The sequence below is a fragment of the Solanum stenotomum genome, chromosome 5, assembly GCF_019186545.1.
Source record: "Solanum stenotomum isolate F172 chromosome 5, ASM1918654v1, whole genome shotgun sequence".
Classification (NCBI taxonomy): domain Eukaryota; kingdom Viridiplantae; phylum Streptophyta; class Magnoliopsida; order Solanales; family Solanaceae; genus Solanum; species Solanum stenotomum.
In genome coordinates, this window is record NC_064286.1 from 25,852,840 (window position 1) to 25,924,928 (window position 72,089).

General features: G+C 35.4%; 2 protein-coding genes and 1 pseudogene across 2 annotated transcripts; 1 reads left to right on the forward strand and 2 right to left on the reverse strand.

Annotated features, from left to right (window-relative positions):
- Window positions 1-10,067: 10,067 nt before the first annotated feature.
- Window positions 10,068-10,886, reverse strand: LOC125863815 (uncharacterized). The gene is made up of 2 exons (XM_049543809.1): window positions 10,588-10,886; window positions 10,068-10,536 (listed from the first exon to the last, which is right to left on the reverse strand). Exons 1-2 carry the CDS (start codon window positions 10,884-10,886, stop codon window positions 10,068-10,070), a joined length of 768 nt encoding a protein of 255 aa, XP_049399766.1.
- A 36-nt stretch (window positions 10,887-10,922) lies between these two features.
- Window positions 10,923-12,344, reverse strand: LOC125863816 (uncharacterized). Its single transcript, XM_049543811.1, has 3 exons — window positions 12,140-12,344; window positions 11,189-11,947; window positions 10,923-11,065 (listed from the first exon to the last, which is right to left on the reverse strand). Exons 1-3 carry the CDS (start codon window positions 12,342-12,344, stop codon window positions 10,923-10,925), a joined length of 1,107 nt encoding a protein of 368 aa, XP_049399768.1.
- An 8,671-nt stretch (window positions 12,345-21,015) lies between these two features.
- LOC125863817 (agamous-like MADS-box protein AGL29) lies at window positions 21,016-59,880 on the forward strand (annotated as a pseudogene).
- Window positions 59,881-72,089: the final 12,209 nt, after the last annotated feature.

The following is a 72,089-nucleotide window of genomic DNA, read 5'->3' on the forward strand; positions in this document are numbered from 1 at the left end:
TAGGTGCCATCACGATTTGAAAATTTGGGCCGTGACAATACTTGTTAGCGATCGCCTAGACTTAGATTCAGATGAAGTGTAGTTGAGCGTTATCATCCACGCAACCAGAACTGTCCTATATCATACCGGGGTGTAGAAAACCTTAACTAAGTGGATCCACTAAGCTCTGCTCGAAGGCACTAAAGATTCATCTAAAAAGAATGATCTTGTATCTGTATGGGCAAGACATGATTTATGGGGATTGTGAGTTGTCTAAACTTTCCCCATATCAGTGCTAAATACTACTCCTGATAATATATGCTGTTACTCAAATGTATAAAAACATTATTTTTTTCTCTGGTTTGAGATGATTTCTCAAACTATCCTCTTAAAAGAGGTAACTGCTTTGAATTGTCTCTAAAACTCATAGTTCATTTAGAAAACAAGGTTTCTCTTTGCTTAATGTAAAAATACATTCTGGGTTGAAATAATTACTCAAAAGGGGCCTCTTAAGAGGTAACTGCTCTGTACATAAATTTTTTTGAAAACTCTTTTAACTTTTCTAAATAAAAACTACTCGTTTTATTCAGGTAAAAATGAAACATTTGGGAAATACTTAGTTCCCTTATATCCATTCTTAAACTTCTCTTTACTTCCTCATAACTCAGTTTAAACAATGATGTTTTTTTTAAAAGATCCTCAATAAGAATTCACTGACTACTCAAAATAGGGTTCATGTTGAAAAATAGTCATCAACAATCTACTCAATAATCACAATTTCATTATATGACAATTCAATGATTTGGAATAGGAATTCAATAATCAACAACTCAAGAATTTAGAGACTCAATAGCAACTCATCTCAAGAATATTGAAATCTCAGTATAGAACCCTAAATTACTCTTTTACTGATTTGAAAGTAGATGTAGGAAGTGAGAAAGAACTAGTCCAACACTATGATAGCTTACATACCTGGGAAGAACAAAGTTCTTTGTGAAATAGGCGAGTCGTAAGTGTTCGAGTTTGTAATCTTGTCAAAGAGGGTTTGACCATTCTGGTAGACATCAGCCAAACGGATCTATCTTTCTATTAATATATATTACTAATCAAAATGGATTTCTATAGTGTTGTAGCGTAGCAAGAAGCCCCAAATCCTTGATTTTGCCAGGAAAGACTGCATTACTTTGGACCCAGGAAACGAAGGGAATGAGCTCGGCAGCTTCTCCTCCACACTTCTTTTGTTCCATGCCCTCAACTACATAATAATACCCTCAAGAATTGGGGTTTTAGCCAATCATAATAAAGAACAAGAAATCATTACCAATGGAGTTTTCCATCAGATTGGGCAACGATCCACAAGTCTCCAAACGCTCAAATTAAAGCTAAAAATCTCACAATATCTAAATCTTTGCTCAAAAATGTAAAAATAATGTTCTAGAATGTAAGAACTTAAAAACCCAGAAGTGAACAATGTGGGAACTGCTTTTCTTCTTTTCAAAATTGCATTTATACTTTCCTAGAATTTCAGCACGAAGACCACTCGGTGAAATAAGTCGGGCTTGGCAAACTTGTCGGCGATGTGCCGAGTGCTCCTCTTCTCATCTTTTTAGCATTTTTTTTAGTAAAATTGTTCTGTAACTTTTGATGAAATGGGTTAAGATCGCCAAACCGGTTGGCGATACACTGAATGAACCTCTTCTCACCTTTTTGGCGTGCCTTTTAACACCTCGTTGTGTAACATTAGACGATCGATATTGGCATCGCCGATCTCTTTGGAACGTCGCTGAATCACTAGTATACTCGCCAAGTTGGTCTTGTCTATGGGCTGGCATGCTGGAACTTTGGGCGAGCTGAAGGTCCACTCGGCGACTCGCCGAGTGGCTTTGGCGAGTACCAACTTTGCTTTCTTTAAAACTTTTAAAGCTTTTTTGCTCCTATTTGCCATGTAATGTCCTCGCCTTGCTCTCTTGCCTTCATTGATGCATATTATCTCTTTAACATCAATTATGAGCTTAATATAGGCATTGAACGAAGGTAGTAATAATTCAAAATATTTAAAAGAAATAAAACAAAATAATAAAAGAAAATTTATTTGATCACAAAATGTGAATACCATAACATAAATTGAGAGGGGCAGAGTACTTTATCAGTCAACGCTAAAGATAATACATACAATTGCATATAATTAATGACATTTCTTTTTTTGTTTGCAAAATAAAATTATTTATAAGCTATAATAAGTTAAAATAAATTTTTAGTGCGTAAAAATTTTACACTATCAACACATATAAGGAATTGATTTGTCATCAAGTCAACTAATAATATTATTATCTCATACAATCACTATTTTTTTTTATATAAAAGAATATTAGAATCAAGAAGAATGATAACTTAATGAAATAATAACTGAGTGAGGTGATCATGTGAAAGTGAATCTTGGATACTTGCAGTCGGGTTCTCATAGAGGAGGTGATGAAGAAGAATATACTTGACGTAGAAAGTCACGTCATGACTCCAGAGGATCTGATGAAGAAGAATACTGTGGTGGATGTAGAAAATCACGTAATAACCTTCGGAGGATCTGATGAAGAAGAATATGGTGGACATAGAAAGTCACGTAATGATTCCGGAGGATCTGATGAAAAAGAATATGATAGACGTAGACGATCAAGTGATCGCCGTAGAGGAAGTGATGAAGACAACTATGGTGGATATAGAGAATCACGTGATGATTACTAATTCCAGGAGTTTAAGCCGTGTGGTTAACCCTAACCCTCATTGATGGAAATAATCCTTTAATAAATTTTGCAATAGTTGTTCATTGTTTGATCGTTATTTTATGTTTGTATTTGTAAAATATACACTTTAGTTACAGGATTATTTTTGTTGAAAGTTTGTTTTCTTTTCATAGCTACATGTCATCCTCTGTTTCCATATTTTCGAGACTATATAAATAGGACCAATTTGGAGGATCATTTCATAAATGTTATTGCTAGGTTATATCTTCCACCATCTATTGTAAATTGTGATGACCGAATCTTTTTGATGTTGAGTTTATAATGAGTTGCCTATTGTGCTCTCTAGCTTATTCTCTACATTACTGTTACACCCCGAGCCTACACCTTCGATGTGGCCGACACTCAAAAACCATTTTTGATTCCCAAGCGAACCCTTGGTCTGGCTTACTATGACTCACATGACTCTACCTTAAATAGATGGGCATTTAGAAAAGTCCTAAATCACTGTCTATGAAATACTTAGCATAAGTCCTAAGTTAAACAAACATCCTCAGAAGCAATGGAAAAATCTAATTATATCTGTCGATGAAGCCTCTAACAATTCATAATAGATGTTCGGGACAAGACCCACAACACCTCAAATACTACTAAAACAGTTATGAAAATTGAGTCTCCCAAAAGCAAGGAGGCCTCACAAAATACTCTCTACAAACGTAAGGTGATCTCAACGAAACGCCTGTTGATGATCTTGAACACATGTATCTTCATCATAAAAGATGCAGGTCGAATAACGTCAGTACATTGAATTTACAAGTATGTAATATGGCTAAGTAAAATAAAACTTAACTGAATGACTAAAAGAAACTCAACTGAAATCAATCCGTGAACATGAAGTCTAAACCATTTAAACTTTACAATAAGATATGCAATACAAGCAATATGAAAAATAATATACTTTACTTGTGGGGAGTTTCTCCTACTGACAACTGTTATCATGAACCTATCAATGATACAATTTTTCGCCCATGTTGCAAGGGCCATCCCATACTTTGCCGGGGTATAGGATGATATGGTACTGTAACTATGGATCCATCTAATAGGCTTTCTCAGAGTCAGTGAGGAGTCGCGTGATGAGTTAATGCTATCCTATCCTACGCTGGCTACGTAGTTTTTGTCACGACCCAGAGGTACCCTAGATGTAACATGGCGTATAGTACCCCGAAGGACTCCATACAAGCCACTTAGTCTTCATAACATAAGAAATAGAACAATAAGAGTAAAACACATTTCATGTCTAAATAGTTTTTCATAAAAGAAAGCGGAAGTCTAGATTCTTGTCTCATCATAGCCATTTATTACAATCGAATGAAATTAGGCCTACCTCATACGTCATGTTCAAAAAGGGAAATACAAAGAAAAGGAACTAAAACAATAAAACTCCATCCTCGAAGCATGAGTACTCACCAAAGCTCGAAATCTCAAGATCAACACTTAGCCATGAAACTGACCCTGACTGTTGGACCCTACATTTGGGAAAAATGTAGGCAAAAGTATGCGTTAGTACAAAAATGCACTAAGTATGATAACTATGCATAAAAACATTTAAAACATGCTAAAAGGGACATTTCATTTCATGACATGCAATTTGCCAAGTTTAAACATCATATGAAAGATAGTTGGAAACATAAGTCATAACATCATAGTCATCATAATCTAGCTTCATCTTTATAACTTTTGAACACTTACGAGATACTTCTATAAGCATTCCTTAGTTTATTATTAGTCTTTTCATTGTGGGAATTAGCCTTAACCAACATGAGACCATGTGAGCTATAACATGATCACCCGGTGTTACCCACATCGAAAAGGGTTGTCCTACTTGCCTAAGGTAGAACCATGGTTTGTTAGCTTATGTGTCCACTAGCTAAATATCCTATGGGGGAACGTAGTTTATGGGATAAGGAGTTTGTTACTAGAAACTCAACCTTTCTATCGGGGGAGCTTCCATCCAAAGAGATGGCTTCTAGAAACCTAGACTTCTTATCGTAGAGCTTCTATCTCACTACAATATCCGTTCGGTGCTAAGCATAAATCCCACAGAGTATTTATTAAGTCTTATCTTAACTCATGCCTCATGGAAGGATTTACTTGACAACCAATCCAAGTTAATTCATTAGGATAGCTCTTTAGATCATGCGTGAGAAAACCTTTCACTGTCCATGATTACATAAATTTTAGATTCAATTAGGTGAGGAAGACATTCAACATGATAATATTCATTATGTGAGAAAACCTTTCACATCATATTCATATGTGTTCACGAGAATGTCCTTTCAATCAACACAACACCAATATCATAATCATTGACACTTTACTCTCAAAGTGTCCTTAAAGAAATTTCAAAGATTTCATAAAGACATGCATGATTCCATACTTTGCTCTTTCAAGGTTAAAAACCTACTTTCAATCACCAAACCTAGAATTCAAGCATTAGATATGGATTTCATTATAATTCATGTGATTCTATCACTTCATGCATTAATTCATAAAATTCCTCTTTCATAAACAAAGACCCACATCATAAGATCACAATTGAGAAATATGGGAATTTCATGGGTTTAAGGGGAAACATCATAAAAACCATAAGAAAACATCAATTCATGCTTAATATAACTCAATTCAATCATTTAAATCAAGTTTGAAAGGAACCCATGACATTTGAATCGAACCCTAACAATTGGGGATTTCTATCTTTTTGAAATTGAAGATTTTGAAGGAACTCCATGTATGGAAGGTGTCCATGGATGAAAACTACCATACCTTAAGTCCAAATTCTAGTCTTAAATGGAGGAATTGGAATCCTAGCTTTTAAACCCTAGGTTGAATCTCCTTCTTCTTCTTCTTCTTCTTCAAAGTTCTAGGGAGAGAAATATTTTGAGAGGAAGAACTTTGGGGATTTATTTGGGTTTTGGAAATAATGACTTGAATGGGTTAGTTTTAGAGTTAAAATCTCTTATATAGGGGTCCTATACGTAGGCAAAACTACATAGCTTTAATTTAATTAAAAATGGAAAAGACCATTTAACCCTCAACTTACACTGCAATGCCTCCCTCCATGAGAGGCTCCACGAGCCGTGGTGCCTATCACGAGCCCTGGTCCCCTCCGTGGTCACTAACCAGTGGCTTGGCCACCACTCCCCTATCCCCTAAAATCTATCTCACCTTTACGAGCATTCCTACGAGCCATAGTCATGACCACGAGACGTGAAGTGGCTCATGAAGAGGGACTGTTTTTGGGCAATATTGGGGAGGCTACTGCCTAGACACCGTGGTTGTGGTCGTGGTTAGTGGGGCAGTTTGTAGGCCAAGATTGGTTGCTCTAGCCCTCTTCCTTGGCCCTCACCCTCTTCCTTGGCTCTAGTCCCTATACACTAAGCCCTAGTTTGGTCTACTAGTTTTTGGGGTGTTACATTAGCTCCCCCTTGAGAACATTCGTCCTCGAATGACGTTCTCGACACCTTACGGAAGTAAAGACTTAAAACTAGCAGCCAATCATGCATGCAACATGATAACAATGGACAAAATAAAGGAGGAAACATCAACTCCAAACTAAACATATTCAATGCATCATAAGGAAGTAGTAACTACATCTAACAACCCATTATGCATGAAATTTTTAACATTTCTCATGTTCTAGGTGGAAATACCTTCTCCAAGCTTAAAAGCATGCTCAACACAATCTCATGGAGCCAATATGCAATTTACTCTAAAAAAGCATAACTAAATCATGTTCAATCAATAATTCATCTCACGAAGCATATAGGAAAATCATACTTAATGCACCACAATATGAGGAAAATCAATCATATTATTCATTTTTCTTTCAAAACATAAGCTTTCATGAACATGTAGAACTTAAGGATATCATGGAATACATAAAACACACATGACTACACAACATAGAACAAACCAAGAGGAACTCATTACCTCAAGCTAGAGTAGGAGTAGAAGGAAAGAGATGAGGATATCGGGACATCATATCGGCCTCGGCTTCCCAGGTAGCACCCTAAACTAAGTGATTCCTCCACAATTCTTTTACGGAAACAACTTCCTTACTTCTCAACTTCTAAACTTGCGGTCCAAAATCTCAACTGGAACTTCCTCATAAGAAAGACTTTCATCAACTTCCAACCCTTCTAGGGAAACTATGTATGTTGAATCTACAACACACTTCTTAAGCATAGAGATATGGAAAACCGGATGCACCGATGCCAACTCATTAGGCAAATCAAGTTCATAAGCAACCCTTCCAACACGTCTCAAAATCTCATATGGGCCTACAAAATGGGGACTAAGCTTCCCTTTCTTAACAAACCTCATTACACCCTTCATAGGTGAGATTTTTAAGTAAACCCAATCATGAACATCAAACTCAAGATCCCTTCTTTTAACATCGGCATATGACTTTTGTCGACTTTGACCCATTTTCAACCTTTCTCTAATAAGTCAAAATTTCTCAATAGCCTCATGTACTAACTCAGGGCCTATCAAAGCAAATTCAGCCACCTCAAACCAACCGATAGGAGATCTACAACTCCTACCATAAAGAGCCTCAAATGGAGCCATACCAATACTCGAGTGATAGCTATTATTATAAGCAAATTCAATCAATGGCAAGTGGTGATCCCAATTAACCTTAAAATCAATCACACAAGCTCTTAACATGTCTTTAAAAGTTTGGATAGTACGCTCCGCTTACCCATCGATTTTGGGATGAAAAGTCGTGCTAAGCTTAACCTTAGTGCCAAGACCCTTTTGGAAAGACTTCCAAAATTGAGAAGTGAATTTAGTACCATGATCAGAAATAATGGACAAGGACACTCCATGTAACTTTACTAATTCATTCAAGTACATCTTAGCATAGTCCTACACCGAATAAAAACCTTGGCGGAAAGGAAATGAGCTGATTTCATCATTTGATCTACTACAAAGAAAATCGAGTCATGTTGTTGCCGGGCACGAGGCAACCCAACCATAAAGTCCATATTCAAGTCTTCCCACTTCCAAGTAGGAATAGCAATGTCTTGGGACAAACGTCCCGGCCTTTGGTGCTCAACTTTCACTTGTTGACAGTTTGGACACTTGGCCAGAAATTCCATAATATCTTTCTTCATCCCATTCCACCAATAGACTTACTGTAAATCACGATACATCTTGGTGGCTCCCGGGTGAATAGAATACCAATAACTATAGGCTTCCGACAAAATTTGTTCCCTCAAGCCATCAACACTAGGAGACACAATCGACCTTGGTATCTAAGTACACCATCTCCCCCTTCGGAGAAAGCCTCAACGGATTTCTTAAGCACCGCCTCTTTCAATTCTACTAAAGTTGGATCAAGACCCTGCTGAGCCTTCACATCCATCACAAAGGATGATTCAGACCCATTATGGACCATGACACCACCCTTGGTGGTGTCCACTAATTGAACACCTAGTCAGACCAACCTACGAACATCCCGAACCAACTCTTTCTTTTCATCCTCAACATGAGCAACACTACCCATTGACAATCGACTAAGAGCATCCGCCACCATATTCACTTTACCGGGGTTATATATAACACTCATATCATAGTCCTTCAATAGTTCTAGCCATCTTCTTTAGCGGAGATTCAAGTCCTTTTGACTAAACACATATTGTAACTCTTATGTTTGGTGAAAATATTGACATGAACCCCATACAAATAATTCCTCCATATTTTTAAGGCAAACACAACCGCCGCTAACTCAAGGTCATGGGTAGTATAATTCTTCTCATGGATCTTAAGTTACCTTGAAGCATAAGCAATCACCTTACTATTTTGCATAAACACACTTCACAATCCAACCTTAGAGGCATCACAATACACCACAAAACCATCCGTACCTTCCGGTAAGGTCAACACCGGAGCGGAAGTAAGTCTATCTTTCAACTCTTGGAAACTTTTCTCAGAAACTTCCAACCACGCAAATTTCACCTTCTTTTGATTCAATGCCGTCAACGGAGAAGTAATGAAAGAAAACCCCTCAACAAACCTTCTATAGTAACCGGCCAAACCCAAAAAACTTCTTATATTTGAAGGAGTTAGAGGTCTAGGACAAATATTGACTGCATCCGTCTTTTTAGGATCTACCTCAATTCCCTTTCTTGACACAATATGACCAAGGAAAGGTACAGACCTTAACCAAAATTCACACTTGCTAAACTTTGTAAAAAGTTGTTTGTCCTTAAGAATTTGCAACACAATCCTCAAATGGTCCATTTGCTCATTCTCACTCTTTGAGTAGATCAAAATATCATCAATAAACACAATTACAAACCTATCAAGGTATTGTCTAAACACCTTATTCATCAAATCCATAAATGCCACTGGAGCATGAGTCAGCCCAAACGGCATTACCAAAAACTCATAATGACCATACCGAATTCTAAAAGCCGTCTTTGGAATATCATCCCCTCTCACACTCAATTGGTGATAAACCGACCTAAGGTCTATCTTAGAGAAGTAAGGAGAGATCTCATTGTTCTGGAGAGAAAATTGTCGACTCTTTCTCTTCTTTTTTATTTAAGTCTGATGATTTTAGGAGAATGAATGTTTAGGTAATTTTTGACCAAATAACTGGGCTTACACGAAGAAAAATGACATAGTTTAGGTACCAAACACATTGGGGAAAGACTAAAATGACCCTAACTTAAAAACTGATGAGGTGACTTAAAAGAGGGGATTCACAGGCCATATAAATGGTCGTGAAGCTTCATATGTCTGACATGGCTTATTTAAAACAAGCATAACTTTTTACTCAGGGCTATAAATTAGGCAAACTTGGTGGTGTTGGAAAGAGGGCTCCAATACCTTTAATTTGTTAGGTCATTGGCTACCTAATTCAGTTTGTGCAGTGAGATATCATTATTTGAAGTTTAACCAAAACTTAAAAAATGATGAGTCCCTTTCACTGATGACTTCACAGTCCGTGTGAAGCTTCACGGACCGTCTAAGTGCCGTGATTCTTCATGGTCATTGGGTTCAACTTCATGGGCGGGGTAACGGGTCGTGGACCTCTTCACGACATGTGAACCCAGTGGCGGACCCAGGATTTTCACGAAGTGGGTTCAAGATATAAAAAATAAATAAGCAAAAATGCAAACAAAACAAATTTTGATTAATTAAAATATGTCATTACAATTCTATTCTACGAGTTTTCATTTCTTGAAACCTATTCATAATACTCTCATCAGAAATAGTATTAAATATTCTTTTCTCTACATAAGGCACCATACAACTACTCAGAAAATCATCATCCATTAGATTTCACAATTCACTCTTGATCAACTTCATTGCCGAGAAAGCTCTTTCAACTGTAGCAGTAGCAACCGGCAGGAGCAATGCAAATTTTATAAGGCGAAACACAAGAGGATAATTTAAATGCTTCTTTACCTTAACTAGCATTTCAGAAAGATCGCCAAGCCCTTTTAAGTTGGAGAACCTTTTATCAACATCACAGACATCAACTATATAAGTCTCTAGCTGATTCCTAAGAGTAACCATTACATTTTCACCAAAATCATCAGGATATAATTCAGCCATTCTCAATATGTTCTTGATGTCAAAACTAGAAAATGAGTCAACTGGATTTAAGCAAGCAACTCCAATAAGCAAATCTGTTCTAACCTCATTAAAACGATCATTGAGTTCTTGAAGCTGCCAATCAATAATCTTAAAAAATACTTCCACACGATAGTGATGTGAAATAGTATACTCAGCAACTTTACGTCGAGATCTTCAAAAATTAACATAGAACTCATCAAAATTAGGTATCAAAATATCATACTTGACACAAAATGCAGACACATTCTCGATAAGTGAATCCCATCCTTCATTCCTTAAATCTTGCAATCGTTTCTTCACCACTTTAACAAGTAGAATGGCATTTGCAATATCTTGTTCTTTCTTTTGTAAAGACTCATTAAGCTCATTTGTGATCGCTAAAATATCTCTCATTAAATGCAATATGAAAGCAATCTCAAATGTTTGACAAACTTTAAGATATCCGGTTGCCTTAGCTTTTTCTTCAACAGATTCAGAATCAACAACAATAGTATCAAGAACATCAGTAATAGAGCCAAACATACTAATGAAATTCTTAAATGATTTGTAATATGAACCCTACTGAGTATTGGCAGCTCTAGCAAGACCAAGTTCTTGATTCAATCCCTTACCATTTTCAACCTCACCCATATCAAGTGCCACTTGAACTTTTTTTTCTTGAGATTCTCGAAGTTCATCCATATGTTTAAAAGAACCTCCCACTACATTTAAGACATTAGAAACCAACAATACAAGTTCTCCAACTTGAAGACATTTTTTAGATACCCCAACAAGAGTTAACTAAAGTTGGTGAGCAAAACAATGAATTGCATGAGCTGATTTACTTTGTTGTTGAATCAAAACTTTAAGGCCACTTAAACGCCCTTGCATGTTGCTAGCTCCATCATAGCATTGCCCCCGTATAAAAGATAAACTCAAAGAATGTTGCGCAAGATAGTTAACAATAGCTTCTTTCAAACATAAAGCACTAGTATCATGAACATGAATAATTCCTATGAACCTTTCCACCACAGACCCCTTTCTATCAACATAACGCAAAACAATTGCCATTTGCTCCTTACGTGATATATCACAAGATTCATCAACTAACAATGAAAAATAGTCACCGTTTAGATCCTCCATAATAGCTTTAATTGTTTCAAGCTTACATGCAGTGACTATATCTTTTTGAATTTTATGAGAAGTCATCTGGTCATTTTTTGGAGCCTTTTTCAACACAAGTTCATCAATTTTATCACACCGCTTCGCATACCATGAAAGAATTTCAAGAAAGTTACCTTTGTTTAGTGATGATTCATCTTCACGATGTCCACGAAATGCCAATCCTTGATTCAAGAGAAGTCTCGCCACTTCAATTGAAGCCTTTAAGCGAATTTTGTGCTCAAGCTTGGTTTGATTTGATAGCTTAACAAATGCGGCTTGAATTGATTGTTCTTGTCTCATTAGATCTTCACACTTCTTCTTTGCCTGATTGTGAACACTGTTTGACTTACCAATATGCGTATCTAATCTTTTCTTTTTGTGCCAACTCCTGAACCCTATACTTGAAAATGTTTCACCTCCACCTTGATGAATGCTTTCATCTTGAAATAAATAACAACACAAACAATAAGCTGCATCTTCAGTCACACTATACTCCAACAACCAATCATGATATTTTTTAAACCATTTGCGATTAAAACGGCGTTTTAATCCAAAAAGATCACTTTGAGGAAACTCGCGAATTCGAGGTTGATGAGGACCTCTTTGGATATATGCTCATCTAATCTCATCACGTTCATCCGGATGATAGTCTCGAGTGGGTATTCTTTTCTTTGGATCTGCCGGTAAAGAATCCAAATCTACCCCTTGTTTCAATCTTTTAGCGGAATGATGAGTTTCTTCTAATTGGTTCAAGTTTTCTTCCACCTGAGGAGCATTTTGAGCGGATGAACTTGATTGTGGCAACTTGGAGGATATAGGAGAGAAAAATCTCTTCATTTGATATTCAACTTGTATTACCAAATTAAAATTCTAATTAGAAAGTAACTAAACAAAGCGTTGTTAAATAAATGGAATTTCAATTAAATGATCTTGCAATTTGCATTGCTTAACTTTAATAAATTGCCATAGCATCTTATTAACTTGACATTACTATGTCGAAAGCATTCTCCTCATGTTAGATCAATAAAACAAAAGACTACAATTTAGATAATGCCCTTTTATGAGGCTAACATCATACATATCTAACTATACTAAACAATGTTAATACATTTGAAAAAAAATTACATTGACTTATGAATATTGAGACGGTAAATAACAAGATGGACGAAAAAATAGGCTTCAATATAAACTAAGAAGATAAAAGAATATTATGAATGATTTCTCTTCATTCAACATTTAACAAATAAAAACAAAATAATTATAACCTTAATTTCATAATCGAATACATAGAAATATACCTAATATTATTTGTAATTTTTTGTTGATTTTAGAATGATAAGGGATTTTTTAGTTGAAGAAATAAAAAATAACCACAATAATCATATATGAATATATAAAGACTAGAATCAAGAGCGAAAAACATACATACTTGTGCGAGATTTGAGAGACGAGGAGAGTTTTTTTCTTTCAACAAAAAACTATACTCAAAATTTTGGGGGGAAAAGTAAGAGAGGTTCAAAGAAGATTTCAACAAAGAAGAAGATAAAAGAGTTTTTAGAATTGAGAATAATAGGGATTAGTGCCTTTTTGGTTGAGTTTTTTTTTTTTTAAAAAAAAACTAAAAACAAAAAGGACAAAAGTTGTTGACTATTGGACTTTTAAATGTAAAAGTAAAAAGTTATTCTACTTTTTATAGTTCCTAAGTAACTAAAAGGACAAAAGTTACACCTACTTTGAGGACAAAACGTGTGTGGAAGTTTATATATATAAAAAAATGAATTAAAACTAAAATGTGGCTATAGGGATTCGATCCCAGGTTGGCTGGGAAAATTGAACCCCCTCAACCACTCGGCTAGGCTTCAAACTTGTATTAGTGGGTTCAAAATTTAATATATACATATAAAATTTTAAAAACTGATTAAATATACATATATATACAGTGTTATTTTTCAACGAAGTGGGTTCATATGAATCCACTTGAACCACTGTAGGTCCGCCCCTGTGTGAACCCCTCCATGGACTGCCCTTTTCTCTTTTCCATTCCAAGTTCAAATATCTAAGGTGTTACAAACACTATGATAGCCTTACATACCTGGAAGAACAAAGTTCTTGGTGAAATAGTAGAAACTTGAAGAATGCTTGAACCCTAGCTTTTTTTCTCTTGTAATCTTGATCTAATGTCTTGAAGTGTTAATGAGCATAAAATAATTGATTAACAATTTGTAAGCCCTTAATTAGGTGTAAAACATCATGGTTTAGGCTTTGAATAAGGGTTAAAATGACGTAGTGTAATATGGGAAAGACCAAAACGAACCCTGATTTTAAAATTGAAAAGGTGCCTAAAAAGGGAGGTTCCATGGACCATTTGAGGCTTCACGATCCGTGAAACCCTTAATCCGGTCGTCAAGTTTCACCTGCCCGACAGGGCTTCATGTAAATGGGCATAACTTTTTACTCAAAACTCAAAATGAGGCAAACTTGGTGGCGTTAGAAGGAGGACTCAAAGACCTTTAATTTTAGGTCATGGATACTTAATTCATTATGTGCTGAGAGATATGGTTGTTTGAAGTTGACCTTAGCTTGAAAACTATTGAGGTCCGCTAGACGGAGGGCTAGACGGTCTGTACAAGCCCTTACGGGCCGTATTGGAAATCGTCCTGGAGACCCCTTGACTGGTAGCCCTGGAAGGCTGGGCTTCCTCCCCTAAATGGTCCTTCTAGGACTTCAGAGACCGTTTAGGGGTCCAGGTGGAATCCTCCCTTGGCAGACCTTAAACGGTTGGGCCACTTCCCTAAATGGACAATAGTCCCTTTCATGACCCATTTAGGATTTCGTGAAGGGTCCATGGTCTTTTTTAGGGTTATACACATGCCCATTAACCTTTTTCCAGATCTGAGGTGTTACACGAATAATTAAAGTTTTAAGAGTAGAGTTTCAATGCGTTATAGAATTATTTGGGTCTTAGTTTAGAAATATTTGGGGTGTGACTTGTACATTCAATGTACAACGTACTGACCACATACATTTCTTGTGTTGCATCCTTTTATGATGTAGATTCAGGCATTCATTCTCAGACTGTTGGCTTGTGAGATTGAAAAATTCTAATCAGTAGTTGGTGAGTCCTCTCATTAGGGGATTTCATGGATTTGTTTCTATCTTGTTTCAGTTAGTTCTTATGAATTATTTTGCAGTAGCTAGGGATCATTTCCCAGTTGACTATTTATTTCATTCTAAGTAGTATTAGCTTTATTAAGAGATTAGTTATATAGTCTTATGGATATCTTGATTTTCAATGTTCAATCTTGTGTTGAATACAAGTTTTATCTTGTGCTTTAGTTTTCATAAGTATTGCAAAGAAATATAACTCAAAAAAAGACTACAATAACAATGTTTTTCCAACAATTCAAAAACTAATATTCAAATTTTGACCTAGTATGTGATTTCATTTCTCCAAATACATGGGGAATATCCAATACACTGAATCTATAATGATACAATAGTTGGAATGATATCAATTTTCATTACTACCAATGGTAGAGCAAGAATTTTCATCAAGGCTGTTCATACTTTAGGACAAGTAAAAATATACACCTTGCTTTTAACGTAAAAAGCCGAACTAATTTTTTTTTTAAATAAAACACCTAAGCCTTGTCTTGAACTCAGGCCTCCAAGGCGAATTTGAATAGCTTTAACTACTAGGGTATCTTTCTTTAGTATGCAAAATGTTTTCAACAATTCATATATATAAAAAATATTGATATTTAACGTATATACTCGCAAAACATTTTTGACAAAGGTTGTTCATCTGACCACCCTTGTTAAGGTGTAGCTCTGGCCCTAACTACAACAATCAGATTTCTCTATAATGACCATCCTTTATAGAAACACTTCACACTAATGATCATGTGTAATACCTCAGATTTGAAAAGAAGGGAAAATATAGTTTTTTGGGCTTGTGTCTGTGTCTACGGATCCCATATACGGACCGTAGAAGCTTTTACGGGTCGTAGATGGCAATCTTAGGAAGTGAGAAAATATTTTTTTACAAACAAGTCCAAGTACCCTTTTTACGATTCACCAAGACGGCTCGTCATTCCATGTATGAGTCGTAGATAGGTCTCATAGGTGACCCCCAAACTTAGTGAAATTTTAAAAGTTAAGTTAGTTTCTACGGTTGGCACATACGGTCAGTAAAAAGACCTAAGAGCCGTACATGGGATCCGTAAAAAAATTGGCCATATTAAGAGTCTCTCTAATCATTATCTACAGTTGACTAGTACGGTCTGTTGAAGGACCTACGAACCATAGGTCCATACCGTAGATGGGGGCCGATAGTGATTTCTTAGGGTCTTTTAGTGTTTTCCCTAATCGATTAATGCTTGAACTATGTCATTTTTCCTTCTACCCTGAGCCCTATATAATGTTTTAAGTCCCAAATAAACCATTTTCAACTCAATATCCAAAATTCCCTAAACTAACCAAAGTCATCCTCCCAAATTCTCTCAAGTCTAAGGAAAACAAAAATATCTAGGGTTCAACTACAGGTCTCCAAACCTCCAATCTCTGTTGGCTTTTAACATCAAGGTATGATAGTATTCACCTATGGAGTCCTTTCCTCCATAGGGTTCCTGAATTATCCATTTTTACAAGTTAGATTCTCCAAAGGAAGTTAGGGTTTTATTTAATATTCATTGATTCTTTTCAAAGATGATCCAATTGATTGTTTTCTTTCTTTTTATGTATGAATCAATGTTATATGTTTTCAAGTTAAATTCACATGAACCGATGAATAATCTATGATTTCTAGACTATGATCATATGATGAAGCTTATGAACTAAGAAAGATAAATTTATGAAAATATGCATGTTTCTTTATGAAACTGATATAAATGATTAAAGGTTGCTTTGAGAGTAAATCATTGAGGTTATTGTTGTTGTTGTGAAATGATTTCTCACATACTACTCAAAACATAATTGTGACAGGGTTTTCTCACAAAAAGAATTCATAAGGTTGAAAGGTTTTCTCACCTACGTTGAATCAAGATTAAGGAGCTATTTAAATACACTCTAACTTGGATTGGCTGCTTAATACTTAATACTTATTCATTATCTTTGATCAGGGTACCTAATTCACCTTTTAGTTATCAAAATCTTTTCAAAAGGTCCTTGTTACTCATGTTAAGCATATTACGACCTTTCACCCTCAAGCTTATTGGCAAGCGGAGCGTAATATCAAAACTTTGGAAGATATGTTGAGAGCTTGTGTGATTGACTTCAAGGGAAATTGAGATGATCATTTTCCTTTGATTGAGTTTTCTTACAATAATAGCTATCATTCCAGCATAGGAATGGCTCCATTTAAGGCTCTTTATGGTAGGAGGCGTAGATCTCCTTGTAACGACCTGATTTCGTTGTTAGGGAAAAGCTAATGGAGAAAGAATTGGGGTTAGAAAACTTTTATTAGTAACTTGGAATTTTCTAACCTAGTCTAGATTTGGATGAATTCGGAGTCAGTAAAGTCTATGGTAATCTGGTAACAACTGTTTGATTTAATTATGATTTTGATTACATGAATAGATAGATAAGACGTTAAGGAACCTGTACGACTTTTCAGAATTGAATTCGGGAAAGTAGAACTCCCGAAAATGATCTTAGCGTGAACGAGTTATTTTTGAATGTCAAGGGTTGAAGGTGTGTTGTGAAATGGGGGATTAGAATTCAAATTCCAGCATTCTGTCTCCGTGCATGCCGTCGTAGAGGGATGGCTGCCGTTGCAGCAGGACCGCTGTAGCGGGATGGGTTCCGTCGTAGCAGGACAGATGCGACTTAAGTTGGAAATAAAACCTCTAATATGTTTTATTCTGTACTTTTCGACTTTGAGAGCTAAGGAACGACCCCAGGGGTTTTCCTGATAATTTTCCACCATTCTTGAGGCTAAAGGTAAGGTTTTCACTCCCCGAATCTATTTTTTGATCTGTAGAATATAAATTCGTAGGTAATTATTATGGGGGAAGGGTTTTTATCTGAAACTAATGGTGGAAAAACCTCTAAATTGGGTATTAGGATCTTGGGTTTGTTCTAGGGTTATTGGATTTGTTATAATCCGGATAATTAGACCTTTGACTGTTATCCTTGCATTAATTGTATATTCATAGACCACGAACAAACGAGAAGAATTCGGAAAGGAAAATTCAAGTGCCTTAGGGGATTCAAGCTTGGATCCGAGGTAGGTGATGGTTGTGATTTAATTGTGTGATATAAGTTTGTTCTTGCTTCATTATAATACGTGTATGTATGCGAATGTTGCACTATTGATCACACTACTTGTGGATGAGGATAGATGAATGATGAATGCCATGAATCATGACTTGATTGTATGATTTTGAGCATATACTTGTGACTGTGATTGTGGCTTGTTGAATGGATCGGGTGTTGCGTTTCGACACACTAACTGGGATTGGTTGCCACGTTTCAGCTTAAATATGGGATCGACTTCCATGTTTCGGCATAAACATGGGATCGGTTTCTACGTTTCAACATAAACATTAGATCGGGCACCACGTTTTGGTATGCTAACAGTTTGGATGTGGGTTCCATGAGAGGACCATTGATTTGACATAATTGTATATGTTGATAAATGTGAAATTGTTCGTTGTTCATAAATGATATCGATATTGTGTATATTCGATGTATGCATGCTATTATATTGTTGTAATGACTTATGTATGTTGCACTTAATGGGATAGCCGCGTGATCCTACCAGTACACTGTTGTTGTGTGCTGATACTGCAGTTGCTTTTTCTTTGTTGAGTATAGGGCATCTTCAGGCGGCTATTGATAGACCTCAGCAATGTGACTATTGAGCGTGACCGGATTCAAGGGTGAGCCAATTTTTTTAGGATGCCATGGATCTTTCTTGTTTAAGTCCACTCTTTTCGGACTCTGACTTTTGTTTAAGGTGTTGTTTAGTTTCGGGGTTGTACCCCTTGTTCTTAGACTTGTCGTTAGTAGAGTGTTGGTATAATGACTTTTAGGTTATAGGGGTTGTTCTTCCGCATTAGTTTGGTTAGTTGTTTGTTAAAACCTTAGAGTTTATGGGGACTCCATTTTTATAGTCATTTAAACATGCTTTCGTATCTTTAAATTCCTTAATTTTCATAAAATTTGTTTGTTTGGGTTGTAGTAATGGTTTTACCACCTGAGGGCTTGTGTGGGTGCCAATTACGATGGTCTGGGTCGTGACAAAGTTGGTATCAGACCCCTAGGTTCGTTGATCTCATTGTACCATAACGAGTCTAGTAGAGTCTTGCGGAATGGTACAATGATGTCCGTACTTTTCTTCAAGAGGCTATATAACTTTAGGAAAAAATCACTTCTTTCCACTCCTTCATGATATGACTTGAATCCAATTGGTAGTTGGGTAATACAAATTGGTATCTTCCTCCTTCACTCTATGGTCCGAACTAGAGCAACAAAAGTGGTAATACCATGGCTAGCAAGACAGGATGTGTATAGACTATCCACAGTCGAATAGGGTCACCATTCAGAACAAGTATCCATTGCCTCAGATAGATGACCTTTTTGACCAATTGCAAGCTGCATCGGTTTTCTCTAAGATTGATTTAAGGTCTGGTTACCATCAGTTAAAGATTGAGGAGGTTAAGAATTGGGTACGACCAAGTTCTATGATTGAAATTAGTAGTTTTGTGGGGCTCGCTAGCTACTATTGTCGCTTGTGGTATGAGTTGAGTCTAATAGGTATCTCCCGATTCCAATTGGTATCTCAACGAAGTGAACTAGACGTCGTAGTCCTAGCTGAAGGGACACAAGCAAGTTAATTGGAACTGCGAAGGTTCCAATTGGTATTTGGCCTTAGGGGCCGTATAAGGCATAGATGATTAGTAATGGTCGTCTATAGAACAAACTAATTAAAGAATTTGGACTTGTCTACAAGTTGTAACTGTTTGAGTGTCGTGAAACTTGTCGTGAAAAGGAAGTCATCGTGAGATTAGGTGCAAGGGTCTAGATAAATTATGATGTGGTTTGTAAGCGAGAAATCTGAACGTGTGTTGCGACCAACTGATAACCGTGTGAAAGTCTGGGTGTATCCTGGGGATATGTGTGTAGTAGTGTTGAAATGATGTCAAAGGATTCTAAAGTGCGTACTTTGTTGGGTTGACCGGGGGGTAGACAATGATTGCCTTAACTAAAGGGATTTTATTAAATGCCTAGTTATAGCCGGGAAATCTACGAGAAATATCGAAAAGAGAGGAACCCCAGAAATTGTTGGCAGGGGTTATGCTTTTGTGGGGATCCTCCCGGCCATAATAAATTAGTTGATAGAGAGAGGAAATCTGGTTACGAGTTGAAAAACAAAACTCTGTTTCTAGGAAATTGCGCACCATGACCTCGTACTCCCTGGGTGAAAGTCTCTGGGTTTGTAGGCCTTGTCGTATGAATTCCACCCATTCAGGGTCCTTATCAGGTTGATTTATATAATGCTCTAGTCAGGGCCGCTGGGGCAGGATTTTTCCCACCACGACGAGACCTGCTAGTGCAGGATTTCTCCCACTAGAGCGGGGCAGGCGAGACAAAATCTCAGCCCTGTCTCCCCTGTTTTCCCCTAGTCACAATTATGGACCCCAAATCGTACCCGAACTAACCCCCGCGATCTAATTCAGTGTTCAACAATTGAATATAAGTTATAAAATGTGTTAAAAATATGGAGAACCTGGGAATATGAGGAGGAAATCAGCGAGGTCGTGGAGGCTGGGGAAATGGCAATACATGTAGAGGAGTAGTGCAGCCAGGCGAAGAGGTTGCCCGTCAAGAGGACAGGGCTAAGTGTGACACCTTCCCGGCAAGATCGAGGCTGAGGTATCTGATGCAGTGGTCACAAGTACTATGCTTGTTCGTGACCAGGCGACTAATATGTTTTTGATCCGGGTTCTACTCATTCTTATCTGTCCATTCAATTTGCCTTGGGATTTGATGTGGTTTATGATATAGTTGATGCCCCCATCCATGTTTCTACCCCAGTTGAAGAGTCAATCATAGTCACCCCTGTGTATCGTGTTGTCCTTTTGTGGTTATGGATTTTTAGATTTCGGTTGATTTGGTTATGCTGGATATGAATGACTTGATATAATCTTAGGCATGACTTGGTTGTCCCCTTATTATACCAGGCTTAATTGTAATACTAAGTTGGTAACTCTAGAGATCCCCGGTAGGGAAAGATTAGAGTGGGAAGGGGTGTACAAGCCTAAGCTAGCTAAGATCATATCCTAGATTCGGGGTAGGAAACTGGTAGGGCAGGGTTTTTTGGATTATTTGGCTAATGTTTGGGATGTTGAGGTTGAGTCTCCCTCTATTGAGTCTGTTCCTATGGTGTCTGAGTTTAAGGAAGTGTTTCCTGCGAATTTGCCTGGTATGCCTCTTGATAGAGATATAGATTTCTGCATTGACTTGGAAACTGGCACTCGCCCCATTTCCATCCCCCCCGTATCGTATGGCTCCAGAAGAATTAAGAGAGCTTAAGGCTCAAAACCAAGATCTTTATGATAAAGGTTTTATCCGTCCTAGTGCTTCCCCGTGGGGTGCTCTTGTCATGTTTGTTAAGAAGAAAAAGGGTAGTACGAGGACCAATGATTTTATCTTAAGCTATAGAAGGGTTGATTGATACCGGAATGGCAAGCTTATGGATAAGGAAAGTTCCATTGAGTATACTTGGGAGAAGGAAATTGAAGTATTTAGCAAGGAGGTGCGTATAAAATAGGGTTAGTCCTTTGAATTTGATGAGTTTAGCTGAGTTTGAGGCATTGTGTTGATGAAAAAGGTTTACTTCGTAGTGATAGTCAGGGCTGACGGAGCTAATGGCAATAAGATTTCGTGATGGATTGTGACGGGATGCAACTATATAATAAAATTATTGGTTAAGTAATTTTTTGTATAGTAACTACGACTTGCGAGTATCCAAGGTCGTGATTTTCTAATACTTGGTGAATAGCGTTGTTGTATGGAAAATTATAAGACATGGTAGGACACCACTCGAATAGAATGTGAAAGACCTAGAGTTATAATAAAGGAAAATGTAGTAGAATATAGTACAACCTTTAGATAGAGGTGAGAGCAAGAATATTTTATTGGATTCTTAATGCTAAATAGGTATCTTCAGAGGGGTATATAATTGGGTTCAGAGACGCCTGATTTCATTGTTTTGATGTGGCTATGGTAATAGTGTCATGGGTCCATTAGATGGGTTAAAAACTATTAAAAAAGACTTGAGAAAGGATTGTGCAAATATTAGCTTGAGCGTGATGATAAGTGCCTGTTTTTGTTTTTGAGTTTAGTAATGAGTATGATTGGATTTTTAGTGAAAGATATTGTTAGATTGATGGAGATGCGATCGATGATAAGCGAAGATCTATGATTTCATAAAAATCTTCAAGGTATAAGCTAATGCTGATAGATAAGGGGATTGTGTTAGACAATTGAGTTACAATTCAAAGTTTTCATTGTCAGTCTACATTTGTGGTGATATATTTTGTCAAGGTACAAATTTGTAAGGTGAGAAATGATCAATTGTATCAGGTAGTGAACCTTTGAAAGGATTTACACTTGGTTTGAGTCGTAAAGTTTATTACTTTTGATTGTTAAAGTATCTAAGAAAGGGTTTCATTTTAAAGTGTCGGTTTAGAGTAAGGTAAATGGTCGAAGTGTTCATGATGGTTGTGAGTATGATTCACTAGCTAAGCCCACTTGTGTTTTCACTTTGTAGGTGGATCCCTAGAGCTGGATCAGGTGTACCGATCCTGCGATGTTCTGTTTGTTGAGTGAGATGATTTGGGAAGATGTGGTTATTTCAGATGATTTATGTGATGTTGTCTTGGAGTTGTTAAAGTATTTCAGTGGTTTTACGTATACCACCTTTCTTATGAGAATCCATAAAAGAGTTACCCTGCACAATCTATTGTTGTCCGACAATCTTAACATTCATCTAGTCGTCGAGGTCATGTATTGATTGTGTGTGGTTGAATGTGGGGATTTTTGAGTCCAATTCTATTGTTTTAAAAAAGTAATCTACAATTGCTAAATCCATCATTCGATAGTGAGGTTGGAGGGCTTTTATGCTTGAACATATCCCGCAATGAGTATCTAATGTTTAAAGATCAAATGTTTATAACTTAAGCTCATGGGAAATTGGGTTGTGAGATGGAGATGTTGATAAGAACTATGATTGGTTGGGTAGTATGATTGTGTGTTGGTTGGTTCAGGTGCACCTCTAATTGTGGTGAGTTTTGATTTAGGATTTTATCATGGTTATGTGAGAAAGGATTCGTCCTGATGTTTGTGTCCAAGTCCTTGATAACATGATGCAGACATGTGAACGATTAACTTTGGTGGTAATTGGGAATAACTTTGTGGTTAGCTAAGTGTACATCCAATAATAATTATCTCTCGAGTATTGTGATGACTTCATTTAGGCATTGTATGGGAGGATGTATATGTATTCAATTGGTTGGCTGGGGACGAGGATGATATCATAAAGTGAGACTCAGTGTTGTTAAAAAAGACCTTCGATGTGAGGAAGAACCGGTTGAAATTCTTAATTACGATGTCCGGAAGCTAAGGACATGCTAGACAAGTATCCCTAGTAATTCGACGTTTCATATACTACTTTACCCTTACTTTAGCCAGTCTTCCCTAGTTGATCACTCGGGGACGAGTGATAGGTAAATTGGTATCTATTGTAACAACCTGATTCCATCGTTAGGGAAAAACCAATGGAGAAAGAATTGGGGTTAAAAAACTTTTGGTAGTAACTTGGAATTTCCTAACCTAGTCCAAATTTGGATAAAATCGGAGTCAGTAAAGTCTAGGAAAATCTGGTAACAAGTGGGTGATTCAACTATGATTTTGACTACATGAATAAATAGCTAAGACGTTAAGGAATACATACAACTTGATGGAATAGAATTCGGGCAAGTAGAACTTCCGAAAATGATCTTAGTGTGAACGGGTTGTTTTTGAATGTCAAGGGTTGAAGGTGTGTTGTGAAATGGGGGCTTGGAATTCAAATTCCAGCATTCTGTCTTCGTGTATATCACAGTAGCGGGTTGGCTGCCGCTGTAGCGGAATGGGTCCCACCGTAGCGGAACAGACGTGACTTAAGTCAAAAATAAAACCCCAAAAACGTTTTATTTTGCACTTTTTTGACTTTGAGAGCTAAGGAACGACCCCAGGAGTTTTCTTGACAGTTTTCCACCATTCTTGGCAAAAGGTAAAGTTTTCACTCTCTGAATCCATTTTTCGATCCGTAGAATGTAAATTCGTAGGTAATTATTTAGGGGGAAGGGTTTTGATCTGAAACTAATGGTGGTTAAAGCCCTAAATTGGGTATTAGGATCTTGGGTTTTGTCTAGGAAGAATCCGAAAAGGAAGATTTAAGTGCCTTAGGGGATTCAAGCTTGGATTCGAGGTAGGTGATGGTTGTGATTTCATGATTGTGTGATATAAGTTTGTTCTTGCTTCGTTATAATACGTGTATGTATGTGAATGTTGCACTATTGATCACACTACTTGTGGATAAGGATAGATGAATCATGAATGCCATGAATTATGACTTGATTGTATGATTTTAAACATATACTTGTGATTGTGATTGTGGCTTGCTGAATGGATCGGATGTTGCATTCCAACACACTAACTTGGATCGGTTGCCACGTTCCAACATAAACATGGGATCGGTTGCCACTTTCCAACATACACATGGGATTGGTTGCCAAGTTTCGGCATAAACATTGGATCAGGTACCACGTTCCGGTATGCTAACAGTTTGGGTGTGGGTTCCATGAGAGGACCATTGATTTGGCATAACTGTATATCTTGATAAATGTGAAATTGTTCGTTGTTCGTAAATGATATCGATATTGTGTATATTCGGTGTATGTATGTTATTATATTGTTGTAATGACTTATGTATGTTGCATTTAGTGCGATAGCCACGTGATCCTACCAGTACATTGTGGTTGTGTATTGATACTGCACTTGCTTGATCTTTTTTGAGTGCAGGGCATCTTCAGGTGGCTATTGATAGACCTCAGCTAGGTGACTATTGAGCATGACCAGATTTAAGGGTGAGCCAATTCTTTTAGGCTGCCATGGGTCTTTCTTGTTTAAGTCCACTCTTTTCGTACCCCTTGTTCTTAGACTTATCGTTAGTAGAGTTTTGGTACAATGACTTTCAGGTTGTAGGGGTTGTTCCTCCGCATTAGTTTGGTTAGTTGTTGGTTAAAACCTTGGAGTTTATGGGGACTCCATTTTTATATTCATCTAAACCTGCTTTCGTATCTTTAAATGCCTTAGTTTTCATAAAATTTGTTTGTTTGAATTGTAGTAATGGTTCTCCCACCGGAGTGTTTTTGTGGGTGCCAAGCATGACGGTCTGGGTCGTGACACTCCTATAGGTTGGTTTTAAGTTGGTAAGGTTGCCTTGATTGGGCCCAAGTTGGTACATGAGGCTATGGGGTAAGTTTAGCTTATTAGAGAAAGTTTGAAAATTAGTCAATGTCGAATAAAGTCCTTCGCCAATGTTAGAAGGAGATACCTTGAGTTTGTTGATTGAGTCTACTTGAAAATCTCACCCATGAAGGGTGTGATGAGGTTTGGAAAGAAAGGGAGGTTTAGTCCCCGTTATGTGGGCCCATATATGATTTTGAGGCATATTAGAAAAGTTTCTTATGAACTTGAATTGCCTAATGATTTAGCATCGATACATCCATTTTTCCATGTCTCCTTGTTGAAGAAATGTGTTGGAGATCCGACATGCATTGTTCCCTTGGAAGGTTTGGGAGTTAAAGAAAATCTTCTTATGAAGAGGTTCCATTTGATATTTTGGAGCGACAAGTTAAGAAGTTGAGAAATAAGGAAGTTTCATCTATGAAAGTCCTATAGGGGAATAAAGGATTTGAGGGTGCTACTTGGGAGGCCGAGGTCAATATGATATCCCGTTATCCCCACCTCTTTCCCTCCAATCCTACTGTAGCCTGAGGTATGTAGTTCCTCATGGTTCATCCTTATGTCTTAGTCATTCTCATTTTTCCTCATGTAGCCATGCTCATGAAAGATTGATTTTTGAGAAAATGAGTTAAATTGATTGATTCTCCACGGTTATGTGCATTTGAGTACGAGTTGCATATAGGCCATATGAAATAGTGTTTTGGATATGCTTTAGCTTGAAGTGATTTTCCTCATCGAATATGTGCATTTATGTGATTGCATTAATGTTGGGCTGTTAGATCTTCTTGCTAGCCTCTTTATGATGTCTTGAGTTCCATTCGAGGACGAATGTTCCCAAAGGGGAGATATTGTAACAACTTGGGTTTGGAAAGAAAGGAAAGTGCAGTTTTTGGCTGGTGTCTGTGTGTACGGGTCCCATCTACGGACCGTAGAAGCTTCTACGGGCAGTAGATTGCAGCCGTAGGAAGTTGGAAAATACTGTTTTTCAAAACAAGTCCTAGTACCCTTTTTACAGTTCACCAGGATGGCCTGCCATTCCATGTACAAGTCGTAGATAGTCGCATAGGTGACCCAATAATTAGTGAAATGTAAAAGCTTAAAATATGTTTCTATGATTAGCATGTACGGTCCGTAGGAAAAACTACGAGGCCTACATAGGATCCGTCAAAAATTTAGACAAATTAACAGTTTGTGATCATCATCTACGGTCGAGAAAAGACCTACGGACCATAGGTCCGAACCGTAGATAGGGGTAGACAATTATTTTAAGGGCTTTTAAGTCTTTTCCCTAAAATATTAATGCTTAAACTATATCATTTTTCTTTCTACTCTAAGCCCTATATAATATTTTAAACCCTAAAGTAACCACTTTCAACTCATTCTCTAAAATTCTCTAAAACTAACCAAAGTCATCCTTCCAAATTTTCTTAACTCTAAGGAAGAAGAAGAAGAGCTGGGGTTCAACTAAAAGTCTCCAATCCTCCAGTGTTTGTTGGCTTTTAAAATCAAGGTATAATAGTATTCACCTATGGTATCCTTTCCTCCATAGGGTTCTTGAATTCTCCAATTCTACAAGTTAGATTCTCTAATGGAAGTTACGATTTTATTCAAACTTCATGGGTTCTTTTCAATTATGATCAAACTTATTGTTTTCTTTCTTTTTATGCATGAATCGATGTAATTATATGTTTTCAAGTTAAATTCATATAAACTCATGCATTATCCATGATTTCTAGACTATGATTGTATGATGAAGCTTATGAACTATGAAAGATGAATTTATGAAGATATGCATGTTTCTTTATGAAATTATATGAATGATTTAAGGTTTCTTTGAGAGTAAAGCATCAAGGTTATAATTGTTGTTGTGAAAGGATTTCTCATATACTACACAAAATATGATTGTGAAAGGTTTTTCTCATTACAAGAAGGATTCATAAGGTTGAAAGGTTTTCTCACCTAAGTTGAGTCAAGATTAAGGAGCTATTTTAAATGCACTCTAACTTTGATTGGCTGCTTAATTGTTCCTTTCCATGGATAGTAAAATGAATATGATTGATGACTATTCCATGGGATTTATGCTTAGAATCGAGTGGACTAGCGGCGATTATTGATGTCCTATAACTATGTTCCACCATAGTTTTGTCTTACATAGACACTAGCTAGTGGATTCACTTTTGCTCAAGTTTATGGTTCTTACCGTGGAAAGTCAGGACATCTCTTTTTGGTGTGGGATAGACATCAGATTCCATTCCATGTTATAGATCACCTGGTCTATGTCGGTTAAAGATAAACTTCCTACATTAATGAACTAAGGTTACTTTCTACAATATCTCACAAATATTTTTATAAGATGTTTAGCTTGCATTGACCATCATTATGACTTATGTTTTCTAACATGTTATTTTATGATTTAGCTTTATCATTGCATATCATATAATGTCCTTTTAGCACGATTTCATAATTCTTATGCATTGCTATAAAACTTGGTACATTCCATGTACTAATGCATACTTGTGCCTACATTGTTTCACTAATGTAGGGTCTGCCACTCCTATTCCCCATACTCGTGGCTAGTTGACCCTTTTGATCTTTTGAAGATTGGTGAGTCCTCATGATCCGAGGGCTAATATTCTTTTATTGAATTCATGTAATTTCCATTTTTAGACGTTGTGATTGATGAATTGGTTACGTCCCAATCACTTTTCTTATGATGTAATAGTAGACTTTGAGATTATTGTCTAGACTTCCGCTTTTGTCAAACTCTTTTATATTAAATTCTATATTTTGAACTCTTTACTTCTATTATATTGTATGGTGTATGCTAAGTAGCTTGTATATGGCCTTTCAAGATTCAATACACCATATTACGCCTATGGTCTACTTTGGGTTGTGATATTATATTTTTTAAACTGAATTTTCATGTCATATTATATATTATATGTTTGCTATAATAATATTTTTTCTATGACGATTAAAAATATACACACAAATGATGTTTTAATAATGTATATTTATACTAGCATTTCGTGCCTTTGAAATCTTACTCGTTGAGCAAGCAATGAGAATACAAATTGTCTAATTACACAAGATAATTCTAGTACACTTAGGGTCGTTTGGTTTGAATACAATTTATCTTGGGATAAGTTATATTGAAATTTGTTATGTTGGAATTAGTTATTCTAGCACTATTATTTTTTATTGGCCATTTTGTTTGTTGTACTAAGAATAATATCCAGTGCATACTTCTAAAAATAAGTTGTTTGTTTATAAAAAATTACGCTCAACCTTATTTTTCTTTTTATATCTATTTTTTTAATAGAACTTTAGTTATTCCGCCATATGCACTTTAATTAATATATGTATGAATTCATGAATATTTTGTGTGTTCAACTATATGCCAATTTTTTATCCATTACAAACTCTTGTTTGTATTTGTTGGTTACAATGATTATGAATAATCACATGAAATTATTGATATGTGTTTTTGAGGAACAAAAGATATATTAATAAAGCATGTTTTTACGATGTAATACTTTGTTAGTGACTTGGCAATTGAGCTTGACAAGGACAATAAAATATTAGTCACATAAAAAAAATAATTTAATGCAACACAAAAGAAAACAAAAGCAACAAAAATCACCTGGGAGTGAAAATTAGATACAAAGTAATAGGCATTACATCCGCTTTACATTCAAACTGAAGCATTGCACATAACAAAAGAATGATAAAAAATAGAGGAAGCTTGCAAGTACATATGATTTAAATCTAATGAAGATTCTTTAAAAAGCCTTTTGATTCAATAGAAAATAGAAAAACAACTAAAACAAATTTAAAAAGTAATCATGAAATTATCATGGATAAAGCATACTGGAATACATTTAAAAAATTAAATGATTTGAAGGATAATTTTGTTATTTAATGATTTTATCCCATGATAAATTATGATGGGGTTATTATACCACCTATGGGGAGGGATAACTTATCCAAATCTTATTATTATTCACGCGATAAGTTATCTCGGATTGGCAAACCAAACAAGAAATTAAGTGGCATAGTAATTTAATCCCAGAACAGTATGGTGTTATCCTTCACACCAAACGACCCCTTAGAAGTTTGGAATCGATAAAATAAAAGGGCATCTTTCCAGAAATGACCGGTCTGATTCACTTTTTTTGGCTGGATAATACATATAAATTACATACTTCTTATGCAAAACTAATACATGAACTACACATCTCACTATACATTCACTAATTATTATTAGTTTGAGTGTTTGATTTATTTAGGTTTATTCTTCTTAAATGAACATCAATTTACGAAATGAAGGATCTGTTATTTTTAATTTTTAAGTACATTCATATATTTTTTCTTTTTGAGTTAAATAGTAGATTTATTTTTATTTGAGCAAGTGCAAAATTTGACATAGTTACTATAAAATAACCAAAAGATTCTTGTAAGTAATTGGTTAAATATATTCAAAATAGTTAATTGTAAAGTGATAAATTTCATCTAGTATATTAAAAAACTTACCTATTGTAACTTAACTTTCAGATTTTTTTATGTTGTAATAAAATCAGATTTTTAATATCAAATTCAATAATAATTTTCTATAATAACTTTCAATGTGAAGAAAATATTTTTTTTATTGCGATATTTTGCTAGTAATTCAATGACCACTCTGAAATTTTTGTATATAAATATGCATGATATTTCCTCTTTTTTAGTACACATATTTTTTAAGTAATAATTAACTAATATATTTTATTATATCCCATCATGGTGCATAAGAAGAAACAAGACGCCAAAAAATTCTATTGGCGAAAACAGAGAATAAATCTACTCGATACTCCACATTCTCTAAACAACGTTCTAGCTTATACAAAAAAGCTTGTGAACTTGTTAGAGATTGTGATGTCGATCTTGGAATTGTTATGTCTTTGTCGACAAGTATACCTTATTCCATTATTAGTCTAACCTTTAATACGTTCATCAATCGTTTTATAATTCCTATAACAAAACTAAGTGTAGGTGACCGACTTGTTGCTGCAAAAGCACACAAGAAAGTAAGTCAATTCAATGATATGCTTAATTAATTTGATGAAAGAGAAAATTGATGAAAGAGAAAATATTGCAAATGGAAAATTAGACCAAATGAATAAGGCTAGAGATATAGGTTTGTGGGAAACCACAGACCGATTCAGTTTAGATGATACAATGATGTTTGAAGCTTGGTTAAGTTCCGGTGAGTTTATTGTTTAACAAACATTTGGAGAGGCTAGAAAATAGAGCATCATCCTCCTCACAAATTCAATTACATGATGCAAATAACTCACCTAATGCTTTCTAGATGAATTATTTTCAGATAATATTATTTATCCAAGTCATTTGCTTTAATTACTGTGTTATTTATTATTTTGTTTCAATAATGATATGTAATTTATGTACTTTACAATGATATCTAGTGAAGACATTTATAGTTATGGGTTTAAATTATACGCAACCCAATATACGAACCTCTCAACTTATCTAAAACTATGTTTGAAGCACGTCAAATCAAGTTTTTTATTTGAAAAAAAGTAGAGAGAGAAATATGTGACTAAAACTTACTCATATGAAACAGGATTTAACTCTTTATGACAAAAGAGTTTGATAATATCAAGATTACAGGAGAATTTAAAGTCTTCAATTCTTATTTCAAAGAGTTCAATTAGTTCAAACAAGTTAAATTCATCTAACTTGGACAACTTAAATAATGAATGTTGTGCAAAAATCAACCGAGAACTTTTGAGAAGAATGTTGACCAAAGTAAGAATGTTGACCGAAGTCAAACTTTGGTAAAAACTTCGAAGTTAAAATATCTAACGACACAAACTCACACCAGAAGTCTCTGGGCCCCAAACCGACCATGCCACTAGCCCAAATAGGCCCTTCCAGAGTTGATGGAACCGATGAAAATCACATCTGACACCCGAAACTCCGAATGTTGATTAAAGTCATCCCTTTCACTTAAGACCTTCTAAAAAGAGAAAAACTTGATCCAAAATAAAATGAACGACCCGATGATCGAACTATCAATCCCAATAGGTTATAAATAACTTAGGGTTAATATAGGGTAGATCTAAACACTGAAAGATTGGTAAATGGAGGAAATAACCTGGAGGGTCATTAAATATTCATAATAAAATCACACCTCATAATAAACTTTAAAATTTCATGCTTCTATCGCATAGGGATTCAATAAATGTTATTATTCGAAAATGAATCATTCATAAAGTAATAAGTGAGTGATGTACATCCTCATATGGGACTGTGATCAGGATGCGTTTTTTTATTAGATCCATACAATTTCATGTTAAAATTATATGTATTTAAACAAATCATGTTTCTACCGCATAAGGCTTCAATAAATGTTATTATTTGGAGATGCATAATTCATAAAATACTAGGTGAGTTATCATGGTATAATTAGTCGTATATAACTATTGCGACCCAAAAATAGAACTCATCACACTTGTCTTATCCCACCAAGATAAGTCATCCTAAACACAACTAATACGTTAATTGTGGAAGTAAAACAAGGAAAATTGACAAACACCCTCTAATAAAGCGGAAATGATAATCAACTACTATAAAACCCCAAAACATGGTTGTCATGTGTACAAGCCTCTAAAGTATTACAATTGATTTGAAAGAAAAATACAAGTCTCTATTGATATTGTTTCTAGAATAAAACAAAATCATAAATAAAGAGAAAGATGGTCTGCTGAGATGACAAATACTACCTCATAAATCTCCATAGGAAGCCTTAGACAAGAAGAGAAGAGAGAGTAATGTAATATCTCGGAAACTAGTAAGTTGAACTAGAGATTTCTAGAGACTTTCGTAAGAGTTTTAAAGTGTTGTATGAGGATTAAAAATAAAAAAAATGATTCCCGTACTTAGAATGAGGATTTTAGGGTTAGGGTGTCAAGGCACGACCCCCCCAAGGACCACCCAAGGGGTCCTTGAGGTGGACCTCAAAACAGCCCCAAAAAACTGTCAAATTGCAGCCACCTGCTGGCCGTAGATGGACCAACACCCCGTGGGTTGGGGTCGTAGATCAAGGTCTACACATGCCTGAAAATTTAGGCTGCAGTCCTCCACCTACGAAGGTGCAGTATGGGAAGTATACCCATCCACGGTCCGTGGATGGGTGAGTCGTGAGTCAAAGTAGCTTTTAAGGTTTAGTTTATAGGTTAGGGGTTTGGGGGTTATTTAGTAATTAGTTAGGGGTTAATGTAGGTTGGTTAGTTAGTTATTAAACCACCTATATAAGCCTAATAGACTCCTAAACTAAACCAATTAACTCATTCTTCCAAGAACCTAAATTCTCTCCAAATATTTCTCTGTCTAGAAGTGAAGAAGAAGAAGAAAAAGAGAAGGAAGAAGGGCAGATTTTCCTCTATTGTTTCAAGCTTAGTTAGGGCTTTGAATTGAGGTATGTTAGCTTAGTCATCTATGGGTTCTTCCACCCATAGAGCCCCCTAGGTTTTCCCCCAATTGTGAAGTCAAAACCCAACTCTAGCTAGGGTTTCTTCCTACATTATGGGTAGGGTTTAGGTATGATTCCAATCTAGTAGATAATACTTAATTATGATTGTATTAGCATTGAATTATTATATTATGATGAATTCAAGTGATTTCTATGGTTAACGCTAGACTATTTGATGAATGTGATAATTTGTGGGTTTATGCCATTAGAGGTGGAATTGAAGGTTTATAGGTGATCTTATTAAATCAATGTCATGTGTAGTAATTGTTCAAGGTAAGGAACATATAATCATGAATTGAACTAGACTTTATTGAATATAAAGGATCATGACTTGTAAAGATGAAATTGAACCTTTATGATCAATTGTGACTAGAAACATCTAGTAATGAAGAATTTGATTAAAATACCTTGAAATCTAGGTATATTGATGAGACTAAGAAAGAAAGCTTGAGAGTAAGGCTTGTGATCATAATAGTTAGGGCTTTGAGAGTAAAGCTAATATAATGTGATCATAGATGCTAAGGCTTTGAGAGTTAAGTCTAAATGAGAATAGAAGCTTAATGGATAGAGTTATGGTGGAAGATCTTTGCCTACCTAATCTACCTAATGAATGCTTGAATATGTGAAGTGATAGATTCACTTGAGTCATGATGATACCAATGTCTATTGTAGAATTCTAGATATGGTACTATGCAAGAATATAGCATGACATGAAAGGTTCTCTCACATAGAATAATTCTAGTTTGAAAGGCTGTCTCACCTAAAATGAATCTAAGTCCTAGGACTATGAAATGTGATGAGGATTGTGGTGATTCACTTAAATGACCTTTACATGATAGGAATGTGTGGTGAGTTCCCTTACTCCTAATTAGTGAAACATGGGGAGTATGAGGTGATTACTCTTCATATATGTGTGGTTCCCAAGGCAAGCGGTGAATACCCATTAGCCATTAGGTTGATCATGGAGTCGATTACCTATTATCCTTATGTGATGATGTGGAGGTGAATACCTACATTACACATTAAAATTGATATGGAGGCGAATACCTATATCACCTTAAAATGGACATGGAGGCGAATACCTACGATTCATTAACTTGTATGACTTGTGGAGACTCCCCATTGTCCTTATAATTCACTAGTATGTGTGACTAGTGGTGATTACCGTATTTGTATGATTCCATGATATATATGGCTTGAGATGATTCCCCTTGTCCTTCATGATGAACTAAACGTATACGCCTTGAGGTGATTCTCGTTGCACTTGTGAACATGAGCATGACTAGTTTGGATTGTGATTTTAGATACCTCTCTAATTCATGCATGACTAAGAGGTGATTACCCTTGTCTTTATGATGTTAAGAGATGATGAACATGAACGATGAACCTAGAGTGTCTTGCTTAGAATGGGTAGGATTATGGGGTCTTGTTCATGCATGGCACAAGCTTGCCTTAAGGTGACTCATGAGATGTTTTCTCTTATATGATGTATGCTTAGATAGGATTGTGGTATAGTTTCCTTCCTTGAAACGATATGATTGACTAAAGGTGATAGTTCCCGTGTCTACATGAAGTAAGCTAATAATGAGACCAAATGAGGGTAAATATGACTAGGATGACTTCAAGGTTATGCTTAGTGTGAAGGGTAGTATGGGATGCCTTCAATGCATTGTACAAGTGTGCTTTGGGTTACTAAGGACTTGACCATGCATATAAACTATAATTCAGATGACCAAAAAAGGATACTTAGCTCGGGTGGTATTATGGGATGCTATTCATGCATTACACAAGTATGCTTTTAGGTTACTTGAGAGAAGTTCTATTATGGTATAGGGGACTAAAAGTCAAATAATGCTTATATGATGATTATGTTGGAGACTTTGCTTATTATTATGATATTGTCTCTTATGCTTATGGTTTGTGTTTCATGAAGTATTTCATATGATTTTGGATTATGTCTTATATTGACTAACCCTTGTCTTATGCTCTTATGATTATTCTAGCTAACATATTTAGTACATTTTGTACTAACACATACTCTGCCTACATTCTAATCAAATGTAGGGTTTCGGAGATTGAGTTCCATTCGTGAAGATGGGTTTCTAAGGAGCAAAGAAGTGGAAGAATTGGTGAGTCCTCATAGGTTCGAGGACAAACCCACTAGTTCCTTTATATCTTTTTTTTTTTCATAATTTTTAGACTATTGTATGGGCTGTGTCCCAAGGGTTTTATTCTAAAGTTGTATTAGATGGTTTGAGGCAAAGTATAGAAAGACTTCCGCTTACTTTTATGAAAATGGCTTCGATTGTAAAAAGTTTTAAATTTTCCATACTTTTCTATTATCTTATGTTCATGATATGCTAAGGGCTGGTATGAGACCACTTCGGGATCAAGTACGCCGTGTTACTTCTTGTGTATACCCCTGGGTCGTAACGAACTTGGTAATCTAAGCAAAAGGTTTAGAATAGTTCTAGGATTGTATCAAACCACGTCTAGTAGAGTCTTGTTCATAAATGTGAAGCGCGTCACATTTATGCATAGGAGGCTATTGGATGCTTAGGAAATCTCACTTCTTCATTCTCTAAGTCGTGCCATAGGGTTTGGTTTTAGTAGGCCCTATTCTAATCCGTGCCCGTTGATTTTCAGGGTATGGCTAATACAAAGGCTAATGCTAGGAGAAATGTGGATCAAGAGATTCGTGTCCAAGGTCCACCCCAAGATCTTCCTCAAGCTCCAATTGACCCTATAGTGGAGAATGTGACTCATGCAAAATTTAGGTCCTCTTTGCAATTGTTGGCTCAAGCTATGACGGCTCAAGCCAATAGGGATATTGGCCCCCATGTGAACCCTAATGTGAATTCCACAACCTTAAGAGTGAGGGAGTTTATTAAGATGAAACCTCTAGAGTTTTATGGATCCTAGGTGGAGGAAGAGCCCTAGCAGTTTGTAGATGAGATGTGTAGGATTCTTGATATCATGGGGGTGACTTTGGCAGAGAAAGCGGAGTTAGCCGCTTACCAATTGAAAGGGGTAGCTCAAATATGGTATGGTCAATGGAAAATGAGTAGAATAGTAGAAACGCGTCCTATAGAGTGAGAGGTGTTTGAGAAGGCATTCCTTGATATGTTCTTTCCCCTAGATTTGAGGGAGATTAAGATGCAAGAGTTTATCAACCTTAAGCAAAGTAACATGAGTGTTCAAGAGTATTCCCTAAAGTTTACTCAACTCTCTAAGTATGCTCCATCCTTAGTGGAGAATTCAAGGGCTGAGATGAACCATTTTATGATAGGAATATCCGAATCAGTAGAAAATGAATGTCGTGGCAATGCTTGTAGATGCTATGGATATCTCACGTCTTATGGTTTTCGCCGAACGAATGGAAGAGTCAAAACTTAAGAAAGAATGTAAGGAGAAAAAAAGGTCTAGATTGGATGATGATGAGTCCTTGGATGATGAGTTCGATGGACATGGTCACCCTAGGTTTAGACAAAAGTTCCTCGAGCAAGGTCCCTTAAGTACTCCTAAGTTCAACCAAAAGAGGGTGTCTAACCCCAAGTCTCAAGAACATTGTAGTGAGATTCTATTACCGGGGTGTAGTAAGTGTGATAGAAATCATGAGGGTGAATTCTTAGCGGGATCTAATGTTTGTTTTGGTTGTGGTGAGTTGGGCCACAAGATAAGGCATTCCCCTAAGGTTGCTAGAAATGAAGAGGATAGTTGTCGGAGATCCCAACCCTACCCTTCCTCCGGTCCAATTCTCTTGGGTGGGAAGGTTCCAAAGAAGAATAGATCTTAAGCTCTCCAATCTAGAAGTGATCAAGAGTGAACTCCTTATGTTGCTACCGGTATGTGTTTTTATGCTTTATCAAGATTATGGTGTTGCTTGTCTTTTATAACTTGATAGATTGGAAATGATAGACTTTGATATTGTCTATAGTATGAATGATGCTTCATTGTTGTCTTTATGTTAAGAAAGATGTTTAGAAGAATTTGTGTAGGCTTACTCCCAAGGGGGAGATAGTGTGCCTATTTAGCAAGGCATTTTTGTGGTTATGTTTAGTTGATGGTAGAACCTGAGTAGGCTTACTCCCAAGGGGGAGATAGTGTGCCTATCTAGCAAGGTTTTTTTGTGGTTATGTTTAGGGGTTTGGGGGTTAATTAGTAATTAGTAAGGGGTTAAGGAAGGTCAGTTAGTTAGTTATTAAACCACCTATATAAGCCTAATAGACCCCTAAACTAAACAAATTAACTCATTCTTCTAAGAACCCAAATTCTCTCAAAATAATTCTCTCTCTAGAAGTGAAGAAGAAGAAGAAGAAGAAGAAGAAGAAGAAGAAGAAGAAGAAGAAGAGAAGGAAGATAGGCAGATTTTCCTCCATTTTTTAAAGCTTGGTTAGGGTTTGAATTGAGGTATATTAGCTTATTCATATATGGGTTCTTCCACCCATTGAGCCCCCTAGGTTTTCCCCCAATTGTGAAGTCAAAACCCAACTCTAGCTAGGGTTTCTTCCTACATTATGGGTAGGGTTTAGGTATGATTCCATTCTAGTATATAATCCCTAGTTATAATTGTATTAGCATTAAATTATGATATTATGATGAATTCATGTGATGTTTATGGTTAACGCTAGTCTATTTGATCAATGTAATATTTTGTGGGTTTATGCCATAAGAGGTGGAATTGAAGGTTTATAGGTGATCTTCTTAAATCAATGTCATGTGTAGTAATTGTTCAAGGTAAGGAACATATAATAATGATTTGAAGTAGACTTTATTGAATATGAAGAATCATGACTTGTAAAGATGAAATTGAACCTTTATGATCAATTGCCACTAGAAGCACCTAGTAATGAAGAATGTGATTAAAATACCTTGAAATCTAGGTATATTGATGAGATTAATCAAGAAAGCTTGAGAGTAAGGCTTGTGATCATCATAGTTAGGGATTTGAGAGTAAGGCTTTGAGAGTAAAATCTAAATGAAAAATAGAAGCTTAATGGATAGAGTTATGGTGGAAGATCTTTGCCTACCTAATCTACCTAATGAATGCTTGAATATGTGAAGTTATAGATTCACTTGAGTCATGATGATAGCAATGTCTAATGTAGAATTCTAGATATGGTACTATGCATGAATATAGCATGACATGAAAAGTTCTCTCACATAGAATGATTCTAGGTTGAAAGGCTTTCTCACCTAAAATGAATTTAAGTCCTAGGACTATGAAATGTGATGAGGCTTGTGGTGATTCCCTTAAATGACCTTTACATGATAGGAATGTGTTGTGAGTTCCCTTACTCCTAATTGGTGAAACATGGGGAGTGTAAGGTGATTACCCTTCATATATGTTTGACTCCCAAGGGAAGCAGTGAATACCCATTAGACTTTAGGTTGTTCATGGAGGCGATTACCTATGATCCTTATGTGATGATGTGGAGGTGAATACCAACATTACACATTAAAAATGATATGGAGGTGAATACCTATATCACCTTAAAATGGACATGGAGGTGAATACCTACGATTCATTAACTTGTATGACATGTGGAGACTCCCTTTGTCCTTATAACGTACTAGTATGTGTGATTAGAGGTGATTACCCTTATTTGTATGATTCCATGATATATATGGCTTGAGGTGATTCCCCTTGTCCTTCATGATGAACTAAACATGTACACCTTGAGGTGATTCCCCTTGCACTTGTGAACATGAGCATGACTAGTTTGGATGTTGGTTTTTGATACATCTCCATTTCATGCATGACTAAGAGGTGATTACCATTGTATTTATAATGTTAAGAGATTATGAACATGAAATATGAACCTAGATCGCTTGCTTAGCATTGGTAGGATTATGGGGTCTTGTTCATGCATGACACAAGTTTGCCTTAAGGTGACTCATGAGATGTTTTCTCTTATATGATGTATGCTAGATAAGATTGTACTATAGTTGCCTTCCTTGACATGATATGATTGACTAAAGGTCATAGTTCCCTTGTCTACATGAAGTAAGCTAATAATGAGACCAAAAGAGGGTAAATATGACTAGGATGACTTCAAGGTTATGCTTAGTGTGAAGGGTAGTATGGGATGTCTTTCATACATTGCACAAGTGTGCTTTAGGGTTACTTAGAAGTATGACACCCTTATGGTAGAAAACCTAAAAACTTGACCATGCATATAAACTATAATTAAGATGACCAAAAAGGGATACTTAGCTTGGGTGGTATTATGGGATGCTATTCATGCATTGCACAAGTATGCTTTTAGGTTACTTGAGAGTAGTTCTATTATGGTATAGGTGACTAAGAGTCAAATAATGCTTAGATGATGATTATGTTGGGGACTTGATTATTATTACGATATTGTCTCTTATGCTTATGGTTTGTGTTTCATGAAGTATTTCATATGATTTTGGATTATGTCTTATATTGACTAACCCTTGATTTATGCTCTGATGATTATGCTAGATAACATATTTAGTACATTTTGTACAAATGCATACTTTGCCTACATTCTAATCAAATGTAGGGTTTCAGAGATTGAGTTCCATTCTTGAAGATAGGTTTCTAAGGAGCAAAGGAGTTAAAGAATTGGTGAGTCCTCATAGCTTCGATGACAAACCCACTAGTTCCTTTATGTCTTTCATTTCTTGTTTTTGAGACTATCGTATGGGCTGTGTCCCAAGAGTTTTATTCTAAAGTTGTATTAGATGGTTTGAGACAAAGTATAGAAAGACTTCCACTTGCTTTTATGAAAATGACTTCGATTGCAAAAAGTTTTAAATTTTTCGTACTTTTCTATGATCTTATGTTCATGATATGCTAAGGGCTTGTATGAGACCCCTTTGGGGTCAAGTACGTCGAGTTACTTCTAGGGTATACCCCTGGGTCGTAATAAGTAATCAAGAAGATTCGGGATCATAATCTACAAAAATGTAGAAGCAAGGGGTGAGTATCAAACCACATGGTACTCAGCAAGCGAACTCCGAAGTAGCTCAACTCTGACCTAGTGATAGACACATGTTGTTTCTCAGTCCAGGACCTATGGGGGACTTATCAGTCCATGCATCCGTCGCAGGGTGGGACAAATCCCTTGATAATAGAATCTATCGCGACGTACGTCATGTCCCTCTTATAGTAATATCCATCACGGTGCATAACATGTCCTTCGAAATGGTACATCCTCTGTAATTTCTTATTCTTCCTCAATTAACATAACACTTTTCATAATCATGTCTTAGAACCAATGAAAATGACATGTTTACAAAATTAATGAAGAGATGACCATTTCCATAACAATGCACAATTCGTAACAACACAATCGTGATACAACATCAACATTGCGTCAATAAGAATTTCAAACCATTCTCAACACATCGCTCACCAATATTTAATCACAATGCCTTTTTTAACCTCTTTTTCATCATTAGAATTATTTAATATGGACAAGTCAACTCATCACCAAGTTCCATTACCCTCCAACACATACCACAAGGAAACACACGATTTATACACTTAACAAGGGTCGAAAAATCCACTTACCTCAATTAATTAACAATTCACTCCAGAACTTGGGCCTTCCCCTTTTTTTAGGCTTCCAAATCAATGAAATCTATTAAAATAAATAAACAGAATAACATTTCGAAACTAATAACATACATATTACTATGTGTCTAGCCTAGACCCAAAAACTTACCTTAAATGGATAATTAAGTTCCTAATCTTGATGCCAATTAACATATCAAGTATCATATTTTCCAAACATTCATGGTTAGAGTTAAGTCTTTATGCTTCTAATTGACATTATTATAATGGTATTCATATGATTCAATACAATAAGTATTTAATTACACACATTTAATATATATTTAAAAAAAATTGAAGGTACAACACGATATTCATAAGGTATATTACCAAACTGAAGCTAAAACACAGAAACTATAGCAATTACAAGGAATTATGCACCCCACCCATTTATTATTTAAGCTTATTAATTGGCTCATTATAATGCCATAAATGACCTACCATCTCTTGTCCCCTAGCTTAGAAAAACCAACATTAACAACATTACAATATTTGATGTCATTTAATGCCAAAGATATGTGTCATATTTGAGATTTTGCTAGGTTCTTACCTGAAGCACTCAATTATTGATATAAATTGCCGCCATAGCAGCATGGATTCATCTCGACATTTTATATTGTTTTTTAGTAACCGAAAGAGTCAATACTCAACCCTATAAAATTTAGTTCATTTTGTACAGGGACACAACACATCAAATATTTAATTAATAATGGATTGGGCCCATTAACTATCATTGAAATTAATTATCAAAAAATGACCCGTCAATTAAATATTTGTTATAACTAAATAGTTAAAAAATCAAACTATTATCAGCGACTGATCTAAATATACTTTTGACAACTATCGGGAGGGTAAAATGACAATTTTACAAAAAAAATATCCAAATATTAACTTTTGGGACATTAAGATATCCACCTCTATAAACAATTTTTGTCCTCGATCATAAAGTAAAATAAAGTAGAATACTCAACCATACCAATAGCCCGAGGTATGATTTCCAGAGTCGTGTTCATCTCTCCAAGTGAACTCACCTTAGGACCATTTGATTAAGAATGAATACCAAGAAGTGAACTTTCGAATAAATTTTTTAGTAGATCTACGAATCAAGAGTGTTTACTAAATCACGGACTGTCACGACCCGAGTCTACACCCTGGACGTAGCCAACACTCGATAATCATTGTTGGTCCCCAAGCGAACCCTCATCCTAGCTGACTACAAGTGGAAGACTAACTCAACCATACTTAAGCTCAAAACAAAATTAAATTTAATTAAACTCAAATACTCAACCTTTTAAAAAGTTTGTACACTACACAAAAGAAAGTAAATACAGAAAACTCCTCAACCCTGTCTATCTATGAAGCCTCTACTATTACAAAAAGATATCCGGACAAGGCCCACGACATCTCAAAACTACTAATTGTAAGGTAAATGTGAAGTCCTCCGAACTATAAAAAGGTTCACCAAAGCTGATTGGATTATCTCATGACCTCAGTGAAGCGCCTGTTGATGATCCTGAATACTTGTATCTGCATCATGAAACGATGCAGGCAAAATGGCGCCAGTATAGAAAATGTACGAGCGTGTAAGGGGAACTCTGCAACATAATTATAAGCTTGAACTGATAATAAGGAAGACATACTCACCTTATCTCAACTCAATATGACTCAAGAATTACACAACTGAACTAAAGGGTACTCAAATCAACTCAAACTCAAGGAATGTTCAACTCAACTCAAGAATACTCAATTCGATATGAAAGCAACAATAAAAGATGTTATATACATGAAACTATTAAAACAATAGATATTAACTGAAATGTATATGAAAATACAATAATAAACTCATTACTCTTATTTGGGAGAATCTCTAACCGACAACCATCACTATGAGAAATGTGATGATACAACGTCTCACCCACGCTGTCAACTGTCCTATACCTTGCTAGATTATAGGACATAGTGGATCCACTAAGATATGCTTGAAAAGCAATAAGGAATCATCTAAAAGTATGACCTTTTACCGTTGTTGGCAGACATGGTTTATGAGGATTTTAAGTTGTCTGAACTCATCCTTATATCGATGCTCAATGCTACTCCCAATAATATATACTCATGCTCATATGTTTAAAAACATAACCCTTCCTCAATTAGAGATAATTACTCAAAATATCCTATTAAAAGAGGTGATACTCAATGCTCCTCATAAACTCATGTAGAAATCACTGTTTCTCTCATTTTAAATGTAAAATTGTTACATGCTTGGGAGTACTTAGTTCCCTTATACTAAATTTGAAATGTGAAACTCAACTCTTCTCATCATCATCCTCATTTACTCAAGTCTTAAAACAAATTATCAATAATTGTAAAAGACTTCTCAAAATAGGGCTCATGCCGAATTATGGATGTGAATTAATCAATTCAAGGTTTTCAATAACCATATATATAGAACTCAATACTCGAAACTCAACAACTCCATAACTCAAGGACTCAATGATACTACTTATCTCAAGAATGCTCGACTTATAGGTTTCATGTGAAATTATGGGCATGAACAACTCAACTCAAGGACCTTCATGTATAACATATGGTGGTCCCATAATTAGGAATATAATCTCAAAAGGATTAAGAATTCAATACTCAAGAACTTAGAACTCAAAGATACTACTCCTTACAAAGATACTCAATTTATGGAGTTCAAGCGAAATTATGGGCATGAACGACTCGACTCGACTCGACTCAAGGATCTCAATAATAATGTAGACTCATGAATACAATTATTCTCATTCTCATACTCACTTACTGGATTCTTGAAACAAATTATAAGTAATTATAGAAGACTCCTTGAAAAGACACAAAGGGACTTTCTCAAACTTTACTCTTAACTCTACATAGAATTTGAATTATGAATTCAAGGATCATGATTATGATATATAGGGTATCTTGATGATTAGATGTAGTTTAGATAGTTAAAATCAAGGAGACAGTGAATATATGTTTTAAAAGAACTCAGACAGAACGAACTACAGAAGGGGGAATGAGGAAGGAGACCCTGACACAGAGGGCCAACCCCTCAACTACATCACCCTATTTCTGGTGCACTGCAGGCGTGGGATGCCATCCCCTATGGTGCCTTAGTGTCACGCAACCCCAAGCAGTGCCCAAAAAACCCGATGAACTTTCTTCTTAATTTTCTAGCCCTACCTCATCCATATTCGAATGATTTCCTCTAAATTAGGTTAGATTCATATACTAAACACACTTCGATAGAAAACCCACTCAAAACCTACCAAAAAAATCACTCATTCACAAGACCCTCACCTCAAGAACTCAACAAGACTCCATTGACCTAGATGAAGCCAAAACCTGAACTTTTCAAGAACTCAAATCATTCAACCTCAAAAATGCAATTACGGATAAAAACCACATGATTGGTGTGTGGGTGAACGAACCCAACACTATATGAACTTACATACCTCAACATAACTAAATTATTTGGCAAAATTCCTTAAGCTCGCAAGAATCTTGAACGCTCTTCTTTTCTCCTCTTGAACTCCTATCAGAAACCCTAAGCGTATTTAGGAATGACCAAAACTGATTCTAATCAGTTTAGACCCCTAAAATATTTACAAAAATGAGTTGGGCTAGGGGGGTAAGGAAACAACCGAAATTCCCCTCCTTTAAACAGATGGATTCTCTTAACTAGAAAGGCTTCACTCAAATGGTCATATCTTCATCATCCATAATCAGAGTTTAGCAAACTCAGCGGCGTTGAAAAGAAGGCTTAGAGATCTTCGATTTGATAGCTCATGGGCTACCCAACTCTTTATGTGCATAAAGTTATGGTCGTTTGAAGTTGACCAAAGAATAATCTCATAGAGGAATTCAATTGGAAGGAAAATTTCCAACTCAATTTTATGCTACGAAGTTTTAGCAACATTAATATCTATGAAAATTTTGAATCACTCGGAAAAAAAACTAATTCACCATAAAGAATGACTCGAGTCTCAACTTAGAAATTTGGGATGTTACAATATCTCCCCATTTGGGATCATTCGTCCTCGAATGACGGCTGGACTGAGAATGGAAAGGGGTTACTTTTACTATAATCAAGCCTATCTCAAAATCACCAAGTTAAGGTGATTATTCTTGATCTAGATCACAAGATTCGGGTTCTATATTTCTGTAGGAAATCTCATCCCAAGAACACTACATTCAAGCGTAGAACCTTAACCACTCCATAGACTCCCACTAACCACTTCTTACAGGAATTACTCATCCTCTCATTTCTCTACCAACAGAACATTCATGCATTAATTATTACCAGGAATCTGACTTACTACTCATCGTAAAACCTTATCTCTTTCTCCCTCCGCATTCATAACCTTAGATGCAATAAACACACCATTAGTATCATAATAAGAAACAACAATCATCTTCTCTATCATCACACCACTACTATCAACCCCATCCTCAAAACTAAAAGGGTATCTGAAGGAGATTTAGGGTGAAAGATCATAAGCACAATTCATTCGAGATATATGATATAAGAATATGCATGGCATAACATTATGTTGCTAGCCATTGAGAGTAAGTCATGAATTTGCAATATTGAACATACTATGAGACATGAATGCTTATATGCATAGGTTCATATCATGAGGGTGATATCCATAACTTCATGGATTAAGCTTCAGGTTAATGGGCTAAAGTCTTTGCCCCTCATTATGGAAACTGAGCTTAGATGTGAATCTCTCTGAAGAGTATGAGCATAGGTCATAGAAACCATTCTGATATAAGAAACATCATCATGATGTTGTAATGACTGAACTCTGAGGAATACACTAGAGTATGAATGGATTGATGTTCTTCCTTAACTCTTTCTGAAGACATAACTATCTCATTCTCAACACTTGACTTGATTCCTCATCTTATCATCTCCCCCTTAGGTCTAACACTGATGCTTGAAAGTTATAGATCTATTCCATCATCTCTAAACTGGTCTACAATCGCCTTACTCTAATACTCCAGAAAAAACTTATCTCATGGCTACTAAACTCTCCATAAGAAGGTACTAAGACTCCTTCTTAAGACCTCCTTCTAAGATGCTTCTCTTAACCTCTTATCATTGGCTTATAAGGCCACCTCATCTAACTCTTAGAGAAAAACATTTCTTACATCATCCTATTCCACATTGACAACTCAATTATATTATCTGGGCACACATGAAATATCATAACTTAATTGGAACATCGTCTGATTACATACCATCTCGGTACATCGATTAATGCTCTTGTTACTCTTGTGACTTAGCTACACTTCACTGCCCTTATCTAAAGGTTAGGATCACTCACTTGTACCATTCATATTCCATTCTTTTGACACAACGTTAACACTCATCTCAATTCAAGCTTCATGTTTATTACGAATCCTGGATATCAATTTTACTACTCGCTTACTATGCTAACTTACAACTAATAGATACATATTAAGAAACACTCATCCACTAAGACCTCATGACAGGTAGTCAATCCCTACCTCGCAGTCTCCATACTCACAAATTACCATCACATTCCACTTCACAACTTAAGTCCTATTTACTAATTCATCACACATCATTGCCTAATTAATTCTATGACACATTCAATATTATGGACTCTCCCCTAAAATATTAAGCCATGCTTAAATATAACACCTAATGAATACTTCTGCTCTTCTATTTCAACACCTACACTTGGTCGATACAAACACAATGGAACCTCATCATATGCTCATTTCTAGTTAAAGCATAGTCTAACTCATCCTAACTTGCAACTTTTACTCTGCTTCCTGTCATGAGATCTGCACAACTCATCATTTCTTAGTCTATACCCATAAGGGGAAAACTCCTCATTAATAATTGACTAGGTGCAGGACTATAGTAACATAACTTACCTAATCACTATCTCCCTTTCTTGGATAACTTAACATCTGCATACCTTCCTCTAACTTTGGGGGACTTTCACTACTACTACTACTCATAATCTCCTAACTAATACTACCTTTCTGGGTGAAAATACTACCTAAGCACTAAACATACTTCCTCATAAAGATCTCAGCTAAAACAAGGCTTAGAGAAGAGAGCACAACTCGCTTTTAGCTCAAACATACGTGTCACATTAATATTAGTGCATCCTTTCAAATCTCAACTGTTAAACTCACTCATAGGCTTCTCTCAAGCCCATATACAATCTCATGAATCCTCAAGACTTTTGTTGAGAGAACCTCATTGATAAAGAACTAACTTTGCTTTTAAACCACCTCGAGTATGAGAGGTAGTCGAATGAATCTAAGAAACGCACGAGTTTGAATAAACTCCTTATGACACAATTCTACTACACGATTTAGAGTACGTAAGAATGGAAACTTTTCTTAAATGTCTGTAGTTCCTCATTTATAGAAGTGGGAACCTCACAACTATAAACAAGATCCTATCGACACGACTTCATAAACACCCTAGGACACTTGAACTCTGTGCTCTGATACCAAGTTTGTCACAACCCGAGTTTACATCCAGGATGTGGCCAGTACTCGAGAACCATTGCTAGTCCCCAAGAAAACCTTCATCCTGGATGACTACAAGCGGAAGACTAACTCAAGCATAGATAAGCTTAAAACTAAACTAATTTCATTAAAATTAAATACTCAACCTTTTAGAAAGTCTGTACAATACTCAAAAGAAAGTAAATACAGAAAACTCCTCAACTATGTCTATTTATGAAGCCTCTACTATTATATAAGGATACCAGGACAAGACCTAGGACATCTCAAAACTACTAAATTTAAGGTAAAGCTGAAGTCCTCCGGAATATAAAAAGGCTCACGAAAGCTGATTGGAATATCACTTGACCACAATGAAACGCCTGTTGATGATCCTGAATACTTGTATCTGCATCATCAAACAATTTATGCCAAATGTCGTCAATACATGGAATGTACGAGCATGTAAGAGGAACTCTGCAACGTAAGTATAAGCTTGAACTGATAATAAGAAAGACATACACACCTCGTTTTAACTCAATATAACTCAAGAAATACTCAACTCAACTCAAGGATACTCAACTCAACTCAAACTCCAGGAATGTTGAAGTCAACTCAAGAATACTCAATTCAATAAGAAAGAAACAAAAAAAGATGCTATATACATAAAACTTTTAAAATAGTAGATATTAACTCAAATGTATATGAAAATACAATAATAAGCTCATTACTCTTATTTGTGAGATTCTCTAAAAAATAACCATCAATATGAGCAACATGAAGATACAACGTCTCGCCCACGCTGCCAAAACTGCCCAATACCTTACCGCAGTATTGGACATCCTCAATTAAGTGGATCCACTAAGGAATTCTTTATAAGCTATAAGGAATAATCTAAAAAATATGATCCTTTACTCATGTTGGCAGACATGGTTTATGAAGATTTTAAGTTGTCTGAACTCATCCCCATAACGGTGCTCAATACTACTGCTAATAATATATTCTCATATTTTTAAAAATATAAGTCTTCCTCAATTTGAGATAATTACTCAAAAGATCCTCTTAAAAGATGTGATACTCAATGTTCCTCATAAACTCATGTAGAAATCAGTGTTTATCTTGTTTTAAATGTAAAAGTGTTACATGCTTGGAATAGTTAGTTTCCTTATACTCATTTTAAAATATGAAACTGAACTCTCCTCATCCTCATTTACTCAAGTCATAAAAGAAATTTAAAATAATTGTAAAAGACTTCTCAAAATATGGTTCATGCTTAATTATGGACGTGAACGACTTAATTTAAGGTTTTCAATAACGATATATAGAACTCTATACTCAAAATTCAACAACTCCAGAACTCAAGGACTTAATGATACTACTCACATACTTGAGTCTTGAAATAAATTATATGTAATTGTAGAAGACTCCTCGAAAAGACTCAATTCTCAAATTTTACTTATAACTCTAGCACAAATTTGAATTATGAATTCAAGGATCATGATTATGATATATAGGATTTATCGATGATTAGACGTAATTTGAATAGTTAAAATCAAGAAGAGAGCGAATATGTGTTTTAAAATAACTCAGACAGAAAGAATGACGGAAGAGGGATGGAGGCAGGTGACCCTAGCGCAGGGCGCTAGCCCCTAAACTAAAGCACCCCATTTTTGGCGAACTGCAGGGGAGGGGCGCTAGCCCCCTTTGTGCCTTAGTGGCGCGTCGCCCCAGGCAGTTCCCAAAAAACCCAACAAACTTTCTTCTCAATTTTCCATCCCTACCTCATCTAGATTCAAATGATTTCCTCACAAATTCTCTTAGATTAATTTAATAAACACACTTAGATCAAAAACCCACTCAAAACATAACAAAACAATCACACATTTGCAAGACCCTTTCCTCAAGAACTCAATAAGACTCCATTGACAAAGATGAAGCCAAAACCTCAAGAACTCAAATCATTAAACCTCAAGAACGAAATTAGGGACAAAATTACATGATTGTCATGTGGGTGAACGAACCCAACACTATGAGAACTTACATACCTCGAAAGATTTAAATTATTGACGAAAATCCTCAAACCTCGCAAGAATCATGAAAACTCTTCTTTTCTCTTCTTGAACTCCTCTCAAAAACCCTAAGCATGTTTAGGAATGACTAAAACTGATTCTAATCACTTTTGAACTCTAAACAATTTAGAAAAATGAGCTGGGGTAGTGGGCTAAGGAAAAGACAAAAATACCCCTTCTTAAAATAGATGGATTGCCTTAACTAGACAGGCTGCACTCAAACAAGCATATTTCCTTCATTCTAATTTGGAATTTACCAAAATAAGCGGCATTGGAAAGAGGACTTAGAGATCTTCAATTTGATAGCTTATGGGCCACCTAACTCTTAATGTGTTGAACGTTATGGTTGTTTGAATTTGACCAAAGAATAATCTTGTAACACATCGCTATTTGAAAGAACTAGAAAGAGCTAGAATTAGAAAAAGTCATTTTTGGAAAGAATGAAAAAATCTGGAAAATTGGTTAAGTTATGTTAAGTTTGAGTTTTGGGTCAACTTCAAACGACCATAACTCCTAGCTCAAAATGAGTTAGTTGTGCTACCACATACTATAGGAAAGATCTTTGAATTATCTTTCCAACGCTCTCTAGATAAGAAAAGTCAAAACTGGATTTTAGAAGGGTATTTTGGTCTTTTCCATACCCAATTAATAAATTTTATTTTTTGTAATTAAGATGGGGTCTAAACTGATTTGGATCAATTTACGTTTAATAAAAAAGAGATAGGGTTTTGAGACAAGAGAAAAGAAGAGGAGAAAAGAGGAGAAGAGACAAGGAATCGTCAAGTTCTTGAAGCTAAGATCGTGGATTACATCATGGGGTGATCCCTACGAGGTATGTAAGATCACATAGCATTGGGTTAGTTCACCTACACTCCGATCATGATTCAATTCAGCGTAATTGTGTTCTTGAAAGAAAAGATTATGAGTTCTGAAGGAAAGTTTTTAAATTCTTGTGTGTTCTTGTTGTAGAGAAGTTTCTTGAGTTTGATTCATGAGATTAGGGGTTGTTTTGAGTAGATTCTTACATATTTTGGTTATGTAGTCGAATCTAAGTGTTTGAGAAAGAAACCAATTGAACCTACATAATTTAGAGTTGAAAAATGAGCAAGAAAATTCGTCAAAAACTTAGGGAGGGGGCTGGGGTGCGGCGCCACTCAGAGTGCCCCAAAAGGACCTTTGAAGTTTGTGCTCTGGGGTGCCATGCCAGGCAGTGTGCTCCAATCAAACTTCTGAACTTTTCCCTCTGGTGCCCCACGCCACTCAGAGCTCCAGGGACGTCAAGTCTTCCACCTTTTTCCACTTCTTTCTGTTTGAGTTCTCCAGCAACGTACATGAGTTTTCTAGTTGATTTCTACACTCTAAGGTACGTATAAACATCATGAAATCATCTATAAACATGAGATCATGAGACTTGAATCCATAATTCAATTCAAGGAAAGTTAAGTGTCAAGTCAAGAAAAGTTCATACTACTCTACCCTTACTTTACCGAGTCTTCCCTAGTTGATCACTCGGGGTCGAGTGATGGATAAATTGGTATCTATTGTAATGACCTGATTCCATCGTTAGGGTAAAGTCAATGGAGAAAGAATTGGGGTCAGAAATATTTTGGTAGTAACTTGGAATTTCCTAACCTAGTCTAGATTTGGACAAAATCAAAGTCAGTAAAGTCTAGAGAAATCTGGTAATAACTGGGTGATTTAATTATGATTTTGATTACAGGAATAGATATCTAATACATTAAGAAACACGAACGACTTTACAGAATTGAATTCGAGTGCGTAGAACTCCCGAAAATGATCTTAGCGTGAATGGGTGGTTTTTGAATGTCAAGGGTTGAAGGTGTGTTGTGAAATTGGGGATTGAAATTCAAATTCCAGCATTCTTTCTCCGTCCATGCCGCCATAGAGGGATGGCTGCTGCTGTAGCAGGATGGGTCCCGCCTTAGCGGGACAGATGTGACTTAAGTCGAAAATAAACCCCAAAAATGTTTTATTCTGCACTTTTTGACTTTGAAAGCTAAGTAACGACCCCAAGGGTTTTCTTGATAGCTTTCTACCATTCTTGAGGCTAAAGGTAAGGTTTTCACTCTCCAAATCCATTTTTTGAACCGTAGAATGAAAATTCATAGGTAAATATTGTGGGGGAAGGGTTTTAATCTAAAACTATTGGTGGAAAAAGCCCTAAATTTGATATTAGGATCTTGGGTTTGGTCTAGGGTTATTAGGTTTGTTATAATTTGGATAATTAGACCTTTGATTGTTGATCCTTGCGTTAATTGTATATTCTTAGACCACGAACAAGTGAGAAGAATTCAGAAAGGAAGATTCAAGTGCCATAGGGGATTCAAGCTTGGATTCGAGGTAGGTGATGATTGTAATTTCATGATTGTGTGATATAAGTTTGTTCTTGTTGTATTATAATATGTGTATGTATGCGAATGTTGCAGTATTGATCACACTACTAGTGGATGAGGATAGATGAATGATGAATGCCATGAATCATGACTTGATTGTATGATTTTGAGCATATACTTGTGATTGTGATTGTGGTTTGTTGAATGGATCAGGTGTTGCGTTCTGACACACTAACTTGGATCGGTTGCCACGTTCTGGCATAAACATGGGACGATTGCCATGTTCCGGTAAAAACATTGGATCGGGTACCATATTCCCGTATGCTATTCCGATATCGATTATTTCAGATAGAGGAGCACAATTTACTGTACAGTTCTGGAAATCTTTTCAGAAAGGCTTAGGTTCAAATTTGAACTTAAATAATGCTTTTCATCCTCAGACCGATGGTCAAGCGGAGCACACTATTAAGACTTTAGAAGATATGTTAATGGCCTGTGTGACTGAATTCAAGGGTAATTGGGATGATGACCTACCACTCATCGAGCTTGCTTACAATAATAATTACCACTTTAGCATCCAGATGGTTTTATATGAAGCTCTTTTTGGGAGAAGGTGTAGATCTCGCATTGGATGGTTTGATGTTGGTGAAGCTGGGTTGATAGGACAAGACTTAGTTCATCAAGCTATGGATAAAGTGAAAGTCATTGAAGGGAGGTCGAAAACAACGTAGAGTCGTCAGAAATCCTACACTGATGTAAGGAGAAGGGAGTTAGAGTTTGATGTAAATGATTAGGTATACTTGAAAGTTTCACCCATGAAGGGTGTTATGAGATTTGGTAAGAAAGGAAAGCTTAGTTCCCGGTATATTGGCCCTTACAAAATATCTAAAAGGGTTTGTAATGTAGCTTATGAGTTAGAGCTTCCCCAATAGTTGGCAGCGGTTCATCTGGTATTTCATGTTTCCATGTTGAAGAAGTGCATGTGAGATCCTTCACTTCTCATACTTACTGAAGATATTGGTATTAAAGATAGTGTTTCTTATGGGGAGATCCCTGTTCAGATTCTAGACCGTCAGGTTTGCAAGTTGAGGACCAAGGATGTAGCAGGAGTCAAAGTTCTTTGGAGAAATCAGTTTGTTGAGTTTTGGGTCAACTTCAAATGACCATAACTCCTAGCTCAGGATGATTTAGGTGTGTTACTAGATACTGTATGAATGATCTTGAATTATATTTCCAACGCCACTGAGTTTGCTCAATTTCGAGTTCGTATGAGGGAAATATGTCCATTTGAAGTTGGGCTGTCTAGATACAGAAAGTGAAAATCGGATTTTAGAAGGGTATTTTTGTATTTTCCATACCCAATTAATAAATTCTTTTTTTGTAATTAATATGTGGTCTAAACTGATTTGGTTCAGTTTACGTTTAATAAAAAAGAGTTAGGGTTTTGAGAGAAGAGAAAAGAAGAGGAGAAAAGAGGAGAAGAGACAAGGAATTGTGAAGTTGTTGAAGGTAAGATCGTGGATTTTGTCAAGGGGTGATCCCTACGAGGTATGTGAGATCACATAACATTGGGTTAGTTCATCCACGCGCCAATCAAGATTCAATTTAGCATAATTGTGTTCTTGAAAGAAAAGATTATGAGTTCTTAAGGAAATTTGTTTAAATTCTTGTGCGTTCTTATTGTTGAGAAGTTTCTTGAGTTTGATTCATGAGATTAGGGGTTGTTTTGAGTAGATTATTACATATTTTGGTTATGTAGTTAAATTTAAGTGTTTGAGAAAGAAACCAATTGAACCTACATAATTTAGAGTTGAAAAACGAGAATGAAAATTCGTCAAAAACATGAGGAGGGGCTGGGGCGCCGCGCCACTCAGAGTGCCCCAAAGGGACCTGAGAAGTTTGTGCTCTAGGGTTCCACGCTACGCAGTGCGCCCCAATCCAACTTCTGAACTTTGCCCTTTGGCACCCCACGCCACTTAGAGCTCCAGGGCGTCTGGTCTTCCACCTTTTCCCACTTCTTTCCGTTTGAGTTCTCCAGCAACGTACATGAGTTTTCTAGTTGATTTCTACACTCTATGGTACGTCTAAAAATCATGAAATCATCCATAAACATGAGATCACGAGCCTTGAATCCATAATTTAATTCAAGGAAAGTTAAGTGTAAAGTCAAGAAAAGTTCATACTACTCTACCCTTACTTTACCGAGTCTTCCCTAGTTGATCACTCGGGGACGAGTGATGGATAAATTGGTATCTATTGTAATGACCTGATTCTATCGTTAGGGAAAACCAATGAAGAAAGAATTGGGGTCAAAAATATTTTGGTAGTAACTTGGAATTTCCTAATCCAGATTTGGACGAATTCGGAGTCAGTAAAGTCTAGAGAAATATGATAACAAATGGTTGATTTAATTATAAATTTGATTACATCAATAGATAGCTAATACGTTAAGGAACACATACGACTTTACGAAATTAAATTCGGGCGAGTAGAACTCCCGAAAATGATCTTAGTGTGAACGGGTGATTTTTGAATATCAAGGGTTGAAGGTGTGTTGTGAAATGGGGGCTTGGAATTCAAATTCCAGCATTTTGTCTCCGTGCATGCCGCCGTAGCGGAATGGCTACCGCTGTAGCGGGTTGGGTCCCACCATAGCGGGACAGACGCGACTTAAGTCGAAACTAAAACCCCAAAAATGTTTTATTCTGCATTTTTTGACTTTGAGAGCTAAGTAACGACCCCAAGGGTTTTCTTGATAGCTTTCTACCATTCTTGAGGCTAAAGGTAAGGTTTTCACTCTCCAAATCCATTTTTTGAACCGTAGAATGAAAATTCATAGGTAAATATTATGGGGGAAGGGTTTTGATCTAAAACTAATGGTGGAAAAATCCCTAAATTTGGTATTGGGATCTTGGGTTTGGTCTAGGGTTATTGGGTTTGTTATAATTTGGATAATTAGACCTTTGATTGTTGATCCTTGCGTTAATTGTATATTCTTAGACCACAAACAAGCGAGAAGAATTTGGAAAGGAATATTCAAGTACCATAGGGGATTCAAGCTTGGATTCAAGGTAGGTGATGGTTGTAATTTCATGATTGTGTGATATAAGTTTGTTTTTGCTTTATTATAATATGTGTATGTTTTCGAATGTTGCACTATTGATCACACTACTTGTGGATAAGGATAGATGGATGATGAATGTCATGAATCATGACTTGATTGTATGATTTTGAGCATATACTTGTGATTGTGATTGTGGTTTGTTGAATGGATCAGGTGTTGCGTTCTGACACACTAACTTGGATCAGTTGCCACGTTTCGGCATAAACATGGGATCGTTTGCCACGTTTCGACTTAAACATTGGATCGGGTACCACATTTTGGTATGCTAACAGTTTGGGTGTGGTTTCCATGAGAGGATCATTGATTTGACATAACTGTATATCTTGATAAATGTGAAATTGTTTGTTGTTCGTAAATGATATTGATATTGTGTATATTCGGTGTGTGCATGTTATTATATTGTTGTAATGACTTATGTATGTTGTACTTAGTGGGATAGCCGCGTGTTCCTACCAGTATACAATGATTGTGTACTGATACTTTACTTACTTGTTCTTTGTTGAGTATATGACATCTTTAGGCGGCTATTGATAGACCTCAGCTAGGTGACTATTGAGCGTGACCGCCTTCAAGGGTGAGCCAGTTCTTTTTGGCTGCCATGGATCTTTCTTGTTTAAGTCCATTCTTTTTGGACTGCGACTTTTATTTAATGTGTTGTTTAGTTTCGGGGTTGTACCACTTGCTCTTAGACTTATCGTTAGTAGAGTTTTGGTACAATGACTTTCATTTTATAGGGGTTGTTCTTCCACATTAGTTTGGTTAGTTGTTGGTTAAAACCTTGAGTTTATGGGGACTCCAATGTTAGAAGGAGATAATTTGAGTTTGTTGATTGAATGTACTTGAAAATCTCACCCATGAAGGGTGTGATGAGGTTTGGAAAGAAAGGGAAGCTTAGTCCCTGTTATGTGGGCCCACATCAAATTTTGAGGCGTATTAGAAAAGTTTGTTATGAACTTGAATTTCCTAATGATTTAGCATCTGTACATCCATTTTTCAATGTCTCATTGTTGAAGAAATGTGTTGGAGATCCGACATCCATTGTTCCCTTGGAAGGTTTGGGAGTTAAAGAAAATCTTTCTTATGAAGAGGTTTCAGTTGATATTTTGGACCGATAAGTTAAGAAATTGAGAAATAAGGAAGTTTCATCTATGAAAGTTTTATGGGGGAATAAAGGAGTTGAGGGTGCTACTTGGGAGGCCGAGGCCAATATGATATCCCGTTATCCCCACCTTTTTCCGTCCGATCCTACTCTAGCTTGAGGTATTTAGTTCCTCATGGTTCATTCTTATGTCTTAGTCATTCTCATTTTTCATCATGTAGCCATGCTCATGAAAGTTTGATTTTTGAGAAAATGAGTTAAATTGATTGATACTCCATGGTTATGTGCATTTGAGTACGAGTTGCATATACGCCATATGAAATAATGTTTTGGATATGCTTTGGCTTGAAGTCGATTTTCCTACTTGAATATGTGCATTTATGTGATTGCATTAATGTTGGGCTGTTAGATCTTCTTGCTACCCTCCTTATGATGTCTTGAGTTCTATTCAAGGACGAATGTTCCCAAGGAGGAGATATGGTAACATGTTGGCTTTGGAAAGAACGAAAAATGTAGTTTTGGGCTGGTGTCTATGTGTATGGGTCCCATCTACGGACCATAGAATCTTCTACGGGCAGTAGATTGCAGCCGTAGGAAGTTGGAAAATACTATTTTTCAAAACAAGTCCTAGTAACCTTTTTACGATTCACTAGGATGGCCCGTCATTCCATGTACAGGTCGTAGATAGGTCTCCTAGGTGACCCAAGACTTAGTGCAATGTGAAAGCTTAAAATATGTTTCTACGGTTGGCATGTACGGTCCATAGGAAAAACTAACGAGGCCTACATAGGATCCGTAAAAAAGTTGGCCAAATTAACAGTTTGTGATCATCATATGCGATCGAGAAAGGACCTACGGACCGTAGGTCCAAACCGTAGATAGGGGTAGACAATTATTTTAAAGGCTTTTAAGTCTTTTCCCTAAATGATTAATGCCTAAACTATATCGTTTTTCCTTCTACCCTAGGCCCTATATAATGTTTTAAACCCTAAAGTAACCACTTTCAACTCATTCTCTGAAATTCTCTAAAACTAACCAAAGTCATCCTTCGAGATTTTCTTAACTGTAAGGAGGAAGAAGAAGTAGGGTTCAACTACAAGTCACCAATCCTCTAGTGTTTGTTGGCTTTTAAAATCAAGGTATGATAGTATTCACCTATGGTGTCCTTTCCTCCATAGGGTTCCTGAATTCTCCAATTTTACAAGTTAAATTCTCTAATGGAAGTTACGATTTCAAACTTCATAGGTTCTTTTCAATTATGATCAAACTTATTGTTTTCTTTCTTTTTATGCATGAATCGATGTAATTATATGTTTTCAAGTTAACTTCATATTATCTCATGCATGATTCATGATTTCTAGAATGATCGTATGATGAAGCTTATGAACTATGAAAGATGAATTTATGAAGATATGCATGTTTCTTTATGAAATTATATAAATGATTTAAGGTTGCTTTAAGAGTAAAGTATCAAGGCTATAGTTGTTGTTGTGGAAAGATTTCTCACATACTACACAAAACATAATTGTGAAAGGGTTTTCTCATCACAAAAAAGATTCATAATTGTGAAAGGGTTTTCTCATCACAAAAAAGATTCATAAGGTTGAAAGGTTTTTCACCTAAGTTGAATCAAGATTAAAGAGCTATTTTAAATGCACTCTAACTTTGATTGGCTGCTTAATTTTTCCTTTCCATGGATAGTAAAATGAATATGATTGATGACTATTCCGTGGGATTTATGCTTAGAATCGAGTGGACTAGCGGCGATTACTGATGTCCTATAGCTATGTGCAACCATAGTTTTGTCTTAGAAGACACTAGCTAGTGGATTCACTTTTTCTCAAGTTTATGGTTCTTACCGTGGAAAGTCGGGACATCTCTTTTTGGTGTGGGACAGACATCGGATTCCATTCCATGTTATAGGTCACATGGTTTATGTCGGTTAAAGGTAAACTTCCTACATTATTGAACTAATGTTACTTTCTACAGTATGTCACAAGTATTTTTATAAGATGTTTAGCTTGCATTGACCATCATTATGACTTATGTTTTCTAACATGTTATTTTATGATTTAGCTTTATCATTGCATGTCATATAATGTCCTTTTAGCATTATTTCATAATTCTTATGCATTGCTATCAAACTTGGTACATTCCATGTACTAATGCATACTTGTGCTTACATTGTTTCACTAATGTAGTGTCTGACACTCCTATCCCCCATACTTGTGGTTAGTCGACCCTTTTGATCTTTTGAAGATTGGTGAGTCCTCGTGATCCGAGGGCCAATATTCTTTTATTGCATTAAATTGGTTACGTCCCAATCACTTTTCTTACGATGTAATAGTTGACTTTGAGACTATTGTCTAGACTTCCGCTTTTATCAAACTCTTTTATATTAAATTCTATATTTTGAACTCTTTACTTCTATTATCTTGTATGATGTATGCTAAGTAGCTTGTATAGGGCCTTTCAAGATTCAATACATCATATTACGCCTACGGTCTACTTTGGGTTGTGATATCATATTCATTAAACTGAATTTTCATGTCATATTATATGTTATGTTTGCTATAGTAATATTTTTTCTATGACGATTAAAAATATACACACAAATGATGTTTTAATAATGTGTATTTATACTAGCATTTTGTGCCTTTGAAATCTTACTTGTTGAGCAAGCAATGAGAATACAAATTGTCTAATTACACAAGATAATTCTAGTACACTTAGGGGTCGTTTGGTTTGAATACAAATTATCCTAAAATAAGTTATGTTGAAATTTGTTATGTTGGAATTAGTTATTCTAGTACTATTATTTTTTATTGGCCATTTCGTTTGTTGTACTAAGAATAATATCCATTGCATATTTCCTAAAAATAAATTGTTTGTTTATAAAATATTACGCTCAACCTTATTTTTCTTTTTATATCTATTTTTTAAATAGAACTTTAGTTATTCCACCTTATGCACTTTGATTAATTTTTATGCATGAATTCATGAATATTTTTTGTGTTCAACTATATGCCAATTTTTTATCCATGACAAACTCTTGTTTGTATTTGTTGGTTACAATGATTTTGAATAATCACATAAAATTATTGAAATGTGTTTTTGAGGAACAAAAGATATATTAAAAAAGTATGCTTTTTCGATGTAATACTTTGTTAGTGACTTGGCAATTGTGCTTGAAAAGGGAAATAAAATATTAGTCACATAAATAAAAACAATTTTATGCAACACAAAAGAAAACAAAAGCAAAAAAATTCACATGGCAGTGAAAATTAGATACAAAGTAATAGGCATTACAGCCGCTTTACATTCAAACTAAAGAATTGCACATAACAAAAGAATGATAAAAAATAGAGGAAGCTGTCAAGTACATATGATTTAAATCTAATGAAAATTTTTTAAAAAAGCCTTTTGATTCAATAGAATATAGAAAAACAACTAAGACAATTTTAAAAGAGATTATAAAAGTAATCATGAAATTATCATGGATAAAGCATACTGAAATACATTTAAAAAATTAAACGGTTTGAAGGATAATTTTGTTATTTAATGAGTTTATCCCATGATAAATTATGATGGGATTATTATAACACCTATGGGGAGGGATAACTTATCCGAATTCTTATTATTATTTACGCGATAAGTTATCTCGGATTGGCAAACCAAACAAGAAATTAAGTTATCGTGTTATCCTTCACACCAAATGACCCCTTAAAAGTTTGGAATCGATAAAATAAAGGGCATCTTTCTAGAAATGACCGGTCTAATTCACTTTTTTTTTGCTGGACAATACATGTAAATTACATACTTATTATGCAAAACTAATACATGAACTACACATATCACTATACTTTCACTACTTATTATTAGTTTGAGTATTTGACTTATTTAGGTTTATTCTTCTTAAATGAACATCAATTTATGAAGTAAAGGATCTATTATTTTTAATTTGTAAGTACATTAATATATTTTTTCTTTTCGAGTTAAATAGTAAATTTATTTTTATTTGAGCAAGTGAAAAATTTGACATAGTTATTATAAAATAACCAAAAGATTCTTGTAAGTAATTGGTTAAATATATTCCCAATAGTTAATTGTAAATTGATAAATACCATCTAGTATATTAAAAAACTTACCTATTTTAACTTAACTTTCAGATTTTTTTATGTTGTAATAAAATCAGATTTTTAATATCAAATTCAATAACAATTTTCTATAATAACTTTCAATGCGAAGAAATATTTCTTTTATTGCAATATTTGGCTAGTACTTCAAGTAAGTAAGTAAATTTAATGATATGCTTAATGAATTTGATGAAAGAGAAAAATGATGAAAGAGAAAATATTGCATATGGAAAATTAGACCAAATGAATGAGGCTATAGATATAGGTTTGTGGGAAACCATAAACGGATTCAGTTTAGATGATACAATGAAGTTTAAAGCTTGGTTAACTTCCGGTGAGCTTATGTTGAACAAACATTTGGAGCGGCTAGAAAATAGAGCATCATCCTCCTCACATATTTAATTAGATGATGCAAATAACTCACCTAATGCTTTTTAGACGAATTATTTTTAGATAATATTATTTATCAAAGTCATTTGCTTTAATTTTTTGTTATTTATTATTTTGTTTCAATGATGATATGTAATTTATGTACTTTGCAATGATATCTATTGAAGACATTTATTGTTATGATTATTTGTTGTCTCCAACATGTTAGAATTAATATCATAATATGGGTTTAAATTATATGCAACCCAATATACGAACCTCTCAACCTATCTAAAACTATGTTTGAAGCACGTCAAATAAAATTTTTATTTGAAAAAAAATAGAGAAAGAGAAATATGTGACTAAAACTTACTCATATGAAACAGGATTTAACTCTTTATGACAAAAGAGTTTGATAATATCAATATTACAGGAGAATTTAAAGTCTTCAATTCTTATTTCAAAGTGTTCAATTAGTTCAAACAAGTTAAATTCAACTAATTTGGACAACTTAAAAACTGAATGTTGTGCAAAACTCATCCGAGCACTTTTACCAAGAATGTTGACCAAAGTAAGAATGTTGACCGAATCAAACTTTGGCCAAAACTTCAAAGTTAAAATACCTAACGACACAAACTCACACCGGAAGTTCTGGGCCACAAACCAACCATGCCACTAGCCCAAATTGTCCCTTCCAGAGTTGATGGTACCGATGAAAATCACATCTGACACCCGAAACTCTGACTGTTGATTAAAGTCATCCCTTTCACTTAAGACCTTTTAAAAAGAGGAAAACTTACTCCAAAATAAAATGAACGACTCGATGATCGAACTATCAGTCCCAACAGATTATAAATAACTTGGGGTCGCTATAGGGTAGCTCTAAACACTGAAAGATTTGTAAATGGAGGAAATAACATAGAGGGTCATTAAATATTCACAATAAAATCACACCTCAGAATAAACTTTAAAATTTCATGATTCTATTGCATAGGGATTCAATAAATGTTATTATCCGAAAAAGAATCATTCATAAAGTAATAAGTGAGTGATGTACATCCTCATGTGGGACTGTGATGAGGATGCTTTTTTTTTATTAGATCCATACAATTTCATGTTAAAATTATATGTATTTAACCAAATCATGTTTCTACCGCATAAGGCTTCAATAAATGTTATTATTTGGAGATGCATAATTCATAAAATACTAGGTGAATTATCTTCATTCTCTGATGAAAACTGTGATGAGAAAGAATCTTCATTTTTCATTAGATCCAAACGATTGTTCATGGTATAATTAGTCATATATAACTATTGTGACCCCAAAATAGAAGTCATCACACTCATCTCATCCCACCAAGATAAGTCATCCTAAACGCACCTAATACGATAATTGTGGAAGTAAAACAAGGAAAATTGACTAACACACTCTAATAATACGGAAATGATAATCAACTCCTATAAAACCCCAAAACATGGTTGTCACGTGTACAAGCGTCTAAAGTATTACAATTTATTTGAAAGAAAAATACAAGTCTCTATTGATATTGTTTATAGAGTAGAATAAGATCATAAATAAAGAGTAAGATGGCCCGCTGAGATAAAATATACTACTTCATGAATCTCCATAGGAAGCCTCAGAGAAGAAGAGACGAGATAGTAATGTAATATCCTAAAAACTAGTAAGTTGAACTAGAGAGTTCTAGAGCCTTTCGTACGTGCTTTAGAGTGTGGTACGAGGATTAAAAATCACAAAAATGATTCTCATACTTAGAATGAGGGTTTTAGAGTTACGACATCAAGGTACGACCCCCTAAGGACCACCCAAGGGGTCCTTGAGGAGAACCTCAAAACAGACCTAAAAAGCTATCAAATCGCAGCCTACGGAGCCACCTACTGGCCGTAGATGGACCCTCACCCCGTGGGTTGGGTTCGTGGGTCAAGGCATGCAGTTGCCTGAAAATTTAGGCTGCAGTCCTCCACCTACAGAGGTGTAGCATGGGTAGTAGACCCATTCACGGTCAGTGGATGGGTGAGTTGTGAGTCAAAGTAGTTTTTAAGGTTTAGTTTATAGGTTAAGAAGAAGAAGAAGAAGAAGAAGAAGAAGAAGAAGAAGAAGAAGAAGAAGAAGAAGAAGAAGAAGAAGAAGAAGAAGAAGAAGGAGAAGGAGAAGGAGAAGGAGAAGGAGAAGGAGAAGGAGAAGGAGAAGGAGAAGGAGAAGACGAAGAAGAAAGAGAAGGAGAAGGAGAAGGAGAAGGAGAAGGAGAAGAAGAAGGAGAAGGAGAAGAAGAAGGAGAAGGAGGAGAAGAAGGAGAAGAAGGAGAAGAAGGAGAAGAAACAGAAGAAGGAGCAGAAGAAGGAGAAGGAGGAGGAGAAGGAGGAGGAGAAGGATAAGGAGGAGGAGAAGGAGAAGAAGGAGTAGAAGGAGAAGAAGGAGAAGAAGAAGAAGAAGGAGAAGGAGAAGAAGGATAAGGAGGAGAAGGAGAAGAAGGAGAAGGAGGAGAAGGAGGAGATGGAGAAGAAGGAGAAGGAGGAGGAGGAGAAGAAGAAGAAGAAGAAGGAGGAGGAGGAGGAGGAGGAGGAGGAGGAAGAAAAAGAAGAAGAAGAAGAAGAAGAAGAAGAAGAAGAAGAAGAAGAAGAAGAAGAAGAAGAAGAAGAAGAAGAAGAAGAAGAAGAAGAAGAAGAAGAAGAAGAAGAAGAAGAAGAAGAAGAAGAAGAAGAAGAAGAAGAAGAAGAAGAAGAAGAAGAAGAAGAAGAAGAAGAAGAAGAAGAAGAAGAAGAAGAAGAAGAAGAAGAAGAAGAAGAAGAAGAAGAAGAAGAAGAAGAAGAAGAAGAAGAAGAAGAAGAAGAAGAAGAAGAAGAAGAAGAAGAAGAAGAAGAAGAAGAAGAAGAAGAAGAAGAAGAAGAAGAAGAAGAAGAAGAAGAAGAAGAAGAAGAAGAAGAAGAAGAAGAAGAAGAAGAAGAAGAAGAAGAAGAAGAAGAAGAAGAAGAAGAAGAAGAAGAAGAAGAAGAAGAAGAAGAAGAAGAAGAAGAAGAAGAAGAAGAAGAAGAAGAAGAAGAAGAAGAAGAAGAAGAAAAAGAAGAAGAAAAAGGGGAAAATTTTCCTCCACTGTTTCAAGCTAGGTTAGGGAACGCAACTCTAGCTAGGGCTTCTTCCTACATTATGGGCAGGGTGTAGGTATGATTCCAATCTAGTGGATAATACCTAATTATGATTGTATTAGCACTAAATTATTATATTATGATGAATTCATATGATATTTATGGTTAACACTAGTCTATTTTATGAATGTGCTATTTTGTGGATTTATGCCATTAGAGGTGGAATTGAAGGTTCATAGGTGATCTTCTTAAATCAATGTGAAGTGTAGTAATTGTTCAAGGTTAGGAACATATAATCATAAATTAAACTAGACTTTATTGAATATGAAGGATCATTACTTGTAAAGATGAAATTGAACTTTTATGATCAATTGTGACTAAAAGCACCTAGTAATGAAGAATGTTATTAAAATACCTTGAAATCTAGGTATATTGATGAGATTATGAAATAAAAGCTTGATAGTAAGGCTTGTGATTATAATAGTTAGGGCTTTGAGAGTTAAGCTAATATAATGTGATCATAGATGCTAAAGCTTTGAGAGTAAAGTCTAAATGAGAATAGAAGCTTAACGGATAGAATTATGGTAGAAGATCTTTGCCGATCTAATATACCTAATGAATGCTTGAATATGTGAAGTGATAGATTCACTTGAGTCATGATGATACCAATGTCTAATGTAGAATTCGAGTTATGGTACTATGCATGAATATAGCATGACATGAAAGGTTCTCTCACATAGAATAATTTTAGGTTGAAAGGTTTTCTCACCTAAAATGAATCTAAGTTTTAGGACTATGAAATGTGATGAGGCTTGTAGTGATTCCCCTAAATGACCTTTACATGATAGGAATGTATGGTGAGTTCCCTTACTCTTAATTAGTGAAACATGGGGAGTCTGAGGTGATTACCCTTCATATATGTGTGACTCCCAAGGCGAGCGGTGAATACCCATTAGCCTTTAGGTTGATCATGAAGGCGATTACCTATGATCCTTATGTGATGATATGGAGGCGAATACCTACAATACACATTAAAATTGATATGGAGGAGAATACCTATATAACCTTAAAATGGACATGGAGGCAAATACCTATGATTCATTAACTTGTATGACTTGTGGAGACTCCTCCTGTCCTTATAATTCACTAGTATGTGTGACTAGAGGTGATTACCCTTATTTGTATGATTCCATGATATATATGGCTTGAGGTGATTCCCCTTGTCCTTCATGATGAACTAAATATGTACGCCTTGAGGTGATTCCCCTTGTCCTTCATGATGAACTAAACATGTACGCCTTGATGTGATTCCCCTTGCACTTGTGAACATGAGCATGACTAGTTTGGATTGTGGTTTTAGATACCTCTCCCATTCATGCATTACAAAGAGGTGATTACCGTTGTCTTTATGATGTTAAGAGATGATGAACATGAATGATGAACCTATAGTGTCTAGCTTAGCATGGGCAGGAATATAGGTCATGCATGGCACAAACTTGCCTTAAGGTGACTCCTGAGATTATTCTCTTATATGATGTAAGCTTAGACAAGATTGTGCTATAGTTTCCGTCCTTGACATGCTATGATTGACTAAAAGTGATAGTTCCCTTGTCTACATGAAGTAAGCTAATAATGAGACCAAATGAGGGTAAATATGACAAGGATGACTTGGTCATTGCATTCAGTTCAGGTCTTTTCAGTTATACTTCAGTACATATCTATCTCTTGTTTGAGATTTTATCCTTGCTTAGTTATGCTTTTTCAGTACATATCTATATCCTGTTTGAGATTATATCATTGCTTAGTTATGCTTCTTCAGTACATATCTATATCTTGTTTGAGATTATATCATTGCTTATTTATGCTTTATTCAACTTAGTATATGTATCTTGCATGCTCAGTACATTCCAAGTACTGACGCATACTCTGTGCTACATCCTTTCATAATGTAGGTTCAGGTACTTAGCATGCAGATCACACATAGTTTGATTTTCGGTCCGCATTCATCAGCTTCAGTGCTGAGTCCTCATATTTCGAGGACAGTAGACATGCTTTCATTTTAGTCTTTACTTTCAGTTTTCAGTTTGTTAGAGTTAGCTGGGGGGCATGTCCCAGCAACTCAACTCAGTTAGAGGCTTTTCAGACATAGTAGTAGATTCAGGTTGAGTTATTAAGTGGTCGTTTCAGTTATCAATAAATTGTTAGTATGTTTTATATATTAAGGCTAGTTGGGTTTTACCCCACTTTCATTTATCCATTGTTTTAGCTTCCGCATAGTACATGTTTTATTCAGTAACTTTTATAGTATGCCTATGATATGCTGACACAGGGTTAGCTTGGGTAACCCGTGGTCCTAGGTCTCGTGTTACATCAAAGGGGTAGCCTCGGAGCATGACAATAAAATCCCAAAAGACCCTACCCAAGCAACTTAGCATACATCATATAGGATAATAGAAACAAAAGAGTTTAAGAGAGAGTTTTTCATACAAAAGGGTTTGACAAAAGCGAAAGTTAAACATAATTCTCAAATCCATCTATTACATTATAAGGAAAGTGATTGGCATGTAACCCATACATAACATACAAATTCTGAAATAGAAATGACATAAAGAAACAAAAGAGTCTTGGTCCTCGCAACATGAGGAGTCACCAATCTTCAATGTTTATGAGGGATCACTAGCCACGAGTATGGGAGATACGAACATCAGACCCTACATTCGTGAAACAATGTAGGCACAAGTATGCATTAGTAAATGGAATGTACCAAGTATGAGGCAATATGCATAATCATAGGCATGAAAACATAAGTAACTTAAAACGAGTAGGCATGATCATAATGGCACATTTCAAAACTTTAAAGAAGAGATGACATGAAAATCATGAAATCATGGTCAAGTATATTAACACAAATCACATAAGAAAAGTATTGAAGAATACATGGTCTTTCTGTGGGATATTATCTTTAACCGACAATATGACCATGAGCGATATATCATGGAATCCGGTAAATCCCACATAGCGAAAGAAGAGGAAAGTACTTGCTAAGGTATAATCTGTACATATCATCATTTGCTAAAATAGATCCACTAGCAATGTTTATCCGAGGGCATGAAATTTTGGAGAGGTTGTTACTAGACACTACCCTATTTGAGCCTCCACCTTAAAGCCCTCTCGATACTAAGTCCAAATCATAACAGAATGGATAAAAGTCAAATATTACATAGAAAGGTAATGATCAATACCAATCCACATATTTCAAGATTAAAACATAGAATAGCTCCTTAAAACATAATTCATCATAGATGAGAAAATCTTTCACCAATGTGAATTCATTTGTGAGAACTTTATTTCACAAACATGGTTATCATAGTAAGTCAGAAATTCTTTCACAAATAACACCAATACATTTCTTTCAAAGCATCATTAATTCATTTACAATAACTTCATGAAAAACATGGATATGGTCATAATTCATAGTTCATAGGTTCACATAGAACCATGGTTGAAATACATAATTTAGGAAGGGATAAATTTAATTTCAAGTAAATATCATAGAATAACATAAAATAATGCATTAGAAGACTTAATTAATTATTGTTAATTATAATTTAATAAAATCTGCATTAATTGAAGTGAAACCCTAATTTACTCAATTGAAAATTGAATTGGAAAATTGAAACACTTAGGGACCACATGGAGGAAAGGACTCCATGGGTGAATACACATGTACCTTGATCCTTTAATCCAAGGAAAATGGAGAATTTGAAGACTTGAATGGACCCTAACACTTCTTCTTCTTCCTTAGATTCGAGAGAATTGGGAGGATGAATTTGGTCAAGTTTAGGGAATTTAGGAGAATGAGTTGAAGTGAGTAAATTTGGGGCTTCAAACATTTATATAGGGTTTAGGTTAGTAGGTAAAATGACATAGTTTTAGATTATATTGTCTAGTAAAAGACCCAAAAGCCCTTTAAAAATAACTATCGAGCCTCACCTACGGTTTGGACATACAGTCCGTAGGTCTTTCTACACACCGTACTGGTCAACCGTAGTTAGGTTCAAACACTATTATTTTTTACCAACTTTTGACGGAAGCCATGTATGGCTCTTAGGTCTTCCTATGGTCCGTACATGCCAACCGTAGAAACCAACTTTATCCCCTAAAATTTCACTATTTCTGGGACTCACCTATGAGACCTACCTACGATTCAAACAATGGTTGACGGTTCATCCTAGTGAACCAAAAAATGGGTACTAGGATTTGAGTTTTGAAAATTCTTTTTCCCACTTTCTATGGTTGTCATCTAGGGCCCGTACAAGCCACTACAGTCCGTGGATGGGACCCGTAAACTAGACTTTAGTCAAAAATTTATTTTCCTCCTTTTCCATGTTCCGAGGTGTTACAATATCTCTCAATTGGGATCATTTGGCCTCGAATGTGACTAAAGGCAACATAAGCAGAGTAGGGGAAGAGATCTAACAGCCCAATAAGAATTCAACTTCATCAACAATACATAATCAAGGAGAAATATTAACTCCAAGCTTAAACGTACTAAAAACACCATTTCATAAGGTATCCATGAAAGTCATACTCAAATGCACATAATCATCAAGAAATCCATCAAAGCTATATCAAGATCTCAAAACAAAGTGTTTCATAAGTATGCATTCATGGAGAAACATGAGAATGACTAAGACATGAGGATGGACCATAATGAACTAGATATCTCTAGCAAAACTAGGGTCGAAAGGAAAGAGATGGGGATAACAGTACATCATATAGGCCTCCACCTCCCAAGTAGAACCCTCTACTCTTTGATTCTTCCATAAGACTATTACGGATTCGACATCTTTATTTCTTAACTTCTTAACTTACCGGTCTAAAATCTCAACCGGAACCTCTTCATAAGAAAGTCTTTCTTTTATACCAAGACTCTCAAATGGGACAATGTATGTTGGATCACCAACACATTTCTTCAACAAGGAGACATGAAAAACCAGATATACCAAAACCAAGTCATTAGGAAAATCGAGTTCATAAGTAACTTTACTAATACGCCTAAAAATCTTATATGGGTTCACATAAAGGGGACTAAGATTCCCTTTCTTTCCAAACCTCACCACACCCTTCTTGGATGAAATTTTCAAGTAGACCCAATCATATACATAAAACTCAAGGTATCTCCTTCTAACATCGGTATAAGACTTTTGTTGACTTTGAGCTATTTTCAACCTTTCTCGAATAAGCCAAACATTCTTCATGGCCTCAAGTACCAACTCGGGACCTATCAAGGAATCCTCACTAACTTCAAACTAGCCTATAAGAGATCTACACCTCCTATAATAGGGAGCCTCAAATTGAGCCATAACAACGCTTGAATAATAGCTATTATTGTAAGCAAACTAAATCAAAGGCAAATGATCATCCTGATTTTCCTTGAAGTCAATCACACAAACTTTCAACACATCTTCCAAATTTTTGATGGTACACTCCTCTTGCCCATCAGCTTGATAGTGAAAGGTCGTACTATACTTAACATAAGTACGAAGGCCCTTTTAGAAGGACTTCCAAAATTGAGAAGTAAATTGGGTACCACAATCAAAGATATTGGATAAGGGAACTCCATGCAACCTAGCCATTCCCTTCAAGTAAAACTTGGCATAGTCCTCTATCGAATAAGACACCTTGATAGGAATAAAATAAGCTAATTTTAGCATTCGATCCATAATAACCCAAATCGAGTCATGTTGTCACCAGGTGTGGGATAAACCAATAATAAAGTCCATATTCAAATCTTCCCACTTCCAGTTAGGAATACTAATATTTTGGGACAAGCCTTCTGGCTTTTGATGATTAATTTTCACTTGTTGACAATTAGGACAGTAAGCCACGAATTCCGCAATATCTTTTTTCATCTCATTCCACTAATAGACTTCTCGAAAGTCATGGTACATCTTGGTGGCTCTCGGGTGGATGAAATATCAAGAACTATGGCCTTCCTATAAAATTTTCTCCAGCAACTCATTGATATCGGGAATACACAACTGGCCTTGATACCAAAGCACACTATCTCCCCCTTGGGAGAAAGTCTCAAAGGAATTCTTAAGCACCGCTTCTTTAAATTCCACCAAATCGGGTAAAGACTTTGCTTGGTTTTCACATCTGACACAAAAGATGATTCTAAAACATTATGTAACATAACACCGTCTTTGGTTGAGTCAACCAACCGAACACCCAATTTGACCAATCTATGAACATCTCGAACCAACTCTTTTTTATTATCCTCAATATGGACAACACTTCCTATTGATAACCGACTAAGAGCATCTACAACCACATTTGCTTTGTCGGGGTGATAGAGGACACTCATGTCATAATCTTTTAGTAACAAAAGCCACCTCCTTTGGTGAAGATTTAGATCCTTTATTCAACACATATTGCAAACTTTCGTGGTCAGTAAAGACATCAACGTGAACACCATATAAGTAATGCCTCCAAATCTTTAAGGCAAAATCAACCGCTGCTAATTCCAAATCATAGGTAGGATAGTTCTTTTCATGATTCTTAAGATACCGTGAAGCATAAGCAATAACCTTCCCATTTTGCTTAACAAAAAACCCTAGCCGAACCTTTTAATCATCACAATAAACTATTAACCCATCGGATCCTTTGGGTAAAGTCAACACCGGAGAAGAGGGAAGTCTATCTTTCAGCTCTTGGAAAATCTTCTCAAATGCTTCAAACTATACAAACTTAACCTTCTTTTGGGTCAATGTCGTTAATAGAGAGGCAATCAAAGAAAACCCTTCTACAAACCTTATACAGTAATCAACCACACCCAAGAAACTTCGAATATCTGAAGGGGATAGACGTCTATGCCAACACTTAACCATATCAATTTCATTTAGATCGACCTCAATACCTTTTCCTGAAACAATGTGACCAAGAAAAACCACAAATATTAACCATAACTCACATTTACTAAACTTTGAAAAAAGATGTTGGTTCTTGAGGACTTGCAACACGATTTTCAAATGATCTGCATGTTCATTTTTGTTCTTTGAGTAAATCAATATATCATCGATAAAGACAATCACAAACATGTTTAGGTAGTGTCGAAACACTCTATTCTTCATCTATATTACCTTAAACGCATGAAATCCTAACTTGAATGTTAAATTACTATAATATCCCTTACTAAGGTTGTGATTTTTTCGGTGAGTTGTGACTTTTCTGATAAGTTGTGACTTTTTTCAAAGGGTTGTGATTTTTCGATAAATTGTGACTTTTCCAAAGAGTTGTGCCTTTCCCAAAGAGTTGTGCCTTTTTCAAATAGTTGTGACTTTTTCAATAAGTTGTGAATTTTCAAAAGGTTTGTGACTTCTCGGAAAGGTCATGACTTTTATGATAAGACTCAAAAAGCATTTGTTCATACTACCCTTTGTTGACTATAAATAGAGGAGTTTCCTTTCATTTTTCAACCATAATTTTTTATAATCTTCTACTCTTCTAGCATTTTAAAAAAAATTGTGTGATCTATTGTCATTGAGTGAGTTCGAAGTTCAGCGGAATATCAGGTACCACTATTCTGATGAAGTAAATTGTTCTATCCTAAGAGGGCTTATTCCTTAGCCTCGAGTACTTGAAGAAAATATTTTGATCTAGTCTAAATTCCTTTATTTTTGTTAACAGTTTCTCTTGTGATGTAGATATATGCTTCTGGATATCTTTTTCCTAAAGTTATTAAACTTCTCAAGAGTTAGAGAATTGTCACGATTTGTTTTATTGATGGTCAAGACAAAAGAATCACTTTATTTATTAATGCTACTTCTGTTATTTAGATTGTCAGGAAGTTTGCTTCAAAATAGTTATTACTATATAAACATTGCCCTTTTGTTTAACTAATATACTATTTCTGAACATTTTCGACGAAGAAAATTTTATATGACTTGTAATAGCGTCTGCTGAAGTTTGTATTAGTTTAACTTTTATTGTAGTCTAAATTCATTTTTTTTTGTGAATAATTTCTCTTGTGATATAGATATATGCTTCTGAATATTTTTTTCCAAAATTAATAAACTTCTCAAGAGTTTGATTATCACGATTTGGTTTTTTGATGCCCAAGACAAAAGAATGAATTTATTTATCAATACTACTTATGTGATTTTGATTATCAGAAAGTTTGTTTCAAAATAGTTATTACTATATAAACATTGCCCTTTTGTTTTATTGATTTACTATTTCTTAATATTTCAGTATTTTCGACGAAGAAAAGTTCATATGACTTGTAATACGCCAGTGGAAGTTTGTATTAGTTTAGTTTTTATTGTAGTCTAAATTCATTTGTTTTTGTTAACAATTTCTCTTCTGATTTAGATGTATGTTTCTGAATATCTTTTTTCCAAAATTATTAAACTTCTCAAGAGTTAGAAAATTATCACAATTTGTTTTTTGATGCTCAAGATAAAAGAATGAGTTTATTTATCAATGTTACTTATGTGATTAAGATTGCCAGGAAGTTTACTTAAAAATCATTATTACTATGTTAACATTGTCATTTTGTTCTACTAATTTACTATCTCTTAACATTTTAGTATTTTTGATGAAGAAAAGTTTATATGACTTCTAATAACGTCAGTTGAAGTATGTATTAGTTTAATTTTTATTATTTATTTAATAACTAATTCAAGAGATATTTATTTTCATTAATTTATATATATATATATATATATATATATATATATATATATATATCACAAATGTATTATTTAGCTAACAAGATATTTTAACTTCAAAATGTATTATTTAAAAAAAATTCGCGTTCTATTTTAAAAAAACAAAAACTCACAAAAAATGTGAAAATGTGTGAATATATATGAAGCATTTAAAATTTATCATTAAAAAAATAAATTTATATTCAATAATATGGAATAAACATTTTCATTTCGTCCCTACACTAAATTAGAATCTAATAACTATAAAAAAATAGTAACACAATTTAAAAGTCCTATTTATGTAATTATAAAATTTATTAGAAATTCATCTATTGCACATTAATTCTTTATTTATAATATTATAAATTCTCTTAGTTATAACTAATTATTGCAAATGTTATTCACACTCTTTTATATTCTTTAGTTATAATATTATGAATTCTCATAGTTATTACATTAATT

Excerpts from the sequence above, each read along its gene's own strand:
- LOC125863815 (XM_049543809.1), bottom strand. The coding sequence starts at position 10,886 with ATGTTTGGCTCTATTACTGATGTTCTTGATACTATTGTTGTTGATTCT. Across the intron at positions 10,537-10,587 it reads GTGTCTGCATTTTGTGTCAA|ATCTCGACGTAAAGTTGCTG; the intron begins GTATGATATTTT and ends TAATTTTTGAAG.
- LOC125863816 (XM_049543811.1), bottom strand. The coding sequence starts at position 12,344 with ATGAAGAGATTTTTCTCTCCTATATCCTCCAAGTTGCCACAATCAAGT. Across the intron at positions 11,948-12,139 it reads AGACTATCATCCGGATGAAC|ATGAAAGCATTCATCAAGGT; the intron begins GTGATGAGATTA and ends ATTTATTTCAAG. Across the intron at positions 11,066-11,188 it reads AGTTTTGATTCAACAACAAA|TGGGAGGTTCTTTTAAACAT; the intron begins GTAAATCAGCTC and ends TCTTAAATGTAG.